The 69848-nt window shown below is 49.4% G+C and overlaps 1 protein-coding gene across 3 annotated transcripts; it reads left to right on the forward strand.

Annotated features, from left to right (window-relative positions):
* The first annotated feature begins 15988 nt into the window (after positions 1–15988).
* RPS6KA1 (ribosomal protein S6 kinase A1) lies at positions 15989–58896 on the forward strand. Of its 3 annotated transcripts, none has more exons than XM_074925926.1 (23): positions 15989–16136; positions 22569–22613; positions 39856–39909; positions 44587–44703; positions 45745–45826; positions 46113–46193; positions 46920–46999; positions 47604–47710; positions 48277–48314; positions 48448–48590; positions 49390–49460; positions 49710–49798; positions 49997–50061; positions 51054–51156; positions 51460–51587; positions 52079–52201; positions 52669–52758; positions 53007–53165; positions 53381–53542; positions 54160–54236; positions 54399–54516; positions 54934–55071; positions 55384–58896. In XM_074925926.1, the coding sequence occupies exons 1-23, from the start codon at positions 16074–16076 to the stop codon at positions 55504–55506; spliced, it is 2256 nt and encodes a 751-aa protein (XP_074782027.1). In that variant the 5' UTR covers positions 15989–16073; the 3' UTR covers positions 55507–58896. The 3 variants fall into 3 exon arrangements, with proteins under 3 accessions (XP_074782027.1, XP_074782026.1, XP_074782028.1); XM_074925925.1 differs by having other exon boundaries at positions 52076–52201; positions 55384–58895; XM_074925927.1 differs by lacking the exon at positions 39856–39909 and having other exon boundaries at positions 52076–52201; positions 55384–58894.
* The last annotated feature ends 10952 nt before the right edge of the window (positions 58897–69848 follow it).

The following is a 69848-nucleotide window of genomic DNA, read 5'->3' on the forward strand; positions in this document are numbered from 1 at the left end:
GAGGCCCAACACAGCATGTAAGAGACTCCACTGAGATAAACTATCTTCATTACTGTCTAAAACGTGGTGCTGCACAAAAGGAGGAAGAATACAGTAATCTTGCAGTCACTGCGGAGAAAAATAAATTCTGGTAAGCTTTTCTTGGTAGTGAAACCAGAACTAGCTCCATAAAACTGATTATGTGTTAGATTTCTGCACTTGAGCTTGAATATTGTTGCTTCTGCTAATCAAATACAGACTTCTCTGTGGTAGTAACTATGCAGGAAACAAGATTTCTTTGAGTAAAAATGCACCATTTTTATAGTCACTGCTTACACTGTAGAGCAGAATCAAACCCAAAACCCCGATGTGTAAATGTCTCCTTCAGTAACTTTCTCAGATGGAATATTTTTTACATCCTCTGGCCTTCCCTGGGATTTCAGTGTCTCGATTAAGCTCAGTGACCTGTTTCGACCTGTGCTGTTTTTCAGAGGGAATCCAATGAAAACGAACAGGGCAGAGTTTGACATTAAGAAGTTTTCAGTGTCCGGAGTGCTAGAGGTATTCTAGAAGAGTGGCTGGACGAACTGAAAACAGCCAGTTTGAAGCGTACCGATACGAACTACTCTCTCCCCATTGTCATGAGCTGGTACGCCTTACATCTAGCAAATGTAAGAAAAATAACGTTTAATAATCTTGTATGTACCCCACCCAGAAGCAGCAGCTTAGAAACAGCCAACAAAAATACTGACAACTTGAGCAACCAAGCAGTCGGATGCAGCTGCCGAAGGGCTGCAGCTCCCCGGGAATGGGGGGAAGAGGTGGTGAACTGCTGCAGGGCGTTAGATGCAGCTTGTGAGAAACCCTGGGACATCCCTGGGGGGCAAAGCAGAAAGTGAGTCAGGGATTTGCAAGAAAAAGGGCTGTTAGGGTACCCTGCCGTGGCTCTGCCTTGTCCTGCCAAGAGGCGGTAGTTGTAGGGACCTGAGGGAGAGGGTGCTGGCAGGTTCGAATTTGGGATTTCCCAATCGGTGAAGGTTCAGGTGCCAGGGGGAGGTGAGCCCTGAGGCTGTGGAACATTCCGAGACACTGTCACAACCCAGGTGATGCTGTAAGTGCTTTCTGGGTGGCGAAATGGGGATTTCCTCCGCTAATAATGGAATTCTTGTTACATTAAAATGAGATTTTTAACTAAATGTTTTAAAATCAGAAACTGAAATAGCTTGCCTTGCTTTTGTAGAGCCTTGTGTTGCTGGGCTCCTGCAAGGAGAAGGAGCAGCTCCAAGTGAGCTGGGTTCTGAGCGGGGCTGCCAGCTGGGCTGCTGTGGTGTTCTCTGCGAACATCTTTGTGGTTGGAAGGTCTCTTCATCCCCTAGTCACGAAATAAAACACCGCTAATAAAGCGTAATTGCAGGGCTGCTTTTTGTTGAAGAACTTCCTGTGTAACTATTAGCTGATCTTTTCAATACCTAGAAGTCTAAACTGTTGCTGTCCTGTGTGCTACCGTACAGGACAATTTTCTCCAGCTGAGCAGGAAAATGATTATTTTATGTGGTAACTGCCACTTAAGTTTCTCTGCAGTTACTCAGCCGTGCTATCTTACGCTAACCAGTGAACTTCCAAACCTCACTACATCTCAGCTGTACTGAATCGACTGCCTTAATGTCTTTCCCACACACGTTACCTCATGCTGATACCATAATACACTTTGAAAGTATTGACGCTTTCATTTTTGCTATAAAACTCCTCTATTTTCCTTTATCCTGATCCGGAATCTACTTGCTGATCGGAACATCCCCTCTCCTCCGTGCCTGTAAAAGTGGTGAGAGCAGTTGAACCCCCCTGGGTGAGCTGCGCCGGGGCTGGGTGAGGGGTCTGCCCGTCTCCTCTCCACAGCTTCAGCCACACTTCTGCTGCTGCAGGATCTGAACCTCTTGCTACATCTCGGGTGTTTCCCACTGGACGTGCCCTCGTGCTGGAGTTACTGGGCTTGACTTGACATGCAGGGCTCATCTATTTCTCCTTAAGCAAATAGAGGGTAAGGGATGCTAAAGACAGTAAATCCAACTAATTAGCTCTGTAAATTAAAAGCTAAAAAGCAAGCAATGCTGTGCTGCAATCCGTGCGTGTTTAGTGGTTAGAACAGCCACAAATCTGCATCTCCAGCTGCCAGAACGCCTTAAGCTAAAAATAAGTTTTTCTGTTAAATCGTAATCATTTTACATGGAAAATTGTCTCTATGTATCGTCTGGGAATGTGATTTATGCTGCTGGGTGCATTTAAAAAGCTGGCCTGTCAGGTGGTCTTCGCATTAGCATGTGTTTTGTCCTATTTCGACTTCGAAAAACGGGAGCCCACCAGTGTGATGGGAACAAAGCTAACGTGAAAAGCTACCCAGTGATCTGTTGGAGGGTACCGGCGCTATGCGGTAACGTGCAATTATTTTCCAACTTCAAAGGCAGAGAGCATCCTATTTTAAATCCAGCTGAGGATTTGAGCATTAAAAAAAACCTCCTGGGAACACACAACAACAGTTCCCACTTCCAGCTGATGATTAGGAAAGACCACGGATTGCAGTAATTTTAGGTAAAAATAGAAGAACTAGGTGTAGAGACAAACAGTACTGGCAGAACTCGGTTGTGTTCCTGGGCTTTGCTCAAACATCCTACCTGGGAATTTGTCTGTTGTAGAAGATGTCATCTTCCATTTTTTGTCCACTATTCTTCAATATTTCTCATATCTTGGTAGTCTTGAGGACCTACAATGACATTTTGGAAGGGTAAGTAATCTGGGACCTGGGTAATGTTTGGCCAGCTGTGTCACTTCAGTTTCGGTGGTTACTGGGTGTCTGGAAAGCTGTGCTGGGCTGTTGGGCAGTGCTGGCTACACTGGATGCATCCTTAAATTAAAACACGAAAGCGCTTTGTCTTTCTGCTAATTACCCCAGTTCTGAACATTCACTGTCAATTTACATGATTATTTTTCTTGTTCTGCTGACTGAGGCCTTTCCCACCTTCATTTTTTCCGTTGTTTTACAGAAAAACTTGCACAAGAGATACCCAGTGAACCAGCAGCCCGATGTGATACGCTGGGGGAATCTTGCTCCGAGTTTCAGCGACTTGTGTGCGACGGGGAACAGCCACAGCCAGGATCCAGCAAGCCACCACTGACAATAGAAAGGCAAATGAGTAGCTTCAGTGTTCCTTATCAGGCCTTGAAGAAGTAGCTGTGTACCAAACATGGTTTAAATCCATGTAAAATGAGTGGCTGTGCCCCTAAATTGTTTTGCAGTTTATTAATTCCAGCACAAATTATCTGGGAAATAGACCCAAACTGCTATTATCGTTTATTTGCCTCTTAATAGGTAAGATTGCAAATCATGGTCAAGTTCTAAATGGCACCGAAACCTTTGGCAGGCTTCCAGCAGAGCCTGTGGATGATTCTTGTTTTCCTGATTCTTCAGGTTTATGCTGGGGTCTTAAGAACGTTTAGATTAGTGAGAAATGATAGAGCAGAGTGTCTGGGCTCCCCAAAAGCAGTGTACTAAGTGATGATTAAAGCTGAACAGGAGTTAACCTGAGCTAGTTGCAGGCCAGTGGCTCACTTACCGTGATCCTACAGAACCCCCTTCACGCCAACCATGTTTTTACTTTCAAGTGAAAGTGGATTGGGCTAAAAAAAAACCCAAGAGAACAAGCGAGCGAGACGGTGTTGGGAGGACTCCTCAAGAACAACAAACTCCTGTCGCTGCTCCTCCCAGTGCAATGCCCTTGGATTAATGGTTTTGAGTTTCAGGATCATTTCCTCCTGCAGCAGTTTTCATCTTGCGTTCACAGAGCTCAATTATATTTGGAAAAAGTGACAGTATACTTCTCCCGTCAGCCGAGCCCTGCCATGGGTGGCTCTGAAAAGGAACGAGGAAGGAAAAGGGACTAAATTTCAGTGAGCGCACCCAGTGAATATTGAGTTGCAGGATCATTTGTGTCAGAAGGATCACCTAGCTTGATGGCACAGGGATTTCATTGTCCCTAAATCATCCCAGATATGGTAATGCCATACCCAGGGACTAATATTGCTGACTATAATTTCTGAGAAATGGGTCCTTCTCCTGCAGTTCGTAGGGATGAAATGGAGCTCTAGTTAAACTCACAATTTACAATGCGAGCCCATGCTCGCTCGCAAGGGATGGGAAGGAGATGGCACAGGGGGAGCTGATTCTGAGTAAAGTTTGATTAAGGTTAATGAGGAGGAGATACCGACTAATAAAGAGCTTTAGTAAGTCGGTGTTGAGAAGACTTCTGATGTGAAAGGCTGGGCTTTTTAAAAAAATGGTTTTAACGATCTTTTTAGTTTTTAACCATCTCCTTCCAAAGGGAATTTTTAGGGTGCCAGAAAATCTGTGGTGTGACAGAAGAAGCAGCAACAGAAGACGTCAGGGAAGACTTCCCAAACGTGAGATCTATTAAAACATATTAAAGCCTCAGAACAAGAACACTTCATCGCCTTAAGCACATAAAACCAGCCTGGAGAGAGTACTAAGGGAACGTAGAAGGGATGGTCCTACCGTGGCTGCAGGGGGCCCCGGGGTGTAACATCTTCCCAAGCACCTTCAGGTACTGGACGACTTTACATTTTGCTACTGGATACTTAAACCCCAAACTTCCTAGGTTTCCCCTTCTAAACAGATTTAATAGTGGATTTAATTTTATCTTACTGAATTATCCCACTGAGTTTACTTTTAGATTTTTAACGAATTTCCCTCGAGGCAACAGTTGTCCCCTGCTCTCAAGCTTGTTGGTTGCTATTACTGTGCAGAGGTGAGCGTATACGGCAATCACGAAGGAAGAAAGGAGTTACTATTAAATTACTATTAATCTAGTTACACTAGATTACTATTTTAGCATTGCCCAGACAGGAGATTTTGTTTGCCTGTATTCTGATAAAGTGGTATGTCAGTGCTTGTTGTTGATGGAAATAAGTGTTATGTCAGCATCAGAACTGAATGTACATATATTAGGGGTTCTGAGTCTAGCCTGAGAACTGAATGTAAACTTTGGCAATTAAATTAGTTTTTCTCATAATTTCCTTCTTACTGGAGATAATACCAGGGATTGTCACTATGTTGTGGGTGTTTGGTGAATAGGTTTTGTTGGACTGCAGCCTGGTTCGAGATGCCCAGCTTTCCCTGCCATACCACGAGCAAATTAGCTTCTGCGTTGGCAAGCCCTGCAGAAATCAAGGCAGGCAAACTCCATTGATACTGAATTAATTTCTCTTGCAAAAAAAAAATACCCATGGTTTCAAAAGTAAGCTGGATCTGAGGCACGTTGGCAGGGGAAAACCGGATTTGGCAACCTCATGGTACCTCCTTGCCACAGCCCAGTGGACTGGGGGATTTGTGCAGTGCTGTTTATCTCATTAACACCGCTTTGATTAAGAGCCTGTTCCTTCCCTTCACCACACGGTGGTACCAGGAAACACAGGATCGGTGCTTGGAAGCCAACAAATGGCAGGGAGCGTCCAAATGCAGCACAGGCTGACGGTTAACAAACTTGGGAGACTGGAGCCTGGTTTATCACGATCTAATGTGTGGCGTTTGCTTTCAGAAAGCAGGAGAAGCGTTCCTCCAGCAACCTCCATCGCCCAGCCCTTCTGCCAGCCTCGGAGGATCAGCGTTAGACAAACGAGAATCTCCTGAGCAGCGTGAGTCCCCTCTGAGCCTCTTTTATGCAGTCACAGTATGCGGCTGCGTTCCAGTTTTTGTTATGTTTTTCCTTGAAATCCAGACAGAGTGCTCAATTCACGATCAGTTTACAGGCATGGCTGACATCTCACAGGAACCTCTCCATAGTAGGGCAAGCCTTTGAACTTAGGCTTCCCAAATTCTATTTTAAGAATCCCTGGACCATTTCTTTTCTTCCCCAGGCAGTTATTGCAGCTGCTGTGGCACATGTCCTGAAAGTTTAAGCCTAAACTAGAGCTGCTGCTGTCCATCTCATCTGTCTTCAACCGGGGAAGGGATACTTTATGCTAAACCCAGAATTAAATAGGTATTGTATAAGCCTAGTTACCTTTAAGCATGTTGGTACAAACTACTTACATCAAACTTTCGCTGAATCTTCAACCTGAGGCTGCAGAATCAATCACGTTGTTCCGAGAAATAATGCTTTATTGAAAAGCTTCCTGCACTTTCTGTCGTGTGTCCTTTTGCTGTTGTATGCCAGTATCTTGAGTGTGTGTGCTTTTTCTCTACAAGCTAAATCCGGGAAATCAGATTGTACTATTTGTGCTGATGCACAGTGCTCCTTAAATGTCTAACTAGCGTGATTTTTCTGATGCTGTAGAATTCTGTGCTCAATTTGCCAGCCAGCAACTTTTACCAACATTGCATTTGTTAAGTCTCACAGAATGCCATCCTATAACGTGGCTGAAGCAATGCCATCGGTTGCAGAGAGCTGTTTTTTCTTCCCCTTCTACATTATGAAATACCTTAGTCATTGGGTTATCTCCTTCTAACACATGTTTTCCATGTTTACCTTTACCAAGGAGCAGTGTGTGAAGATGGAAAGGAAGTGGCTGATTCCCAGAGCTGGCAGGATTGCATGTGAAGCACTTGACACTCTCATGATACTTCCTTGAAGTGGATGCAAAACGGAAATATGAGCTCCTGGTAAGCCAGACTCATTCCTTTTCTTCAGTTCTCAGTACCTGCTTGGGGCAGGAATTTATGCATTTATTGGGGCAGGGATTTACTGGATGAAGTGGACAAAACACCGCCCAGAATAACAGGGGAAAGGCAGAAGGCAGAGATTTCCTGTCACAAGTATAAATGCTGTGGCACGAAGATGTAGCAAACATTGAAACCAAATGTTTCAGGGACATCTGAGCATGCACTGTACTGAAAAATACAATGCAGATTTTATTCCCATCTCCATTAAACAGGCCCTGTCACCATGCCCCGCTAGTTCCTAGATAACAAACCTACAGTGATTATTCAGTCATTAGCAAAATGAGCAGACCAAGGCTCTCACCCGTTTGCATGGGGATGCTTTGGGAGTTTGGTTTATTGATTAACACAGTAGATGAACAATTTCTCTCAGCAAAGCAAAGATGAGCCAGCCTTAAGGTTTCTGTTTGGGGAGGAAAACAATGGGCCAGCTCAGCCCAGATCAGGGGGTGCTGACAGAGCCTTTCTCCTGCCTTTCACGGAGCTGTGGGGCTGGCACGCACTGCTTGGGCCGAGCCTCCTGGCCCCGGGTTATGTTCTATACAGTGCCTGGCTCCCACACCTCAGTGAACAGATTGTTTAAGGTAAAAAACGCCCCAATGTCATCCCAAGGTCCTTCTCACACGCAGTGTGCTCAGCACTGGGGTTGTGCACCAGAGCGGTGAGAAGTGCAACGATTTGTTTTCTGAAATCAAAGGCGTTGGGTTCCTGCCCGGTATGAAGAAATGGTGTCTGAGCAGGTACCTGGTTACACAACCAGACGTAGGTGAGCACAGAACCTGCTGCGGCTCCTCGTGCGCAGCAAACCCAGCAGCACTCCCCGGGCACGGTTGCCTTATGTAAGTCTCCGTGCAATACCAGGCTTTCCTCGCAAGAGGGATTGATTCTCCCAGCATCGCCGCCTCACTCACACTCGGGTTCTGCAGATTTTTTTTGCGTTTCACAGTCCCCATCTTACACCGGGAGGCAGTAACTCCGTTTTCCCTGTGACTGATGCTAAGAACTGCAGGAACACAAGGGGTAACTAACCGCTGCTCCGGGCAGGCTGGTTTATCTTTTCTTCATCCAGACTGGTTTGCTTTCTGACATAACCCTTTCACTTGACTAAACAATTTATTTCTAAGCCCATAGTGTTGATATTTCAACCTCTCTGTCTGTATAGCGATGATATTTAAACCCATCCATTTCTGCCTGTATCTTCCACTTTCAAAATCCTCCTGGCAGCAGGCGAGCTTGTGCCAGAAGCGAGCTGGTGATCCTGTAGAAGGGACATTTGTCCGTTGATAATTGACTCCCATATTAATTTCCAAGGAGCTGGCAAACAGCTGCCAGAAAACTGGTTTCCATCTCTGTTGATCAATATTACCTTTCAACAAGTATACGGTGTTACTGGGTGTTAACAGCTAATAGCATTGTGTTTCTTGTACTATTTTAAGGACTGTAGCTTACCCCATAGTCCTTATATTTGAAAGAAGACTTTTGAGTTAAATAACATTACATCAGATGTTATTTATTAACCATTTCCAACACACTGACCCAATTTCCACCGTATCTTATGCTGGCCTGCTGCCACAGGACATTTATCTCACAACATTATGTTAGTGACTTCTTAGATTGAGAGGGAAAATTATTCTGTGCAGACTGTAAATAGAAATATAAGACAGCAGGTCCGGCCAGGACTTTCTGAAACCAAGTTGTGAGCAAATATCTGATTTTCCTCAAGAAAAGGGTGAAAGGAGTCGTTATCTACTGGACAAGTCTCATTTTTGTTGTCACTGAAATTGGTGGCAAAACTCAAACCAGCTTCCAGAGTTGGAACCTTTTAAATAAAATGTCCCTGGTAAAACCTTTATGGATATAAATCAGCATGCACTGAAGCTTTTATCGATCCATTGGGGGATAAAATATCAAGTTTTTACTTTGTAAATTACTGTTACTCAGTGGCTGGAGATGTAATGTGTGAGTGAGACCAGTGGTCCCACCGACAGCTGGGGGGGTGTCCCTTGAGCATTCTGGGTGCTGGAGGTTTTTCTGTGCATTCAGCAGCGTTTGTTTATTATTGTGTGTGTGCTTATTTTATGAATTCTTGAACATGGGTCGCATTTCTCTATAAAAGATATTTAGTCCTCCGTGGTAAAACTTTCCTCTGGAGTGTTGCTCAGACAGTAAAGACACAGCATAACATAGAGATGGCTTCTGATTACATGGGTGCCCACAAAGTTTAGCGGAAGAAAGATAAAAGTAAGCTTCTTGCTTTTGATCTTAGAAATTACCTTTTCTGAGTAATTCTGGGGTATGACAATGAAATGAGAGCGGCACACAAGAATCAGGCAGGTGGATTTTTAGCCTGCTAACAGAAAGCCCTTTAGGCTGAACTTTAAATGTGTATGTGGGCACTAGAGAATAATTCTGAAAGAGGATTTTTCTGGTTAAGGATCAAGTGGTTCCTCCCTCAGCAGATGTGTAAGTACTCTAGGTAAACTCACCAAGAAACGCACCAAGCCTCTCAGAGAGGCAGGAGAGGCCCAGCCAGCCTGTCCTTACATTGCTACTATAAACCACAAGTGCCTCTTTTGGAAAGAAGAATGTCTAAAGAACAGTCTCCAAGCTCCCTCCCATTACTCATCATGAAGGTAAGAGGAGGAAAAGAGCAATTTAAATAGTCAAGCAGCAAAATATCAACCTTGTCTTTCTGCACCGTTTTATGGTCTGCTGCGAGACATGTAACACTGCAAAGTATCTGAGAGCCTCGCTAACTCCAGGATCTGTTTTGTTTTTTTGTTTTTAAATGCTGATGAGGGATGGATAGATTTTCTTTTGCCAAGTAATCGGGTTTCTGACATCCCTGAACCTGTTGTTGGGGCGTGAACAAAAGGCACAAGGAAACCATTGAGCACCGTGTAGATGTATCTGCTACCTGACCATGCAAGCCAGCTGAGTCATGTCTGTGCTCTCTCAATCAGTTTCTAAAATATGGAGAAAAAGTATTACAAGAAGAGAACTTGGAGACCTGCTTCTCTCTCCCTAAATGATGAAGGCACCTCTTTACCACACCTCTCTACAAAATCATGCTTGTGTTGTGTCTTCCTATGTAATACGATTGATCGTTAGGCCAAAATGTTCCCAATTAAGATCATTTCTCATATTCTGGAAGATTATTTCTTTCTTTCTTTGGTTATTTTTGGGATGTGTCTTTTCAAGGCCGGATGTGTGCAACAGTCTCTGTTTTGTAAGAGGTCTGAGAAATAAAATACTGCCAGTCATGAGTGTCATTTCAACAAATCAGAAATAAAGTTTGTTTGCCCTCTAAGGAAAGTAGGTTGCTGGGGTGTTTAGATTTCTGAAATTCACTTCCAATTTTGAATGGTTGGGTTTTTGTGGGTTTTTTTTCCTTTTTTGCTTTGAATGATGGCGTCCCAAACTGCGGAATGGAGTAATTAGGAACGGGTATCTGTGTGTGCCTTCTATTAAGCAGGATGAGACTTGTTCAGTTGCATGATCTAGGCTTGAGACCGCAAACACTGGAATGACATTTTCCTCTCTCTGGAGCTGGGTTTCTGTTGAAGTGTGCTTTTGTTTTCCCCTACCCCGTCTGGAGAAACGGAGACCTGTAAGTAGCACAAAATTGAGAGCATCTATTTGTATCCACTTAAAAGCCCCATCACTTGTTTACAAGTTCTTAAACCTAAAAGAACCATAAAAACCAACTGTACTTAGCACTGTTGTTTACTCAGCTTTCTCCCTGGCTAGGGGACAGTGAAAACAGGCCTGGCAGTTTCACTTCTGTTTACAAGTTCTAATACTTTTCTCTTTCATGTTATCACTCCCTCACATAACGCTACACTGAAATAAACTACAAACATATCTGTATGCTAATTAAAACCAAAATTTGCTGGGTGACTCGCTCTAAATAACTTACCACCTGGGCAGAAAACCTGCTTTAAAACATTAAAATTAAAAATAAAGCAATTGCTTATGTTTTATATGAGGGTTTGTAAAAGCCTTTTTCGGGTGTAGCTTGGGCCACACTTGACCTCTCATTTTTCCTTTGAAACAGGGAGCTGAAGTCCCTGGAGCCTGCGGAGTCGGGCCGGGGTGTGTGTGCTGAGGCAACAGCAAGCGCGTGCAGCCGGCAGAGTCCAGGTCCGGAGCAGCTTGTCATGAATCCAAAAGGCTGAGCCAGAGCAAAGGCTGAATGGGCTGTGAAAACACCTCCGCTGAGGTGCTAGGAAATAGCCAAAGGTTAGGACAGCACCAAATGCAATTGGGCAGAGCATTATCAGACTCACATAGCTGGAATGCCGAAAAAGCAAGTCACCTCCCACTCTCCCCTCAGATGACGTGCAGAAGAGATGTCTAGGTTTGAAACAGATGATTTTCTCCTTTTGTTTGGATGACAAGGGTTGCGTCCTGCATAGGAACAGGAGCAGACCATCACTCATTTATTTGAATCCAGGAAAAGGAAGGTAACTGATACAGGAGACCGGCAGCGATTGTATCCATGACAACCAGCAGATATGGCCTTGCTGCCTCGCTGCTCATTCCCCATCGCCTCCCCTGCCTTCCCCGGGCACATCCCGGCTCCAACGGGTCCCTCTCCTTGGCTGCAGTTCAGTCTCAGTGTTCCTGAGAGATAGGTGCAAAATTCACAAATTAAGTGCCTTTCCTGGAGACAAAAACTTAATCGGTTCTGCTAGCAAAACTCTTCCCTGGCTTGAGCTGTGTGTGCTTCGGCCAGGGGCTCCCTGGGAGATGCTTCAGGAGATCTGGTCCATGGAGGGACGCCTGGTTTACAGTAATACCACGTAGAAACAGGGTGGGCTTTGCAGACTGACAGTCAGTGTGCAGGACCCGCAGGCAAAATGCAATATATTCTGCAAAAGGAAGGGTTTCAGGTATGCTAGATGCCTTGAGAAATACAAATGAGCTGAGCAAGGTAGCACGATGCTCACCTTTGCAGGGAAGTATCGGGAGGCTAAAGGTGTTTGCTCCATGAATGAGCCTTCGGCCTGTGCAAGCCCCGTTCGGGGGAGTGAGAGCTGGGCTCTGCTCCCCCAGGAGCTCTTCATCCCACTGCCTGCTGGGGTGCAGTCCCTGCATTCCGACCGCTGCCTGGACCTGCCTTGGAAATCGCTGGCATTTGAGGCAGCTGCAGTCGCACACGGTGGTAAGGAATGGAAAGAAATCTGTCCGAAAAGCAAAAAAGCAATTAAATGAAGCCAGAGTTTCTCGTTGCTGGGGCCACTGCTTTGTATCCACACTGTGACGTTTGTACCACGGTAAGGAAAAATGTGTCCCTGGGATCAAAACAAGGTGATCTGTCATCTCTTCCTTCATAGTGGCAAAACAAAGCAGAAGAGGCGAGGAAATTGAGAGCTGGGGATTAGAAGACAGGACACAGAGTTCAAGTTCTGCCCTGACAACCTATTGAAAACGTGACTCAGTTTCCCTGTTAGTACAGCGGGGATAACCGTGAACTACAGAACTGATTCGTCAATCCTAAAAATACAAAGAGGGTTGCTGCTGCGAGCTCTAATTAAACGACTGTCTTAGCGTGAACACAAAGCAGATTACACGAGTCTGTAAATTGTAGCAGGCATTTGGGACTCAGCCTTGCGAGTTCTTGTGCCTCCAAGCTTTTTGCGTTTCCTTATATGTGTAAAAGCAGCGTAGCATGAAGCAGAGAGCTAACGAGAGCTGTTCCCTGGCTTCGGTAAAAAAAAAAAAAAAAAGGACATGGTGAGCCGTGGGAGCACTGGGTTGCTGTGTGGTTAGGTGGAGAATCACTTGGGCAGCTTTTGGAATAACAAGGAAAAAATTGGATCTGGTAATGTGGATACAGCCCAATCTCGATGTGTCCTCCTTGGAAATGCTTCTTTGTGGACAGCTGGCTTAATGAATGTTGTCAACCTCTCTGAAAAGCAAAACGTTACACACCAAAAGCCAGCCAGCTGCAGAGGCAAAAATATCTGTAATTGTATTTGAGGAGGATTTGATGTTTTTAAAACTAAAACCACAGCGTTTTGAATTTTCAGCAAGTGCAATACTGACAGAAGGGCCATCCAGCTGAGCTGGAGTCTCTGTTTACCGTAGCAGCAGCTCTCCCCAGCCTGCAACTGTCTCAGAAAAATGCCAGTATATGTGTTTTAATCACTGTATTTAGCTGTGACAGTCACCCAAACAGGGTGTTCGGCTCCAAAGAACATTTTTTGTACCCTGCTTTCGGAATAGGGGCTGCTTTTTATAGCTGCTCTTTGACTAGGAAATAAACCCCGGGGACACCACCACCTCATTTCTCTTACCCAAACGTCCCGCCCTGGACTTCCCGTCGATCTCGTGTGGCACCTTCTCGTTCTGTTAATCAACTACGATTCAGCAGTGTTGGGTGCAGGAATTGAGGGGAGGTCAGTCTGATGACAGCTTCTGTCAGAAAATAGATGGCTTCGAGTCCTGGAGCTGGGGATTGAAGAGCCCTCTCAGCCTGTGTACCCAGCATTGCTGCTGAATTGCTGTGGTATTACTCAGGCTTTTTGGGGGTGTTAGTACAATTTTGAGGATACTGTAGAGCTACCTTTTCTAGCCTTTAATAAAAGTAGCTGCAGAGATGCAGAGAATAAGTCGGGTTTGGTCTCCCCAATACCTTTAATTTGCTGGTTTAGAAGTGCACAGGACGATTCGGTAGCTTTATTTAGGTGCAATGGTACCCATGGGTTTAGAGCCGTCTTTTTCTTCCAGCTTGAAGAAGTCATTGCTCCATAAAGCTTCATAATTTCTGTCTTTTGTCAAGTTCATGGTCAGCCTGCCTGTCTTTCTGCTGTGAAATATGACGGACTTTCTGCCTCTCAATAGACCTGCCGGGGCCAGGAGCAGCAGCAGTTCCTCTCTCCCTCCCCTCTCTGAACTGCAGTAGGCCTTGCTCTGCCTTTCAAAGGTTCCTCTGGATATTGCCCATTAACCTTTCGCTGTGACCTTGAAAATGAAAACTTGCTTTTCTACTGGTTACTGTACCACCCTATAACCTTTCAACACTTCAAAAGTGATTTATTTTATTTTTAACTCTGTTTTTTTTTTCTTTACTGTTTATGATAACAGTCATGACCTTGGAGTCAGAAATTTCCCAGGAGTTAATGACCAGCCTGGCTGAGATTATCCCCTCAGCTGCTGCAGGTAACTGCTCAGCATCTGATCCTGCCAGACTTCCACGGGTAACCCTCCTGGGAAGTGGGGAGGCGTTTGGGGAGTCCCCTGATGGGAAAAGGGCCTTTGTGCCCAGCATTATGGCTTCGATACTCCCTGGGGGCTCAGCACCCGGCTGGGAGGCTCCAAGCACGCCAGGATGTGACATCCAGAGGCTGGATTTCTGGGGGCTGGTGTTAAAGCATCCAGTAGGCACCGAGTAGTGTCTCATTTTGTTCTCCTTCCAGAGAGGATGCAGAGAGCACTGTCCTACCCTCACCCCCTCTGCGGTCCTACCCCAGGCCCGACACGCTCGCGGAGCAGAAGGAAGGGGAGATGCCTTTTGCAAACAAATGAAGGTAAACGCGGTGCCGGTATTGACATCATCACGTTATTGATGCCATTTAAAGCAGGTTGCAGCAGCTGGAGGATGGATGTAAGCAGACGGCACGCCGTGTACCAGGCAATAAGGGGAAATTATGGGTAGCTTTGGAGCTGAATGAATAACTCCGCACAAGATCTGTTTCAGCTTGCTCCAGCAGTGACACGAGTTTAATTGGCTATAACAGGACCTCACTTAGTACCAGTCGGGTGGATTTGTGTTATTTAATGCCTTCATCTGGGGCTCCAACACTTATGGCACAAAGCAGGGCTTGAAGGACTTGAAGACAGCAGTTCCCAGGCTTGGCTCACTGTCACCGTGGGAATTTGCTACACTTGATTCCCCCACATGGAAAAAAGATGATAGCTCTAGCCTAAATTACAAACAAGTCCTGATAATGACTTACAGATCAGCTTCAGGTGCTGTAAAGATTAACTGGGATTTTTCTGAAGTGCTGGGCTCTGTCCTAATTCAGCTTTTTTTGGAGTTTGCTGCCCTCTCTGAACAGTTTAAGGACTAAGGGCTGTACAGCCCCGGCTTCCTGGGACAGCTGCCCTCAGAATGCAAAACCCCAGCTGGATATGCTTTCACTTAGGCTCATGAAATATTTCCAGCCACACCTTGATGAAGTCAACCCTTAGCGATGCATTCTTTTCAGAATAATTTTTTTTTAACTAATAATTTTATAATGAAATATGAAAACAAGGTGCTTTGGGGTTTGGTAAAATGCGAGTAGAAGAAAACTTTTTTCCAATTTGCGAAGCCCAGCAGGTGGGAATAGCTGTGAATTATGAACACTTGCGCTTAAGGCACTGTTCTTCTGAGGTGCTCCAAACACCGTGGGAAGTTTTTTTTATATTTTTTTAATGTTGTGGGTTTTTTTTTTTTTTCCCATGTTTTGTAGGGAAGGCGGGGTGAGGGGGGCACTGCAGGCGGCGATGAGCAGTGACTCACTGCGCATCTCACACTTGGAGTCCGGATTTCCCAGCGCAGTTTCCTGCTTTAAGCAGCACTATCTGAATTGTGTCACCGAGTTTCTCCTCACCACCTCTTCTCTGGGTGATGCTGCGCAGCACTGCCTGTACCCCGGCTGGACGTTCCTCGAGGGAAAAAAAAAAAATAAATCTTTCCAAGGCACAGAAGAGCGGGGCCGCTCGGTGCTGTGTATTTTTGGAAGATGTTTGGTGTCGAGGTGTTCTCGGTGCCTTGAGGATTGACTTGCTAGACACGAGCAGGCACTGACTGTCCCTCTCACCTCGCGAGGAGCGAGCAGAACCCTCCCAGTCGTTTTAAACTCCGTTTGCAGCCAAAAATTTATCAGGACGAGATGCCCAGGGCAGGGCGCAGCTGACGGGGCTCACGGAGGGTTTGTCACTGAGGCTCTGGGCAACCTGGGCTCGTGGAAAGTGGCCCTGCCCAGGGCAGGGGGGTGGGACTGGATGATCTTTAGGGTCCCGTTCACGCCCGCCGAAGGCTGCCTGTGCCCTCCGTGCCGCCCTCGCCGCCTTTGTCCCTTCGTCAACCCGCCGCACGTTGCGATGATCGGGGTCGCTCGGTGCCTCCGGCTGGAACCATCCCGCAGCGCCCCGCTTCTCCCGGCTTCCCCGGGGAGACCCTCGGGGCCGAGCCCGCTCCCGCCCCGCGGCTCGGCGGGAGGAGCCGCTCCGCCCCGCTCCGCCCCGCTCCGCCCCGCTCCGCCCCGCTCCGCCCCGCCGCGCCCGGCCCGGCCCGGCCCGGGGAGCCGGTGCCCAGCGCCGCCGCCGCCGCTCCCAGCCCCGCCGAGCCCCCGCGGGGCCGCTCGCCGGCAGGATGCCGCTCGCCCAGTTGGCCGAGCCCTGGCCCAACATGGAGCTGGTGCATCTGGACACGGAGGTGAGCGCGGCACCGGCCCTTCCCGGTGGCGGGGGGGGGATGTGTGGGGGGGGGGCTCCGTTCCGGTCCCGCGGGGGTGCGGGGGGAATTTCTGCCGAACAAAGGAGCGCCCGGCCCGGCCTCCCCCCCCTCGCTCCCCCCAGCCCCTACTTCAACCTCCTCAGCCCGGCGGGATCCTCCCGGCTGGGGGGTGCTGCCGTCACCCCCGCCCCGACCGGCGGGGGGGTGGTTTGGTGGCCCGGGGGGGTCGCAGCCGGGCGCTGCCCGGGGCTCCGGGGGTTTCCTGGCCCCGCTGCTGCCCTTCCCAGCTTTGGTTTTATTCGGGGAGCGTGAGCAGCACGCTCCCCAGCCTCCTTCCAGGCAGGAGGAAGAACAGTCCCCACTGAAGGCCCCGGGAATAAATATCTGGGATTTGGGGTCGTTCTCCTGCAGGCTTCCTTGCCACCCGCCTCCCCAGCCCCAGCTGCTCTCACGGGCCCGTGTTTCAAACTCCAATGGCAGTCCTGTGGCACTTTGCTGGATGTCTGCTCTTCCCTCCCGCTTTGCTCTTTTCCTTCTCCTTAAAACCTCCCAGCCAGATGTGCAGGACGGTGCGCGGCATCTGGCCGCAGCTGCAGCCATTTCAGAATAAAGGGGACAGCTTGTGGCAGTTTTCACCCAGCTGAGGCACCGTGCCCTTGCACTCTTTAGTTAAGCATCTTCTCATCCAAACTGGAACTAGTGGCTCTCCTGGAGAATCTGGAGGGGTGAGGGGGGGGTTATCCCAGGTATCTACTCAGACCTTGGTGCTTTCCCATCGTTTTGGGTGGATTTGATGCCGTCACGCTCCTCTATCACACTTAGGGCCCTCGCGATGCTTAACGGGTCAGATTTGCTCATTCCTGTTTAAAATTGCCTCTTAAGAAATCTCAGCTTTGAGTGGAGACAGCGTTTCCCCACGGCTGCAGCGGTGGCAGGGGTCTGCTGGCCATCCGAGGGGAGGTCGCCTCATCTTCACCGGCCACCTGCGGGCACGGCTTCTCCTAGAGACCCCCCTGCCGTGCCCGTGGGGTGCGGTGCCGAGGGCCCGTGGGTGCTGAGCACCTGGCACGAAGGTGGGCTGGGCTGGGCTGGGAGCATCTGAAGCATCGCTTGAGCCACGAGGGTGGGTTTGGGCTCAGAGGTGGGAGAGGAGGGAAGAAGCCCTGCAGCGACTCAGCGGCGATTCCTGACACCACGTCGCACGCCCAGAGCTGGGGTGTGGGTTACTGCGGGGAGACGGGGCTTTGTATTTGTGGTTTCTCTCTGCCTCGGTAGGAAGATAGCCTGAAAAGCCAGAAAACGCAGCTAGACTCATAATGGGAGGAAACTAATGCCAGTGCCCAGGGCGGTGAATGCCGTGGGCGACATTCCTTTACTACTTAATCCCAGGTCTCCCAGGTGCCAGGCAGGCGCTGTGTCAGCATCACGGGATCTCTTCTGAGCGGAAACGGCCGGGGGGGTCCAGTGTTTGTCAGCCCGAGTCAGCTGTGAGGATCACGGCAGCACCAAGGACTGTTTTCTCTATCGCGTTAATAACGGGGGTGTTAAATGCAAACTGAAACTGGAGGGCCTGCCTCTGGTTTCTGAGCCGCCCCCTTCCCCCATCTCACCTTGGCCAGAGCTCTAGGTCAGGGTCAGGAGCAGCTCGCAGGTGATATTTCTGCAGATCAGTCTTTTTGCATCTCAGGATCACAAGTAGGACATCAGCAATTTACCTCCTTTAGTTTTAAGGTGAGCAAGTACGTGCACTTGATTCCAGTGAGGAAAATGATACAGATGTTCTTCACCTCCCGACCTGGCTGCCATCGCCTGGGCCGGGTGTCAGAGGGTTCCCTGAGCTCCATCAGTGTATCTGCAAGCGGTGGAAAAAGGACTTGGGCTTGGGGGCAGTTTTGCACCTTGAGGCTAAAATCACCAAGCGTAGGGGCCCGAGGAGAAAGTTTTCACCTCTCCTGGGCAAGGTGGCACCACTGAGGAACCGGGGAGACTTTTCTGGAACACCAGTTACGTAAATTGCCCTGGGATCGCTGCCATCCAGGTTAGAAACCGGCTTCCTCCAACCTTTGCTTTCTGAGTCACGGAGCAGCGGTGCTGTCACCACACCGGCGGAGGCATCAGTCCCGTTGTTAAGGGGTTTGGGGTTTTTGCACTGCGTTCTGGGGGGGTTGGCCATGTGCTGCTGGGGACAGGGCACGGCTGCTGCCCCTCGTCCCAGCCCGCTGGAGCACATCCTGGAGCCGTGCCGGGGAGACACGGAGGAGCGGGTGGCAGCGGGAGCTTGAACTTGCAGGAGGCCACTCCCTCCATCCTGGGGACTGAGCTAGCTTCATAACACTTTTTCCTTTTTATTTTTTTCCTCCCTGTTCTCTCTGCTGCTTATACTATTCAGAATATTGCTTATGTAGTAGAAAAACCTGGCTGGGGCAGAGTACAAGCGATAGAGTGGAGCTGAATGACTTCATCACCATAGCGATGGATACTGTCATCGGGGCTATGCTTTTCTTTTAAACTCTTGTCTCATTACACAAACGTACAGCAACACAACTGACGTGGGATTACGCCAAACCCAACCACTTCAAGCTAATTATTTTTCCTTGTATATGTGTATCATCCTTTATTGAGCAGGAGCTATTCATGAATAACTATCTTTTTCAAGCATCTTAGCTGAACAATGCATAAAGCAATGATCAAAAGATAGGGGAGGAAGCCTGTCGTCTCTGATACGCCTTGTGCATAGAGTCCTCGGTCTGTTTGAGCTACCTGAGTTCTTTTGGAGATCTTTTATTTTTGCAGAATCATTTCCTTTCTCTGAACAGCAAAAGGCAAGATCTAGAAATTCCACTTAATAGCAACAATAAAATGCCTCGTTCTTGTGTCAAACTAGCAGAAGCTCTGGGGTGAAGGGTTTCTTCCCCCATGCCTTCATCAAAGTTGGGTGAAGGAGCATCTCTGGGTACCTGCTACCCTTGTTGTGTGGTCTGTGGGCATCTCAGAAGCGACTAGTCCAAGCCTAGAGGTCCAGAAATAGCAGCAGGCTGCTTTTCCAGGCAGAGCTGTCGATAATCCGGGATGACTTGTGCTGATGGTGCTGACGATCGAGCGCAGCCCTTCGTGGCAGCAGGAGCGGGCACAGTCCTGCCAGGGGTGCGACTCGTCCTGGTTTCAGAGCAGCCCCGGCCTGTTCTGTAAATTGCTCCCTGTGCTGCGGATTATGTGGAATTAAAGGGATTTAAAATGCAAGATGTCCCAAGATAAATATCTCCCCAAGTTCAGCCAGGCTGGCAGTTGCGTGACTGAATGCACTTGTTTTGGGTACGCTTTCCTGCGTGCTATGAAGAAAAGTGATTAGAGCAGCGTGTGTGCAGAAGGGCTTTTTGCGTTCCCTCCTGGGCAGCTTTAGCTGCTGCTTGCCCAGAGATGCCCTCGCTGCCAGGCTGCTGCTCCGCGTGCCCATCAGATCAGCTTTGTAATCCCCGTTTCTGCTCGCCCCAGAGCAATGCTGGCTGGAAGGCTGCAGGGACAGGCTGCTGGCCACCAGTGAGGCTCATGCCGCTGCCATCTTGGTGCCACCAGCGTTCATCAGCTCCTTGCTGCCCTGGGCACCCAAGGGAAGGAGCTGTGCCTCCCTCTTGCAGCAGGTGTTGCCTGGCTACTGCCTGTGGGGAGATCTTCAGGGTTGCTCTCAGAGCAAGATGTTCAGGAGGCTTTTTCCAACCCCCAGAACGTGCTGTAAGAGGGTATCTGGCACGGAGGCAAACGCGCGTGCACTTGCTGACACGCTGTGCGTGGTATGCAGGGGGAGTGCAGAAATAAAGAGACGGATGTCAAACCCAGGAACTCACAAATTATTTCAGCTCTGCTTACGACGCGGTGGAACGGCCGTATTTTATCTCGGGGAGGGATGAGTTTGTAGCTGGGAGTGCGTTTCCATCTTGGACACTTAGAAACGGCTCTTGAATTCTGTATGAGGGAATAAGGCCTGGGTTTGCTCTGGTGTGGAAGGAAAGCACTTGGCCCTAAATACTGCAATTCTCTCCTTACACATCTGCCTTATGTCAGCTTGAGAAAGGGACTATTTCATCAGGAGCTTCATTCCTCTAAGACCTACATGCCCAGGAAACCTCCCTGGCATGGACACTGTGCTCGCTCTTTCCACATCCCTTCCGTTGCCACATAGGATGGATTTCTGTCAACAGCAGTGTGTAGGACAAGTGTTCTTCAGGACAGGGAGCTGACGAAAAAGTCTGGCAAGTCCAGAGGTGGCACCTGGTGTCTCCTACCTTATCCTTGAAGCCAAAGGGTTGGACAGACCCTGTGCTCACTTGCTACATCCTGGTCTTCCCAGGAGAGTAAAAGACCTTGTCCCATGTATCAACTCACCCCTCTCCTGACACATGCCTTGTAGATCTGTTCTCCACACCATGAGCCAGGCACTATCTGCCTCTGTCTGACACGGAAATTCTACTTCTTAAGCTGGTTTAGCCATCAACAGCCCTCCCCAAGCTATGGTTCTGATTAGCAGCGAGTTACGAATTGTTGATCGGTGACAGCTGAGCTGCTAAACATACGGATGTTTCCAAGCCTGGCTATCTTGAGCGCGGTGTCTCCCCCCTCTTTGTGGAGGCTCTGCATAAACACAGAATCTTACTTCACTTCTTAGCTATTCTTGGTGCTAATGGCACCAAGAGCCCCGTGTAAACATCGGGGCAACGTTCCTCTGGAAGAGCTCAGCTTGCGTGGTAGTGCTATTGGTTTTTTCAGTCATTGGCTGAAAATACTTTGGAACTTAAGCCCAGTTTAAGTTGATGCTAAGGTGAGTTACGGAGCTCAGAGCGGATCTCTGTAAATGTAAAGATTGTAGGGCCAGTGTCAAGCCAAGACACAGGTGGTCTCCCCAGCTGGTGTGGGGGTACTGCACGTCGTGGTGGGACTGAGGTGTTCCATGAGGTGCTGCAGGCAGCACAGGCTGGGGTGGGAGTGGAGAGACCTAAATAGAAAGATATATGGAGACTCTGGATTAATGTCTGTGGATTTGAAGTATCCAAAAGCTAAACCTGTGCTTAAATTTAGCTCTTTAGCATTACACCTTTGATGGTGAGCTGGCCACAAGCAGGGAGCCAAGAGGTTTCAACCCAGCACTGGTGACCTCCTATGGGAAGCAGAAGAGTGGGAACCTGGAAGCACCAGTGAGTGTTGTACAAGAGAGCACAGCATTAGAGGGAGGTTTTCTCAGCGGCCCCAAAGCTCTCTCTCAAGATCAACAATTGCAAGTTTTGCTTTGTATTAAAAGGAAGTAAGTTAAATTTGGCCCAAGGGAGAGAAGCGGATGGTGTAGTCCTAAGACAGATGTCAGGTTGATGTCCCCTTGCTTCTCCAGGGAAGGAGCTAGCTTTGTTTCTGTTAGATTCCTGAAAGGCTCTAAAACGCAGGTGTTAGACTAAAAATCTGCAGCTGAAATACAGTTTCATTGCACCCCTTCTCTTGGACTATAAAGCTGAAAAGGAGTGAATAAATTCACCTTGTTCTTTCCAAGAAAGAATTCTATGGTTTTTGGAGCCTGAGACTGTAGCGCAAATAGATGTCAAAGCAAAATCTCCTTGCCCTTGTTTTTCTCCACAGTCTGCAGAAAACCTTTTGTACATGCTTATCCTGCTCTGGATATCTATGTCTAATTAAATCCCACCCACTTCTGCTCCTGCTGGCTTCTCCAGGCACGGTGCTGTGCTGAACCTGATCCACCTTTGGTTCAGCGCCGAGTGTGACCGGCTGACGCGACTCCAGGCAGTTCAGGTCACCCGCTGTGACTTTGTACAGGGCTCCAGCAGCAGAACCTGGATTGCAGGCCAGAGGTGGCCTGGGGCCAAGCAGGTGCTGCAGATTTCCTATCAGCTGTGATAGGGTAATAAATAACTGATAAATGTTCATATGAAAGCCAACGTCATGGCAAATGGCTGTTAACTGCGCGCCAGCGCCGCTTTCCCGGCTTCACCCCATCTCCCCTGCTCGCTCCTTCCCGTAGTCCCAGTGGGGATGGTGCAAACACAGGGCTGTGTCTGCAGCACGTTCTGCTGAGGGTGGGACTCCTGTACCCAGCGCCCTGGGGGATCCACGCCTGAGGGGTGCTGGGGTCACCCCACAAGCCATGGTCGGTGTGTAAGGAGCCCTAATTTCAGCTGCAGGGAGTGCGGAGAGTCTTTGAACACAAGACTTTTTGAAGCAAGGTTTTTTTTTTTCCTTGGCAGAAAGTGTCTCCTTGGTGTATGGGGAGTGTTCAACCGACTGGTACCGTGTCTGAAAGCAGCCTCCTCCCCTATTTGTCCTGCATGAAGGGCTCCCAAAGCCTTTGTAAGGGCGTGTGAGGAGCGGTCCCGTGCCTGGCGTGTGCTAATGGCAGGTTCTCTTCCTTTGCAGAATGGGCAGGCTGCTCCAGAAGAAGGTGGGAATCCTCCATCCAAGGTAAAAATGCTCCGGGGTTACATCTTAAAGTCATCCCTCCGAGCTGCGTGGGGGGCGTGAGCTGACTCGGTGAATGGGTTGGGGACGGCTATTTTTAAATCCCGTAAGCTGCTGCTTTGTAATCGGGTTGAGCACATGTGCGAGTGTAAAGGACTGGAATAGGGGAAGAGAAGAGATAAAGCCTTTTTCTTTCTGTTCCTTTGGTCATCCAAACATATCTGGAAAGTTTCCCGAAGGGCTGCCTCAGTCCAGTGCACTGAATCCCTGGGGTTTCAGTGCTGTGTTTACACCTTTCTGTATCTTGTGATCTTGTCAGACGGGATGAGAAATACTAGAGTATTTGATGGTTTTGGCACAGCTGCCCTTGCTGAGCGCCTGGTATCTGTTTATTCTCTTGTTTTGGTGGGGCTGGGAGAAACTCCGCTTCTGTCAAGTCACCCTCTGCGTCCCCATTAACATCAGCTGGGAATGGCTGAGGGAACTGAGCTGCTGTCTTCCATGTTTTGGGCAAGATTTTTAATCTGCTAGACCTTCTTCAGACCCCTAAAGCTCTTCCTGCTCCACACATGAACATGGTGATGTTGAAGGACTTGATTTCTCAGATGTGAGCCCTCTCCAGGTACAAGGACTGATGTTGTTAGTGTGGGTATTTCCTAATCGTGCCCATACTTCTCCGTGCAGGGCCGTTTCAGTATCTTGAAATCATTAGCCTTTCAGGATTTCCTTTTCTGATACATACTTGCGGTAACCATGAAAAATGACACAACATGTTTGATTTGGCTTGGGAGACCTTGTCGAACGGGTTGTCAAGAGTTTGTCCTGTGCCTTACCCTCACGAGTGCCCTGTAGGAGTTTCTCTCTCTGAATCATCGTCCGTGCTAGATCTCTCTCTTATCATCGTCCCATGGGGGCTGATTGTATTGTTTTTCCAGTTGGTTACCGTCGTGTTTTTAGTAAAAGAAATTTAAACCTAAAACCCAATTGTCTACTTTTCAAGCAGTTCTTTGCCAGGAGCCTATCTGGACTTCTAGCATTGCTGTTACATCTCACCTACCTTTTCTGCATTTCTGTCCCAGTTGCTGGACTGGCACTTTTCCAATGGCCTGCAAGAAATCTGGCGTGAGTCTGTGCACTTCCCTCCCCTCCCCTGAGAATAGTGGTTTTACAGTTCTTCACTGTGCCTGCATCTCTGGCATGGGGAAAAAAAAAACAACAAACTGTCTCTTCTGGTTGAATTCCAGCTGGGTTTCTAAGACTTGAGACTTTGCCTCTTTCATCTTCAAACACTTGGCAAAACTGCCCACCCCCACCCCCCAAAAAAAAAAAAAAAAAAGCCGCTGAAGGACGTTGCTTTAAAAATAATTGAAGATTTTTTTTTCTTTGAAGGACATTACTGGGACAAACCCTGGCTGGATTCCATCTGTAGATGCAGCCCCAGAGAAAGATCATGCGATAGAGGCCAAAAAGGCACTTGGAGTTCTCTTTGCTGCTCTGTGTCTGTCCCTCAGTGGGACGGGGAGGTGAAGTCCCTGTCACAGCGGGGGCTGGAGCGGGGCAGCGGGCAAGTTGTCCAACCCCCCACAGCAGGGAAGACACAAGGGCCCTGTGCTACCTTCAAGTGTCCTGCTTTCCACATTTCTGAGGCACTGTGGCCAAAATGCCTGTGAGTGGTGTCTGACAATCCCATTTTCGGTAACTTTTGAACACGTGAAGCCCTGCTACGTGCTCCTGAAATAACCTCATTGTGTTTTCCAAGTTTGTCCAAGGTACATTTCCTACCAGCACAGACAAATGCAATCCCTCCTATAAACACATACCTTGAACTTCAGGGTAAACTCTGGCACTCGGAACCAGCTGGGATGCTGCGGAGGGGGGAAGCAGGCAGCGCACTGAATATTTGTGTGTTTTTCTGTCATTTTGGGGGGAGATGTCAGCAGCGGGTTCTGGCACTGGCTCTACCTACAACAAGGACTAAGGAAGGAGAAGTAAGCGGCCCTAAACATCTGAGGTTGGCTCTTCTCAAGCTGAAGGTTGCTCAGTTGTCCTTCTAGCTGTGTGTGGAGAGCTGTAAGGGGAAGAGGCACCTTTATTCTAGGTTTGTACTTGCTATCCTTTTGCAGCTCATTCTGTGATCTCTTCTAAAAATAGCTTCTAGCAGCGACAGCGGCGATTACTCAACACCCACGCAGAAGTGCCCTCCCTTCCCCTGTCCCCGTAAGTAGGATGCTGCCAGAAGTACAATCGTTATTTGCCTGGGCAATAACCAAAGACACTTTGCAAAGGAGGAAATCCAGGAGTTCCTCAAAAGAGTTGGGAACTTCGCAGTCAGTAGCGAGACGGATGCAGTCGAATGCCTCCGACATCATCTCACCTGCTTTTGGGGCACATCAGGGTCTGTGGGCATGAAATGGGATGAAATGGTCTCTGCAGAGGTACCGAGGGGTGTTTTAGGCCAGGCTGGCAGGGATCTGGTACTTTCTAGCTGCCTCTGTAGCTCCAACTCAACTTCCTACTGAGGACAGCTGGTGCATTGCACAACTTCTTGTGGATTCCCACCTTTCAAGAACAATTGTGGTACACAAGTCCCTGCAAGCATCGTACCTTGGTGTGTTTATCTGGGTACCTTGGAAATGCCTGCAAGGTCCTGCAGGCTGGGGAGAGAGCTGCCTGGAGCACCTGCCTCCCATTGCGTGGTCGCAGGGAAAGGAGCCTGGGTCTGCAGTCAGGGCCACCCCAACAGCATTAGGCCATAAGAATTCCAAGCCTAGGTCTCTCTTGACAACGAACACAATCCTAGATTGCTCATACCCAGATCCTTGCTTGTCTGGGTGCTTCCAGCCTGTCCCTGCTGTAAGAGTTTGCAATCTGCCAGGCAGCCCTGGCCACATCCTTAAAACCAAACACTGCACCGAACAGGAGCCTTTGGCAGAGACAGGTACAAGGATGGCTTTTTTTTTTTTTTTCCCCTCTCCTCTTTGGCCGTGGCGTCTGACCCTGTTTAAATTTGATGTTGGCTTTAGGACAGCAGCAGTGCAGTTGGTGCAGGGTTTCAGTGTGATGTCTGCGGGTTGTTGAACCGAAGAGCTCCTCTTTCACATTCGTGTTGCTGGGAGAGGAGCAGGGCTGATGCCCTGACACCCTCTGCAGAGAGCTCAGGGGCTGCTTTCCTCCTGTTCTGTTTTCTTTGACACAGCCTGGGCTGAGACCGAGAGAAGCATCTGCTGCCACAACCATGGGTTAACCTCAGCTGCGTCTCTGTGCAAGAGCAAAACAGGGAGGTCTCTTGCTTTGCTCTCAAAAACTGCTCTGCCCCAGGGGCTAATCAGCAGCACTGTGCGTTGGTCCCTTGGTACTAAACCTCATTCTCTCCTATTTTCTTTAGATTTTAATTGTCAGGTAGGCTGAAGATTGGTCCTTGTTCAGCTGGGGAACGGCAGCAGAGGGCTTGAATTCAGTGGAAAAATGGAACCTCTCATAATTGGGGTTTTACAACCTGCTCTGCAGCCAGCTTGGCTGAGGGGTGAGCTTGTGCTCCCTGAAGGTGCCAAGTGTGAGGAATTATGCATGAAAGTACAACACCCAATTAGTGAAATCACTTCATAATGAAGAGCAGAGGAGTAGATTTGCAGCGCTGAGTGTGCCCACTCTTTCTCTGGAGGTAACGCTGGCGCAGGCTGGGAGTGCTGATCAGCTTGTTCTTGGGTGATAATCACAGTGCGCAAGGAGACGTGGGGAAGTGAATAAGTAACCTCTTCCAGCTCGGCTCTGCTCTCTGCATAAAAGAGACCTTTGAGACCAGAGCGAGGGCTTTGCTCTGCCTCATGCACCCCACCTGCTCAGGCTGAGCCTTGCTGTTAGGCAGCAAACTGTAGTGGGAATGATGTGAAGGAGAAGACGTGGCTCTCCCCCGGATCTGTTTAGCTCCTGCTGATTTAACCTCGTGTCCTGAGTAGGTAAAGCTCACAGAAAGGTCCTTCCCTGCAGCGCCTTCAGCGAGGGAAGCTATAGGCAGGAACCCTGGGCATGGACACTTCTGGGCAGAGAAACACCTGCATCACCAGCGTTAACCTCAGTTTGCGTTGTTCTGGGTGAAACACCCTGCTATAACGCTCCAGCGATGACCAAGTACAGTTGTGGTCACTGCTCTGAGTTGTAATTCTTTGGGATGAGTTGGAGGAAGCAGGGTTGTGGCCATCTACCTCTGGGTGGTTCAGTAGCAGCCAGCTGCTGCTAGAAATAAGACTGGTTCTTGGTTTTGCTACACTCCTCCTGCCCCTCCTCCTGGTTCTTGAGCCCAGCGCTTCACTCCTGCCTGCAAACTGGATGTATGTGGAGCAGCTTTCCTGCAGGCTGGACTTCAGGGATCCTGCTCTGACCTCCAGTCATGAACTGGGAATTAATTCTTCATGCTCCTCCAGTAGGATGTAAGAGAGGAAGGCTTTGTGCTGCTCCATCATGGCAGATTGCATTAGCGCTTGCTCACAGCTCTGAATTCCAGCAGGACATCTCCCTCGTGCACCCAGATTTTGCACTGGCAGAACATCCACTGACAAGTTGTCCCGTCTCTGAAGCTGCATCACTAAGGAGATGGTCAGGGGGGAAACTTGAAGCACCTTCTCTTCACAGTGGAAGAAAAAGAGTCATCGGAGACCTGCTGGCCACCAAAGGGCAAGTCCTGTGTGCCCACCCGGTGTCCAGGCTCTGGTCACGTCGGCTGCGTGGTGCCAGCATCCCACATGAGCTCCAGCTCCAGGCTGAGTGCGGGGCAGAAGACACGTCCAAGTGACGTGATCCTCATCAGTATTGGGCACCACACTAATCGTGGCCTCTTAACATGACAGGTTTTAAAATAAACAGGTAAAATGCTCTGCTTTGAAATGGGCCTGGCGTCTTTGCACAGCTGCTGCTGTTTTCTCCAAGAACTGGAAAGCCATCAAACGTGGGAAGAGACAGGTACCGCAGCAAAGCCCTTCTCTGCCCACTGCCCCTCTGCTGCTGCTTCCAGCCACGCAGTCAAGAGTGCTCCGGCCAGTTTGGTCCCCCAGGGCTGGGCAGGACCTGGGAGAACCTGGCAGGAGCAGAACATCTCGAGCACTGCACAGTGCTGCCTGGAAATCTGCCTTCCCCTCTGCGCCGCGGGGACTGGGCTGCAGCTATTGCCTCTTAACTTAACGTTCCGCTTTTTCAGCCTGTCAGTGGTAAAGCTCTTAGTTTAAACTGGCTGCTCCGTCTTGTCAGTTGAAGTAATCAAGTGGGTTTGTTTTTAATGTGATGCCTGACAGCTGCCTGGCTTGTTCCTGCCAGAGCGTTCGCTCTTCGTCCTTGGCAAGGCTGGGTTATGGTTAACAGCAAGCTTCTGAGCTCTTAAAAAAAAAAAAAAACACCACAAATAAATGCCTGTTTGAGGAGTAGAGTCTCTGATGAGCTGCAGACTCTAATGAATAATTGAAGAGGGGTCAGTTTACAGGACTCGAGGAATGCAGCAGAGTCTGCAGAGCTGGCGAGCAGCACTCAAACAGCCCTCACGCACCGCGCCCACCCTTCAGAACTGCTCCGGTTTCTGCTCTTCCATTTCCATCCCCCTCGTGGGTTAATAGGAACTGCCTCAAGCTCTGCCTCCAGAAAGCCTCGTTTAATGGGGGGCAAAAAAAAAAAAAAAAAAAAAAGGAAAAAGTTCTTTTACTGTATGCTCTACCTGGAGGAAACCTGTGTCATCCAGCTCCCCATCGGTTAAAGGAGTTGCTATGCCTGCAGCAAAGCGCGGAGGGGTCCTCCTGCCAGCCCCTCCTCGGCCAGGCTTCTCCCGGCTGCCTGAGCTGGGGGCAGAGGGCACGGGATCGCTGAAGTCAGGATCTTTGTGGACCCAGGAGGAAGCGTGAGCAAGGCCAGAGCTCCACGGGTGCTTCCCCGGCGGGATGGAGGAGTCACAGGCTCCTCTCTCTGGTTGAGGGGAATGTGGATGGAGACCGGCCGCAGGGGATGGGTGGTGGCAGCTCCCTCTGTGCCAGGGACAGCAGCAGAGGGTGGCACCAAAGAGGACCCCAAAGAGCTCAAACTAAAGAACTTACACATTTGATTTTTGAAGGGGTCAAAGTGGGCTTGGGTCTCTGGAGCATGCCGCCCTGGGAGCTGTGAGTCCCCTTGGCTGGGTTGGCTGGGGGGTCGTTGGCTCAGGTGCCAACCCGGGACGTTCCCTGCACGCACAAGCAGCCTCTCTCAATCTGCAGCTTTACAAGTCTCAGCTTTATTTGAAAGCTGAGGCCTAGTTTGGACAAAAGCAGTCAATTCCTTCTATAGTTCCAGGTGAAGCTATAATACAATAACTTATTTCCCCCTGGCTGCTGTGGCAGGGCTGGGGATGGTCCGGGCAGGATGGTCCCAGCTGTTCGAGAGAAGAGCCCTTCTCCTTCCCCCTTAGGAAAAGCTGCTCAGCATGTGCCTCGGAGGAGGGAGGCAGGGGTATTGCCTCCAGGAACTCCAGCTGATGGCACTGCAAGGATGCCTCACTCTGCAGCTCCTGACAGGACACTGCAGAGAGGCTGGGGCTGGGCTCTGCTCCCAGGGGATCAGGGACAGGACAAGAGGGAACGGCTGGAAACTGCCACAGGGGAGGGTCAGGCTGGGCAGGAGGAGAAAATGTTTCCCAGCAAGAGTGGTCCGAGAGTGGAACAGGCTGCCCAGGGAGGGGGGAGTCCCCATCCCTGGGGGTGTTTAAGGGCCGTTTGGGTGAGCTGTGGGGGGATGTGGGGTAGGGGAGAACTTTCTAGAGTCGGGCTGATGGTTGGACTCGCTGATCCCGAGGGGCTTTTCCAACCTGAGTGATTCTGTGATTCTCATTCTGTGTGATGCTCTGAGGCAGAAAGGGTTTCCCAACTGCAGCGTGAAATCCAGCTCCTTCCCTTGCCAGCCCTGGAGGGTGCTGCCGGGAAATGTCACCCCTTTGGGTATGGCAAATGGGGGTGGTTACCCCTCATTTGTACTTGAAACCTCGATCTTGGCAGAGCTGCTGGCGCGGCTCTGGAAATACCAAACCAGACTGTGAACACAATCTTTTTGTGCTCCTGTAAGCACTGTGAGATGGGCTGGTATTGATTTCCTCGCCATCAGGGCGGTGTGTTTAAGGGGACGGCTCGGGCCGGTCTGGTTACAGATCGGGAATCCGCAGTGTCTGCTTACAGCGAGGGGGAGGCAATGGCTCTGCACCCTCACCGGGCCCGGGGGGGAGTTGGGGGGTCACTCCTTTGGTGCAGCAGCACCAGAAGAGGAGCCCTGGCGTCTGCGCATGGACAGAGCTGGGGAAAAATGCTCCTTGAAATATTTTTCATGTCTTAGGGGAACAGGACAAAACATTCCCAGCGTTCGGGTGCCTGTGCTCCCGTACCGTGGGGTTTGGGAAGGGCATGGACAGTGACTCTCACGTTCTAGTCCCGTTCCCCCACTCAGGTGAGCTGTGGAGGGAGCAGCCGCTGGCTGCATCAGCATCTTTCACAAGTGTTAAATGAAAAAATTGTGCTTTGCAGTGCTCATCCCATAGGCTCTCACTAGGGTGTTGGTAACACACACCTCAAGGCTGTGTATTGGACGTTTTGTGGGTTGTTTGGTTTTTTTTTTTTTTCTTTTAACACTGCTACAGTTCAGAACCACCATCAAAATGTGATGGTCGCTTTTCTTGTGATGTATCTTGCACGTGTGGCCTTCCCAGAGGGTGGGAGAGAGCTGGGTTCTCCCAGCAGGCACATACCAAAACCCGGGAGGTACCAAGCAAAGGCTTTACCAAGTCCTGAGACCACTTTTCCTGTGTCTTGCAACAAGAAAACTGCCAGCAGCATGTGTGCTGTGGGAGGAGTATGGAATTCCTGCATTCCTGCGATAGAGAATAGTTTCCACATCCCACGATAACTCCAGGGGCAGCAAACAAGTCTTGGTTCTCGTTGTGAAACCAGGATTGTATTTTACAATTCAGTTCAGAGTTTTCAGTCTTCTGTACTGCATGTAGCAGAACTGCATCGTGCCTAGGTGGAGGATAGTGCTTTAATGCTGGTTCTTAAGGGTAATATTCTTCATTTAGAAAAGCCTGGGACGGGATCTCCTGGTTTTACCACCATGAAAGCACAGGCTGATCTGAATTTGCTGAGGACCTTTCCTCCTTGCCGGGAAATGTGTGTAGGGTTGCAGGAAAGGGAGGCAATACCCTTTGCACTTTCTAAACGGAGACTAATTTGCCCTGTTGAAACTGCATAATTAAGTAGTTCCTTATCTCTTGGCAGTTAAAGGTGCTTTCCTCTCCCAGCATCTCACTTCACTGGGTGCAAAGTCCTGCCAGCTGCGAGTGCTTCTCCTGCAGCTCCGTGCCAGGCTGCGCTGGCATGGGAGAGTCTCAGAAAGTCTCAGTGAGGTTTGGGAACATCTTTTGCCCGAGCTTGTATCTTTAGCCCAAACTACTCATTGTCAGCTGAGCCTGGCCAGCTGTGGCTTGTAGTGCCTGGAAAGGGTGGACAGATTTTATTTATTTTTTTTTTAAAGAAACCTTCAGGATCTGGTGCCAAAATGCCCCTGGAGAGAGCCAGGAGCAGGGAGGAGACCAGGGAGTGCAAAGGAGATGCCTGTGCCTGGGCCTCTCTGCTCCCCCCATCCCAAAAGGGACCTGAACCCTCTGGTGTAAAGATCTGGTGATCCTGGTCAAATGAGTCGGGTAACAACTGAGCAGATCAGATGCTGGGAAGCAGAAGGACTTGCCTTGCTGTGTGAGGTCACCTTCTGCCTTCTCCCTTCTTCAGCCTCAGGCTTTGCTTGAGGAAACATCTCATCCATTAATCAGTTCCTAGCTCCCCCCTGGTTTAGGGCTGTTTATGAAATGGGTGTGTATGAAATGGGTGTTTATGAAATGGCTCTCACCCTCCTGTTTCAGAACAGAAACACATTTTTGGACATTAAAGATGCTCTGAGTGCCACCTGCTGGAGTGTGCTCGGGGAGGGGGAGAGCAGTGGCCAGGCAGCCAGCTGGGCAGGGTGCCCTGGGCTCTCAGCCCCTTTGGGGTGACACAGCCTGTCCCACGGCTGCAGACACCCGTACGTGTCACTGTCAGCCCCCTGGGGTGACACAGCCTGTCCCACGGCTGCAGACACCCGGACCTGTCACTGTCAGCCCCTTGGGGTGACACAGCCTGTCCCACGGCTGCAGACACCCAGACCTGTCACTGTCAGCCCCTTGGGGTGACACAGCCTGTCCCACGGCTGCAGACACCCGGACCTGTCACTGTCAGCCCCTTGGGGTGACACAGCCTGTCCCACGGCTGCAGACACCCGGACCTGTCACTGTCAGCCCCTTGGGGTGACACAGCCTGTCCCACGGCTGCAGACACCCAGACCTGTCACTGTCAGCCCCTTGGGGTGACACAGCCTGTCCCACGGCTGCAAACACCCAGACCTGTGACCACCATCCCACCAGGCTCTGCCGGGAAGTCCCGTGCTCTGTTACTGCTGCTCTGCTCCTCGTTGCCAACGTGCTGGTGGCTGTTTGTGGCCTCCAGGATTTTGCAGTGTTTCCTCCCTGTGACAGCTCTGTCCACCTCCCTGGAAGATGATGTGGGTCACTTTCTGACATATAAGAGAAACGAACTTGCTGGTGAGAGAAGGGGCCCATGAAAAGTAAAAAGGGTAGAACTGCTCCATCTTAACACCAAACAGGGTAAAACCACGCTGTCTTGGTCTGAGTTTTCCCTTTTTAGGGATTTACTTGTAACCCCCATTGTGGGGAGCCGAGATCACAGCTCGGAATGGCAGCAAAGTCCTTCCCAAGGGTCACCAAATTCATTTTACACAGAGTATTTGGCTGCTTCTCTGAGTGGAGAGGAATTGCCCTGAGGAAGATGGCAGAGTGCTTCTAGGATGCTTGGAGCCCAAGGCTTTTGTTTTAAGCCGTATGGGGGGAGGTTCCTGGCGTTTTCTGTGCCACGATGGAGTTGGTCATTCACTTCTCCCAGCTGCTTTGACCCCGTAAGAGGTTGTGCATGAAGAATTTCTAGACACCAGCATTACTGACACCCTCACTGTGCAGAGGTCTGACTGTGTGACCTGGGTTTCTTCTCCTTCCCTCGTTTTTGGTTTGTTTTGTTTTTCAGGAGACCAGTAAAACAGTCCTTGGAGATGGTGTAGGGTGAAACGTGCCTCTCTGCTCCCGCAGCACTGTTCCCTCTCAGTAATCCCTCCCTGCAAACCTCCCAGCAGCAAAGCTCCTGCCAGGAACCCGCCCCCATCCTTATCCACTTATCGGGAAGTTCCAGTTGCAGAAGTCTCTGCTGCTCCTTAGCTGTGTTTGTAGAAGTGACTTTGTCCAAGGCTTCCATCTTCAAAGCCACCCCGCGGTGGGCCCTTCCTCCCCCGGGCCCTGGCTGCCTCCCGAGGCTTTTGTCTGTCGAAACAGCAAATGCCCTTGTTCAGCGTGAGTTTAGTTTAAAGCACTAATGAAGCCAACTGTTTCCCTGCAGATCCTCCTGGATTGCTCTAAGAATCTCCCTCTCCTTTTAAGCTTTGTCTGTGACCCCAGGCATTTATACTGTCCTGTTTCTCTTTCCTCCTGTTGCTGATTCTCTGATGTCTCAGGAGGGGCATGGGCACACCTTTTCCCTCCATCTGCCACCTGCTTTTCTAAAACCCCCAGGACTGAGTTTTTCTGCAGTTTTCCCGCTCCAAGTGCGGTTGGAAGTGGCTGAGGAGCTTAAGTGAGAAGTCTCAGGTCTTTTCTCCCTGACCTTTCGCAGATGCGGGCACGCACACACTCAGCAAAAGTCACCCTGTCTTATAAAATGCAATAAAACAGTGGCCAGACCTTCGCTTCGAGCCCGCAGCCCTGCAGTGATGCTGGATCAGGGATGTTTGGGATGATGCTGGTGTGGGAAAACCCGAGCCCACGAGGTTTCATACCTGGAAGGGAGAGTAACTGTGGGGCTGCAGGAGCTGTATGGCCCAGGGAGAGTGGGCTGGGATTAAACCTATTGGAAGACGTGTGGAAGAGCAGGGCAGAGTCTCCTCTTGGTCAGAGAGGTTTTTAAATGTGCCTGAGGTTTCAAATTATTATTTTTTTCCTTTAATTGCATGTGTGGTATGTGTAAGCACCAGAGAGATGGCTTTGGTGTTTAATCTTTGAATGCAACCTTGACACTGCAATGCCTGCTGAATTAGATAAAAATGAAAGTCTTGAATTCGCCTAGGTGGGTTTGGGGGTTTTTTTAACTTTAGCAATTGAATGAAATCCGTACGGCCTCACAAAATGTTCCGCTTGGATGGACTTCTGTTTTCAACTTCTCTTCTAAGCTGTGGCAACTCCTTTCCTGAATAAACACGGGAGTAGCAGCACCTGCTCACTCTGACCACGCTCTTGCTCTTCCCTCCCAGCAAAGCCCCCCGGAGTGGCCGGGGGTGACAGGGGCAGGATGTACACGGAGCACAGGTACGTGGTGACATTTCTCAGCTCCTGAGAGGTCCCAGAGCAGTTGCCGACTTCTCGATAGGCGTCGCCCGGAGGGCAGGTTTCCTGTGGGGGTAGGTAGCATCGCCTGCCTCGCTTTCCTGGAAGTCGGTGGATGGCAACAAAGCGAGTTAAAATCTGCAGCTGCTGATACGACCGTGTCGTTGCTGTGGGCAGCGCTTCCTCTGGTGTCAAAACGGTTCTGCCTCGAGGTACCGCTCCCTTCTCTCCATCCCACCTCTAAGCAGGTCCAGCCCCTCCTCGGCGCTGGCTGGTGGGTCCGTTCAGACGCGGGTACCACGAGCTGAAGCCCTTCACAAGGCTGTGCCGTGTCTCTGCCCGGGGAAGAACGGTGCTGTGCAGGGACAAGTGTCCCACAGGATTTCTAAGGCTGGAGCCAAGTCTGGGGGCTCCCAGGAGCAGTGGGGGTGATCCACCGAAGCGCAGACAAAAGGACGAGGTTCTGGCCAATTCTTTGGTTGCAAATGAGACCAACCGTCAGCCTTGCCCAAATAAGGCCTTTGCAGGAGGGCAGGCGGTGGCTGGGGAGGTTTCTTTGCTTTGTTTGTTCCCCTTTTTGAGAACCACCACTTTAAAAAAAAGTTCCAGACAGAGCAGCCTTCGCCTCTCTGCTCTTTTCAACAGCAAAAAGCAGACTCGCTTCCTCTGCAAAACTGCAGCATCTTTTGCTTCCCATTTCTTTCAAGCTCCCTCCAGAGCAGGAGCTGCTGCCCTGCAGGGAGGTTATCGCTCTGCAGTAGGCTGCATAAAACAACTTCATGCAAAAGTTCAGGAGCGTGACACTCCCGGGCTCCTGAGGTTGACACCCAGGAGTCGCCTGTGCTGGAGGGGCCTGCGTGAGCCCCAGGGGGGCTGCAGCTGGTCCGAGGGCTCCTTCATCCAGGGCTTCCTGGCCAGCAGTTGAAATCTCTGCTGAGACATCCCTTTGCTCTGGCACGGCGGCACCAGCCCCGCTTCTGAAGAGTATTGGCGTGACAGCAGCTGTCTCTCCTCGGGCAGCAGTTCCTCACACCATCGCCTTCCTGTTTATGAAACCTTGGTCCTTCCCGCCCCGATGCTGTTCCCAGTGCTCACTGGGATGTAACTGGATCCTGGCAGGAGATAAAGGCAGTCCCTGGTTATTCTGATTTAAATCTATGGGGCTAGCAAGTGTCCTGTTTTATGGAGCTGATGTTGGGACTTGCTGGAGCTGACTGCTGATACAGAATTGGATTCCAGCAGGTTTAAACCGTGCACTGGGACCCATTTCTGTCTGGCAACACTGAATTTGGGGATCGTCTTTCCTAGGGCTGATGTGCCAGTGACAGCAGGTTCACACAGAGTTTACACTGCCAGCATCTGACCCACTGCTGCTCAGACAGCAGCATCTCACTTCTCCCAGGACCCACGGGGATAGGAACAGAACGAACGGAACTGGCAAACCCACTTCTGTCCCTAACTTTTTGCTTTTCAAAAATATGGAATAAGGCAGAGAGGTGGCTTCGTTCTGCCCTAAGAGTGTCAAACTCACCGGGGATGTGTGAGGTCATTTGGAAGTGGGATGGAGGAAGGCTCTTGCCTCAGCTCAGCCACGTGTCTCTTACCCTTGGACCCACAACCTGCCTATTGGTGTACAGCTGCCCACACCACAGTTGCCTTTGGTTTATGCTTCTTACTTTAGATTTATCACCGTATATTGGGATTGTCACCTATTCGTGTGGTTCTGCCCCCTTCTCTCGGGAGCACAGGCAGTGGAGCAGTGCAGGTTTGCCCTCTTGCAGCAGCCTTTCCCTCCGTGACTGTTAACTGCATCCGAAGCAAAGAGCTGATGGCTTCTGCTTCTGACCAAGCCTGGTTTATGGTCTCTAAGTTTAGCGGATGGGCTTATTCCTTGTGAAGAGCCTCAGGAATTCAAAGCACTGTTTCTAGGGGAGAGAAGGGGCGAGTAGGCTGAACCAGGCCTGTGGCAAAGCAGAACGGGGTGAGGATGCAATTCTTTGTGTTAACACAGCGGTCAGAAAACTGATCAGAAGAGAGGCCAGACCACAAACCCGGGTACTGCTCATCCCGTCTCGCACTGAAGCATGCCTGCCTTCTGCAGCTGCTTTAATTCCTTGCATGAGCTGTAGCTGCCCACATACAAGCTCCAGCTTCTGTGTTTCTCTGCTGCAGAATTGCTTTGCGATCCTTTGTGCCTCCTGGCACTGAGGAGGGAGCAATCCCCCCAGGGAGCCAGGCTATGGGAGTGGGAAGGAGCTACTCGGACGCTCCATGTAGACACAGTCTGAATGCTGCGGTTCAGGGCAGCACGAAGCAGCTTAACAGCTGCAAAAGTTGCATGGATCTGGAAAGAAGTTTGGCAGGGACTGGGACTTTTTTTAAGGTACAAAGTGGGGACAGCTAAAGGGATTCTGTAAAACAGCCAAGGACCTTGCAGTGACACTGGTGAAACAGCTGGGTAACTTTTGAAGCCATGTAGGGCATTTGTTTTGCATAGATGAAATGCAGATGGCCTCCTGCGGGAGCTGGGAGCATGCAGGCACGTGGCTCAGTCTTTTCCTTTCAGACACAGAATTTGGGAGAGAACTGATCCAGAGCCATAGGGCTGAAGCCCTTCTTCCCTCCCTGCTCCACTCCCCGGCTCAGCACTGCCTGACTTGGCCAGTGCCCATCTCCTTCCCTCTCCGGCCCTATTAGGGCATCCCTGGATGTCCGAGGGGGGTGCAGAGCAGCGTCACGGCGCAGGAGCCCCCGAGCAAGCGGGCAGGATTGTGCATCTCCTGGAGGATGTCGGTGTGCGAACCTGGCGTGGGGCCTCGCGGCAGCGTCCCAAAATCCCGATACAGCCAGTGACACAGAGCAGGGACAAACCAGGGAAGGATGCAGGAGCTGTCTCCCCCTGGCCCCTTCCCTGGAGACCTGATCCTACAGGGACAAGCGTTTGTGCTGGACTCAGCGTTTGTGCTGCTCAGAGCAGGGGCAGCATCACTTTGGGGGAAGAAAGCTACGCAGGCTCTCAGTTGCTGCCTCGTGTAGGGACTGAAATTGCTCTTCCTATGCCTGTTTTCCTGTCTGTGACATGGAGGACTGCACTGATCCTCTTGAAAAGCCTGCTGAGATTTGCTGATGGAAAGAGCCAGGCCTAAGCACCCGTAAAGCCATCCACTGTTTTCATTTGGCTGCTGGTATTGTGCAGCCATCGCCACACAATGCAATTTCCCCATACGAAACCACAGTTTCCTTTCAGCGAAAACTCCCAAAATACATCCCGGTGACGTAACTACTACACTCGGGGTTCTCGTGCTGGTCTGGGTGCTGCAGAGTGCTCTAAGTTCAGAAGCCGGCTTGCAAAGTATGGGAGAATAGCAGCCTAAAGCTTTGGAGATGCTGAGGCTCCTCTTTCGCAGCAAGCCAAGGATCCAGGAGGCAAGTGTCTAGCTGATAAAATATCTGCTCTGCATACAGTACTGTGCTCTGTCTCTTCTGCAGGACACAAGAAGTTTGGTGAACAGCCTGACCTTAGAAAGCCAGACCTCATCCAGTTTTAATTAACGACTTCTTTTTTGGAAAAGGCATTTCTGAGGGTAAAACTGCTTTCTAAGAAGTGTCTTTCCTAGGTGCTGCCAGAATTTGGGAGTGTTTTGGGACCAGAGCATGTGTTGAAGCAACAGAAATTAAAACAGCTTCTGGTTAGTTGTTGATGAATAGGAAGCGAAATGCCAAAAACGTAATCTGTTTCTAGCTCTTGCAGGTTTTTTTTTTTTTTTCTTGCATTTAGATGTGACTGTCTCAACCAGCAAAGTGACAAAACGCGAGCAAAAACAAACCTGTCTCTTGGCTTCTGGCTTGTAAAATCCTTCCTCAAAAGAAGGGGAAAGTAGGAAAGAGGACTTGTATTTTGAACTTGGTGTTGTAAAAAAAAAACCCTGTATGTATGTCCCCAGTCCCTGATCTGGGCTGACTGAGCCATCTGTGCAGTTTGAAGGCGGCATTGGGAAGTTCAGAAGTTGTCTCCTCTTCTGACTTGAGCAACCTCCTGAGCTCAGACCTGGCTGGTGGCCGGGGGTGTCCTTTTATTTTCCAGGAGCAGCAAATCTAATTTCCCAGTGATGCAGGAATCTGTGTAAAATGGCCTCCCCGAGGTTGTGGGTGTCAGAAGATGGCTGGTAGCTCACAGGAGCAGTGTCTTGTGCTGATAGGGTGGACCTGCAGAGAGATCCGTGCTCGTGGGAGAGAAATCAATCCATCCCCATCCAGGATTTGGTGCCTGCTCACTTGGTCGGGGCAGTGAAGGAGCCGTGAAGGAGCTGGTTTCCCTGTGGGTGGGTGTGATCCCCGGGAGGGGGGGGGTACGTCTGCTGAGGTTTTTCTGATCGCTTTTGGGTGCTCAGGAAGGGGTTTAATTGTGGCTTTGGTAGATGTGTCAGCTGGCTGCCCTGAGCATCCACTTCCCACAGCAGCAGCGGGACAGGCACCTTCTCCCAGACCCAAAGAGATCGTGGCGGGTCCTGCAGCGAGAGCAGAGCGATGGAGGGGAGGAAGGGGAAGAGGAGACTGCAAGGGCCCCCCCTCCAATCTGATTCAGTCCTTCCGGCGCTGAAAATCAGTTAATTCGTAACTCTAATCTCACTGTTTTCATGCAGCTCCTCCCTTTCCTCCAGAATTACTTTTTTCGTCTCTGGCCTCTCCGTAGCTCCTGTCCTACTTTCGGGTCTCTCTGCCTTGTGCTGCGCCCACCCGGGTGACGTTGCTGGCGCCGAAGAGCCCTGCCAGCACCGTGGGCTCCGTCGTGCCGTCAAACTGCTTGAAAAGACACAAGAGAAGTCACAGCTCGAGTCTCTCTCAGATCCCTTCTGTCTGCAGTCACATGAGTTTTATCTCATCTGCAGCCAAAGACTTGAACCTCTCGGAGGAAATGTTTCAAATCTGATTGGATTTTTAGGGGGGGGGATTTTTCTATTCAGACTTAGCTCGTTATCTAAAAAACAGGTGAAAGGGTACTTAGATGCAATAGCAAATCTATTTATGTTCATTAAAATACCGCAGGCTTGGGGACTGACCTTGCAAAAACTTACTTCTTCCCTTAGGTAAGGGAGTTTTTGGGGGAGAAGGAGCCGTATCCTAGCTGAGAAGCAGTTCTGTCCCGAGCTGCTTTAAAATGCTTCTGCCCCTCTCCCTGTAAGGGTTCACAGAATTCTATCTGGCCCCAGAGGCAGCATAAACTGACATTTCTAATGCTGCTCAGGGACCTGTCAGAGCAGCTGGGCTGGCCCTGCCCTGCCCTCGAGGGATGTGGTGAGTTCTGGTATTTGTCTGTGTTCCTCCTGGTTGCTTTAGAAATGTTGAGCAGTCCCTGGAGAGGAGCCCTCTCTTTGCCATGGGGGTGCCAAACTTCCCTGCAGATGCAGGGCACCACTACCAGAACAGATGCTTTTGGAGTTTGTCTGATTTAGACATTAATCAACCTGACAGAAATTAATTCTCTCTCCTTGGTGGTGGTACTCTGATTCCTGGAGAACGTGTGTAACCAAGTGCCGGCACTGTGTTCTTCTCCACCACCCATCCGAGTTTATCAAAGCCTTTATTCAACAGCAGCTGGTTCCAACTGCTCTCCGGGAGGCACCAGCAGAGCTCAGAATCGCATCCCGAGGAGCGATGTCTGGTGGGACACCACCAGTGACTGTAAACAGCTCACCCAGCCTCGCTAAACAAGTTCATTGGGAAAACTTGAGTATCACAGCCCCTCTGTGCTGACCCTCATTTATCGTCCCGCAGGCAAAGTCAGAGATCACTTGGATAGAGAAAGACCTTGTGGACTCAGCAGACAAGGTAAGAGCCTGCTGCAAGATGTGCAGACTCACGCGTTTCATTTGCACTTTGTCCCATGACGGGTCGTCCCACAGACGCGAGGGCGTAAGCGGAGCTCGCAGGAACCTCTCTGAAAACCAAAGCCTTTCTCGCAGCACGCCCCTGCCAGCCCGGCTCAGCTAGGTGGGACTGCTAATACAGAAAACAGCTATTACTCACTTGCTCACGTGACATCCTGGACTTTGACTTCATCCTCCTCCTCCTTCCTCCCCACACCAAACTCCTTTCCGTGCTGTCATTTATGTCTCCTGTGGCTTTCTGATGGTGTCAGCCTGCTGGGGCAGCCGCTCCAGCGTTTTGGTTGCGTGGACCTCATCCAGTGGGGTTTTTTTCATTGCTTTTCTGAGGCTCCTCTCCCCGCACCGAGTGCCTGATGACACAACATGCAAAATTGTTTTGGTCGGGGCAAGATTGATCAGGTCCTGCTGGGCCCACACGCAGGGAGCTGGCTGGCAGCACCTCCTGCACAGCTTCACCCCTGGAAGGGGTGATGCTCACCTTGGGACAGCGCACTGGGGACACAGTTTCTGCTTCACTGGGACTGTGGCAGAATGAAGGAGGTGTCAGTATGGTCCGAGTCACCTGCAGACTCGTGCTCAGCAGCTGCCTGGTGCCGTTCCACGCTGCTCTCTGGCACCTACTCCCAGCTCCCGTGCTTTGGATCTCATCAGCTCCCTCTGTGGAGCTGGGATCAGCTGTCTTTATGGTATTAAGTCATTTGTTTCTTTCATTATTGGTTCTCAGAGGGCACATTATGGGGGTGGAGGAGGCAAGACAGTCATACAAGTAGTCTCTCTTGGTCCAAACCAAGATCTTCTTTTCATACTTTGCACTCTGGAGAAATTCAGAAATCAACGCTGACGCAGGGTTATTTCTAATTGCAAAGGTGCGTGGGTGTTTTTTTACTCATTTCAAGGAGTTTCTTTCTTACCTGCACTCTCTGGGGTCTTGCTGCAGAAAACACCTGTCTGTCCTGACCCAATGGAAAGGTCAAAGGGGGACAGGCTTGGAGAGGGAAGGAGGCAAAACAAGCGATGTAAATACCTCTCTTCTGTCCTGCCAATAAATCCCAGCAGCAAAAGCTGTCTGCATCAGAAATGCCCTTAAAAACACCTCACGTGGAACTTCCCAGGGTGGCTCTTAGATAATTCCAGCGTCCAAGGGGAGGACTCTTGTGCAGCATAAGTCAAACAAAGAACTAGATGCAAATCCTAGTGATGCCAGAGGATCTGCCCATGGGATTGATGCACCCGGAATCTCATCATTGGGGACCCACCATCCCTGTGCCAGTGTGGGAGCAAAGAGATGTGCAACCGTTCAAGGTGGTGTCAGACATCTGTGTGGGGTTTCCTGAGTTTTTGTCTTCCTTTTCAAAGAGTAAGCGGTTTCTCAGAATATTCCCCCCTTGTGGAAATACCCCCAAATCTCACAGCCTGACGTGGGTTTCATGCAGTACTAGATGGAAGTCACTTTAGCTAGACCATGTATGTTTTCTGTCAGCGCCTTGTCTGAACCAGGGAACCTAAATGTGAACAAGGAGCTGTGTGACTTTTTTTGTTTTTTTCAAAAGCAAAACCAAAAAAAAAAAAAAAAAGCCCCAACCACAAACACTGTTGCTGGGGAGTGGGAGCACGAACCTGCCTCCGTGCGACCGAGTGGCTTGTCTGCACTGCGCATCTGCCAGCTGGGCTTTAACCACCTGTGTCTCCTCCATCCGGCACCCTCGAGCGTGGGGCGTCCGCGGGAGCCTCCCCGAGCCCCGCGATGCTTCCCGGGGAGCTCGCCGGCGTGGTGCTTACTGGGGCTGTGCCACGTTGATCGGGATGGGAGAATGGAGAGGGACCCTAAACTTCCTCGCATCTGCGCGTTCCTGACGCTCTGGCTGCAGAGGAAGCATCGAGCCAAGCCCTGCAGCCTGCAGCTGCCCGCCCCCAGCCAGCTCTCCAGCCCGGTCAGTACCGCCGCTACCTCGCTTTGCTTCGCTTGGTGCTGCTGGTTACTTGTCCAGGTGGGCTGATGCTTCACGTGGATGTTTGGAGCAGTTTGGTTTGCTTTTCATTTGCTGTTTCTGGGGTAGTTTGTTTAATGGTGCCGTTGGAAGAAGCTTCTCTCAGTGCAAGCAAAGGCTGTTCGTGCTGCGGCTCGGCGGCACGCGGGTGCTTTTGTGCTGGGGACCTGTTTGGGTGTGTTGCTGGTCCCCAGAGTCCCACCTGTTGAGTTTCAAATTACTGGGTGAGTCCACGGGAGGAAAACGCCCTTGTGTCAGCAAGATGGCAAAGTGGCATCTCAAAGCTCTCCTCAGAAAGCTATCGACGGCGTCTCCGCTGATGCCGCTTTTGGTCTAGTTGGTGTGTGTGTGTGTGTTTGCTGCTGCGGTGGGGCTGGCGGGCTGCGTATGCAAATCCTTGCCTGCCTCCAGATCCAGCCTGGGCTGCCAAAACCACCTGCAGTTCAACACACTGGCTCTTGCTATTGGCCGAGGGGGAGAATTCCCACAGCTGTGAAAATCCATCGCTCCGCAGCTCCCGAAGAGCTGTGGCAGGAGGGCGGGTCCAGATGCCTTGGAGGTGGATCCAAGAGTTTATTCTAAATGTTCCTCTCTGCATAGATGCGTGTGTGATGCCGCAGGGTGAAACGCGCCTGGTTGTACCCGTGCTGATGCTGTGGAGACTTGGTTTCTCTCTCGTGTTTTCATGATAGTGGGAGCAAGGGAAAGAGCCTGCAGCTTCCACTGGTCCCATCCCCAGGTCCCTCCCTGCTGTGGGGTCACTGGAGAGTTGAGCAATGTGGGAGGATGAGCAGGAGGAGACCTCTTGGCTGAGCCCTGCTCAGGCTCTGGGCTAGAAGTGGGAAGCTGTTCCCACCCAACGGCTGTCTGCTGTGGGCTAAGCCTCCAGATGAAACCAGAAGTGTAAGGTGGCTGAGTTAAGCTGGGAGATCAGATGGAACATGAAAACTTTTTGTGACTGGGCTTATAAGATCTTTCTTATCTGTGATCACCGAGACCCGCGAGAGGCAGGATAACATGGGGGGAGCTCCCGTCCCCCTGCTCTCTCCCTGTGCACTGCTGAGATCATGGGCTTCTCTGCTAGGTCTTAGTGTCTGAATAATGCAGGATCTTGAGAGAACAAAGCTACCAACATGGAAACAAAGCCACTTCCTAATCTAGAGAAAAGCCAAGCGTGAGAGCGGGAAGGGGAAGGGTGCTCAGTGCAGGTAGGCAACCACATCCGCGGGTGCTTGCCAGGGCCACCCTCCCCGAGAAGGTGCTGGGAGGGTGGGGAGTGGGCTGGGGTGCAGAGGAGAGGCAGGGCCTGAAACTTAGTTCCTGTTGTTTTTAAAACCTGCTTTGATTAAGTGGGTTCCATACTGAGTATCTGAATAGTTTTAGAAAACGAAGCGTAACTTTTTTCCCCCCCAACTCTGCAAGGAGAAAAACTGAATAGTAGTTCCAGCTTTCTGGCAGCCTCTGATGGCCACATCTGCCCTAGGGTCGGAGAGCAACCGAGTTTAATGCCCTTTGGAACATAATTGCTGGCCTTCAGGCCCAAATAGCAACCAGACCACGTCTAACACTGGGTGACATGGTTCTGCAGTGCTAGGAAGCCTGGACTTGCCCTTAGAGGACGTACAGCTTCAAGGGATTTCTCGCCTGAGTAAGATTTGTGTCTGTAGAAGGGGGAAGTTGAGTCCAACCTGCCCTGTGGGCTCTGCCCGTGGTCAGCTGGGAGAGGGGCTGGAACAGGGCAAGCCCAGAGGAAACCTAAGTCCAGATATACTGGTCAGGTGTGATCTAGAGGGAAAGGCACAGCTGGGTGACTGGTAGTATAAAGCCTTTTTATATTTAGGATGCAAACAGAAAGCAGCTCAAGGTGTTTCTGTTGAGCTGAACTCTGGGCTTTATGCACCAGGGGTAGGGACAAGGTTTGCTGGGGGAAGGAGGTGTTTCTGCATCACCTCAGGGTCTGTGGCTGCTCTTGTGTGCTAGCCTGGCTTCATTGGTGAGTTTATTGTAGATACTGCTGATTAAATCTCTTTTTCGTCTTTTTTTTTTTTAATAAAAGAATGTGTTTTAAACAAAACATGTGCCAGAGACCTTGGCTTCCCCTCAATCTTCTTGAAGGCTTGAGTCTGTTAAAGCATCATCTGTATGTGCTGAAGATGCACTAAGACTTATGTTGCAGAGTTGCTCAGATTGCCGAGCAGATGGGCTCCAACATGTCTGATTTTTGCCAGCCCTGGCCGTGTTTTGACAACAGTGCCGTATTTTTGTGTTGTGGGATTTTTAGCGGCATAAACACTCCTGTTTTTGCTACCAGTGCCTTAAAAAGGAAGGTGCTTTTCAAGCACTCTTCTGAAATGCAGTTCAAAGAAACGCAACACCTGCGGCGTGAGGAGCGGAGCCCTTGGGGAGAGCCCAGGCTATTTAACAAGGCTGCCTGGTGTGAGCCTACCGATGGCTTATTTATTCCAGATGTTGAAGGCAGGAGATACCTGTGACAAGCACCAACTTTTATGGTTCTCTTAGATGTGGTCCCTGTGAGTCTGTAGCTGCAACCCTTGTTCCTTAATCCGATGAGGCTTGCGTTCCCTTGCTCAGGAGTATACTCCCAGTCAGCCGTGTCCCCTCTTTTTCAGGGCGAGGGTGTTGTGAAGGAAATCAACATCACGCACCATGTGAAGGAAGGCTCGGAGAAGGCTGATCCTTCGCAGTTTGAACTCCTGAAGGTGCTGGGACAGGGCTCTTTTGGCAAGGTGAGTTCACTTCTTCCTACATGTCGTGCCAGATAAATGATTTTGATGACAAAAGGCACTGTCCCCAACAAAACCACTTTCCTGATTCCCACCACATCATGAGAATCTGATGAGTCCACTCAGCAAATGGTTGTTTCTCACCCAGAAGGCAGCTGTAGCGATGGCTTCCCATGGGGGCCAGCCTGTATGTCCAAAGCTCCCCATCATTTTTCAGATGATCAGGAGGAAAAGAGTAGTATCCTGCTCATGAGTGCTGGTGTCACACAGGGCTGAAGGACCTCCTGCAGGTCTAGCTGGCTACCAAGCTGTCAGCTGAATTGAGTTCTCGGAGGACTCGGGCATGTTCCTCTCTTCTTAGAAATGGTGCTGTGTGCCAGGGACTGGTTTGGCCCCTGTTTACGGTCCAGTTTCCCTTCTGTGAAGGGGGAAGGAAGTAGCCTGTAACTCTTATCTAGTTCAATGTGTAAATAATCCAGGTCTCTTACAGACCATCTGCTCACACATTAAATCAACTTCATGTCAATCAGTTACCAGCACTAACAGTGGGGGCTTGCACAGGACTGTGTGCTGTTGCCTGGGCAAATGCAGCAGTGGCTTATGCGAAAGAAAAGTGGTGTCTTTTTGAAGCTGCCTAAAACCAGGTAAAGTGGGACATCAGGGAAGGGAAGGAGGTAAAAACCCAAAGAGGATGCAGAACCTGAATAATAATGAGGAGTTGATCTGGCTGTCAAACCAGCAAGTCACCAGGAGGCTTCATGGTACATTGAAGCATCAGTGCAGGAGCAAGAGGTGTAGAAGACTGGAGAGGGGGAAAGTGCAGTATAAAAGCACAAGTGCTGTAATGGCTGGAGATCAGGGGTGAGAGGGGTCTACACACAGCCCTTCCCTGAAAACCTCACGTGGAGAGTTTGAGGGACATCTTAGCGGTCCTGTGGCCAGCTCCTTCTTAGGGTTACTGTGAGGTCTGTCCCCCCCCGGGAGGCATTCAGCTCCTACTGCTGATGTCTAGCGCTTGGCAAATGTGGTGTTCTTCTGCCACAGGTTTTCTTGGTGAGGAAAATAACACCGCCAGACAGCAACCACCTCTATGCCATGAAAGTGCTCAAGAAGGCGACACTGAAAGGTAGGAGGCTTTTACTGCGATGCTTTTATCCTCCATGTCTTAAAGAGCACCGGGGAAATGTCACAGCAGCCACTGCTGGCCCCAGGGTGAAAGAGAAGAATCTTTATCTCAGCCCAACGGCCTCCATTTCTCTCCATCTCTATAAGACCCTTGTTGCAGTGATGGAGGTGGGAAAAGATCTGCCTCAAGCTGCCTGGTTTTAAAGGGCTTAAGGCTGGGGACAAGGCTGACCGCGGGGTGCTGTGTGCTCTTTGTCTGACTGAGCTGTTCCTCTCTCTTCCCACAGTGCGTGATCGAGTAAGGACAAAGATAGAAAGGGACATCCTGGCTGATGTAAACCATCCCTTTGTGGTGAAACTCCACTATGGTGAGTGTGGAGCTAGTTGGGACACTGGGAGCGGGGTGCAGGCTTGAACAGACACTGACTGCTTTTAAGTGCAATAAAGAGGCTACTACAGGCACGTGGATGAGCACGGGGCATCCAGAAAGAGGCTGCTTGGAGGGTGCTGACAGACCCTCATGGTCCCTAACAGGATTCTGGAGATACCTGAAATGGAGAAAAGGTCTGGATCAGTCTGTGTGCCAGGGTGTGCTGCTCTGGAGCCCTTAATACAGCTCCTCTCCTGGAAGGTCTTTGGTGCCATGCCCTCTCTAGCTATTGAATGGGGAGCAGAACATAGACAGGGAGAAGAGGTTTAAACAGCAAATCCTTGAGATTAAAATGTTAAATCAGGAGAAACTGAGAAAGCAGTTCTCAGGGCTGAGTTTGGCAGGATTAATGCTCTGACTCTGAGGAAGGTGAGTGACCAGCACCTCTCAGGAAAACAGTTGGGCGTCACCGGCTGAAAGGGAACCAACCCCCCCTAAAACGAGGGGTTTCTGCAGTGCCAGAGTGCTGCTGGTGAGCCCCCATTTCAACATCACGGACAGACTAGCTCATTTACCCCAAATAATTAGCCCTACCTGTGTTTAGCCTAGTAACCATGCGGGGCTTCTGCACAACTGAAGCTGTTGGGATTTAAGTGATTGATGTAACACCATGGAGCCTTCCTTCAGTGGAGGGGTCTGATTCCTGCTCTGGCTTGTGTTTCAGCATTCCAGACAGAGGGAAAGCTGTATCTGATCTTGGATTTCCTCAGAGGAGGTGACCTTTTCACTCGGCTTTCCAAAGAGGTGGGTATGCTCTGGCATCTTGGTGGGTTGCTGAGGCTCTCGGTTCATCTGTGCTTAATTGCCTGGAGAAGCGACTGACCTTTGCAAAGTCTCTGAGAGGGAAACAACCTCCAACCTGCTGCTAGCCCAGAGCTGGCAACAGGAGAGGATGCCTCAGGAATCCTGTCCTCTGGCAGAAAAGCAGCAGCACAGGAGGCAGGTCTCACCTCTGCAGCAGCATCTGCTGAGCATCACGTTAAGAACAAAAGCAGGCGAGAGCCGTGTTCTGCTGCAGGGTTGGCTGGTTGTGTCACCTCACTGGGACAGGGCGAGGGCAGAGAATGGGAGAAGCTATGCCAGGTGAAAACAACTGGGAACAGAACCTGGTTAATGTTAGCAAAGAGTTTTTTAAAAACCTGTCTGCTGCTTAGCAACCTGGTTGGGTTTTTTGGTGTTGCTGCTTAACTGGTACATTAGGATGGCGGGCAAAGCCCGGGGAACTCAGGTATGGAAGGGTAGGAGGGAGCCACACGGGTGTGAAAGGTCTTGTGTGGGTGCAGCGGCGCTGGTCCCACCGCCGGCGCTGTAACCCCAGCGCCCGTCCGCTTCCTCTCCCTTCCTGCAGGTCATGTTCACCGAGGAGGACGTGAAGTTCTACCTAGCAGAGCTGGCCCTGGGGCTCGACCATTTGCACAGCCTGGGAATCATATACAGGGATCTCAAACCAGAGAAGTACGTGTGGCACGGGCTGGGGCAGGGAACCGAGCCCTGCACTGGCAGCCTCCTGCCAAGGCAGAGCTGAGCGGTGCCCCCGGGCCAGCCAGATGGAAGGTGGCAGTGCCAGTCGACAAGGCTCCTGCTCCTCTGATGAGCACTTAGGGCCAGGCGCGCTGTGGAGGCAGCATGTGTGCACCACATGTCTGAGCAGTAATCCTGGGCAGGCTCCAGGCTCCAGCTTTAAGCCGTTGAGAGCCTTCGGAGGGAAAAGGCAGCAGGCTGGGCCTCTGCAGAGAGACACAAACCAGCTGCGTGACTTGGTTATTCTTACCTGGGGGATATGGGGATCCAAAGTGGTGTAACCTCTGTGGGTCATTCCTTCAGTGTGAAGTTGAGGGTGTAGAGAGAAGGGAGCTGTGCTTTAGCCCACTCACTTCTTGGTGGTGGAACTTAAAACACTGGGGGAAGGGACAGGTGACTTTCTCTGCTGGACTGTGGGAGCATCTCAGACCAGTCTGCTTGTTCTCACCAGCCCTTACTGCAGACAGTAACAACTTTTCTTTTTTTTATTCACGCTGTAGCATCCTCTTGGATGAAGAAGGACACATCAAACTCACAGGTAAGGGACTGCACAAGAGCCTTATGCTCCAGCAAGGTTGGTTCTGGAAAGACAGAGCTTTTCTTAGGCCTCTCTGCTCCATGTGATTGCTCAGAGCACGTGGGTGCACACTGACAGTTTTTCTCTTATGTAGATTTTGGCTTGAGTAAGGAGGCTATAGACCACGAGAAGAAAGCCTACTCCTTCTGTGGGACAGTGGAATATATGGCACCAGAAGTTGTGAATCGCCAGGGCCACTCCCACAGTGCTGACTGGTGGTCGTACGGGGTGTTAATGGTACGTACCCAGTTAGCATGGCTGGGGACCTGGCTCAGCAGCTGCCCCAGCAGTAGCTCTGAAACAGAATCACAGAACTGTCTAGGTTGGAAAAGACCTTGCAGCTCCTCCAGTCCAACCATTGACCTAACACTGACATTTCCCAACTCCCCCAGATCCCTCAGCGCTGGCTCAGCCCGACTCTTCAACCCCTCCAGGGATCCCGGGGACTCCCCCCCTGCCCTGGGCAGCCCATTCCAACGCCCAACAGCCCCTTCTGGAAAGAAATTATTCCTAATATCTAGTCTAAGGAAACACCCTTCCCCGATCCTGTGTGTCGAGCAGATGTGCTGACCCGGGGACGTTCTCCGTGCCCCCCCAAAGGGCCCTGCACCGGCTGTCCAGCATCCCGCCGGGAGCGCGTGTTTCCCGGGGAGGCAGAGCTCCCGAGGCTCTTGTCCCGGGGAGTGCTGGGGGGTGCAGCCCGGGGGGCGCAGCCTGGGGGTGTCCGTGTCAGCCCCAGCGCTGGGATGTCGGTGTCTGCGCAGATCTGGTGCCACCGTCTGGTGGTTGTTGAATTCGAGGGCTCCTGCTGAACCCGCTGGCTTGAACACGTTCTTGCTGCAAACCTGGCGAGCCAAGCTTCTTCTGAGAAAATACAATGCCCGTGATCTTTTTTTAGAGCTTTTTTTGGCTTTTGATCGCTCGCAAGCTTTTCGCTAGCTTTGGCGAGCTCCCAGACGAGGGTGCAGTGGGCTGGGCGCAGCCCTCAGGACTTGCTGAGACGTGACCTTCCCTTCTTCTTCTCTTTCCCTTCCAGTTTGAAATGCTCACCGGCTCGCTGCCCTTCCAGGGGAAGGATCGTAAGGAGACCATGACCCTCATCCTCAAGTAAGAGGAGTTTGTCTTTCAGATATGTGCAGGAGGCCAGCTTCTGCTCTTTCTCTGAGCGTGTTGCAATTTGGGGGTTCTCGCAACTTAATGGCGTTATTTGGCAAGCGGGTTTGTATCAACAGTTCGTTTGAAGGGTGCAGTGTAAATGCCAAACAGATGATTGTACTTTCGGGGGTGGAGGTGCTGGAGTTGGCTTGTGAGTTGGCTTCTTTAAACCTGCAACTGATGGCGTAACTTCCTCTGCAGAGCAAAGCTGGGCATGCCACAGTTCCTGAGCTCCGAGGCGCAGAGCCTCCTGCGAGCCCTTTTCAAAAGGAATCCAGCCAACCGATTAGGTAAGACATTTTTTTCGTTTCTGAGTACACCTGATGCTGTATCGGGGCCTCTCACATCCTCGTGGATCAGCAGCGTGTCCACACTTGCGCTCAGTTAATGGGCTCGTTTAATTACAGCCAGGCTGTGCTGTGTACGTGGTAGTAGCCTTCGCTTTGTCGGTGGTTTAACACAACACCCTCCACGGCTGCATCTTTCAGGTTCTGGACCGGACGGGGCAGAAGAGATCAAGCGCCATCCTTTCTACTCCACCATTGACTGGAATGTGAGTATCAGAAACACAAGAACAAACTTCTTCACCCCTCAGCACCAGCAGCACAGTTCTGCTGGCTGCAGTAATAACACGGTCGTGATGCTCGACCAGCTCTGGGCGAGATCCCAATCCCTGCTTCCATCTGTTCCAATAATCCTTCCTGAAACTAAAATTCTGTTTGTTCATGTGAGTAACTGTTTCCTACCTGAGTTGCCTGTGATCTCACCTCGATTTGAATTTACTCATCTCTCAGCAGTAAGGTGCAGGTTTTAACTGGGCTTTGGCACAACAAAGATCGTCTTGCACAAAGTGGGAAGGAATCAGGGAAACACTTCTGGGAAGGAAATACTTTGTTTTGTACAGAGAAGCAGCGTGATAACTCAACTGGCATTTCCCAGTTTTTTCTGGCCAACTCCCTACTTTACCACATAATTTTGTTTCTTCCCTGTTTTCCCTTACTTGGTAAGGGATTTTGAAGACCAGTCATCTAATACTTTCGAGGCACCCAGCAAGCTGCTAGACTGAACCTCCAGCAGTGCTAGTAAAGCTTATTTCAATTTTTTGCTTCACGAAGCAATTAAAAAAGGCTACTTGTGCAAGTGCTGGATACAAATATCCTCTGAGGGCATCTCCTCTGGCTGTCCCTGGGGAGACGCGTGTCAGCAAGTGGGAGACAGGAGGAGGTGGAAGACCCTGGCGAGGTCAATACCCCACGCTTTTGGAGTGGGGCCAAGTTGCATATAGAGCTTTCTTTTTTTTTTTTTAATTTAATATATGGTAGAACTTGTAGTATTTCTTCACAAACTGACTCAAAAGCACCCCACTGGCCAAGAAGTCCTCCCTCAGGCTGCTGAGCTGTCGTTAAGTACTAAGCCACAGAGCTGTTTCTAGTTTCACAAAATCTCTTCCTGGCCTCTCGTTCCTGGCAAGCCTTTGCACCCTTCCGAGCACGTGCGAGAGCGTTGACCTGTCGGAGCCCTTTCGAGTTGTACTTTGTTTTGCAGAAGCTGTACCGAAGGGAAATCAAACCACCTTTCAAGCCTGCAGTAGGCCAGCCAGATGACACCTTTTATTTTGACACGGAATTTACATCACGTACACCAAAAGGTTTGTACGAATTCACGCAAAGCCAGTGTTTCCTGTGTAAAACGATGCTGTACAATTTAAGACTGGTTTGCCAGTGCCAGCAGGACAAAGTTTTGCCTCCTGCTAGTGCTGCCAGCTCCAGGTGGTCGCAGCACTGAGGAGGTGGCCCAGCCCTAGGTACGTGGGGTGTTAGGGGTAAGCTTCGTGCTGTGCCTCTGGTCTCAAATCACCTGAAGAGGAGCTGTGACTTCTGGGGAGCAAGGGTAAGGCTTCTGCTTCTGCAGGGCTACACCTCTTCAAGTTGTCTCTCAACCCCTGTTGCAGATTCCCCAGGCATCCCCCCGAGTGCGGGGGCCCATCAGCTTTTTCGAGGCTTCAGTTTCGTGGCGACCGGATTGATGGAGGACGGCAAGGTGAAACCTGCCCAGTCGCCTCTACACTCAGTGGTCCAGGTAAAAAGTGGGAGACAGAGGAACAACTGTTCTGAAACTGCACTAACACTCCAGAGTGGGTCTGCGGGACCTCTGCTCCATCAGGAGCGGAGCTAAGGGGAAGCCTGAGGCAGCGACGTTCTGTTTTGAATTCTTGCATCCTGTTGTTCTTTCATTTCCATTGTCTGTCATGTGCAAAGGTCGTCAGGGCAAGGCAAGTCTGTTTGCTTTCCTCTCCCCAGGTGGACCCACACTAGCTGGAGGTCTGTGTAAATGCCCCTGGGTTGATAGGTGCCACCAAAATGCACCATGCTCGATACAGAGTTTTAGCCCACTGACCTATATCTGCCTTGTTCTCTTCTCCTCCCTCTCCCCAGCCGGAGGAGAAGCTGTGGGATGTAGCAGACAGCAGTCTGTCAGCTCGCTCTGTGTTGCAGTTAACTCATCATGTTGCACAAACCCTTTCCTGAACTCTCCCAGCTCATGAACTCTCCGCTCTCCTCTTGCAGCAGCTGCATGGCAAGAATGTCCAGTTCAGCGACGGCTACGTGGTGAAGGAGGCAATTGGTGTCGGCTCCTACTCAGTGTGTAAACGCTGCATTCATAAAACAACCAACATGGAATACGCAGTCAAGGTCTGAGATTTACCATCTGGACTGAACTCCCCTGTTAGATTTCTCTTCATCCCCATGATGACCAAAATCACATCCAGGAATGAAATCGCTTTCGCTGCTTGTGTAGAGCCTAAATGGACAATTTCTGTTCCGCTGTGCATGTCACTGCACAGACTTTCTTATCTAGGAATGGCAGGGAAGCAGCATTCTCCTCTCTCAGAGGGAGGACAATATCTCACCTTTCTTCCCAAAGCTTCCTGCGGCTGTGTCAGGTCTTAACAAATAAACCAGATGTGAAACTGTGGGGTTTGGGGACACAGAAATGAGGAAGCAAGTAGGGGATTTCTAGAGCTTATTGCTGAAGAGAGCAGGGGACGGGGAGCGGCTGTGGTACAGGGTCTCTGCAGGGCTCCAGACACTCAGCCTGTTTGCTTTGTCCCGGCCCCTTTCCCACCCCGTGTGGTTCATCCTCATCTGTACTCCTGCAGGTTATTGACAAGAGCAAGCGAGACCCTTCGGAGGAAATAGAAATCCTCCTGCGATACGGGCAGCATCCAAACATCATCACCTTGAAAGATGTGAGTGTGACTTGAACAACTTCTCCTGTAGTTTGGTTTAGGAAATGCGGGCTGGTTTAGGGGGGCAGAACACAGCTCTGGCACAGGCAGCCCAGCAGCCCTGCTCCGTGTATTGCTCTGGGGTGGGGAAGCATCCCCAGACCCTCCTCTGCATTGCTGATTTCTGTCTGCTTCTTGGTGGTACAGGTACAAAAGGGAAGCTCTGGAAGCACCTTTTGGTTAACGCCCCTCCATATTTGCTTTGGTAGGTGTACGACGACGGGAAGTACGTGTATCTGGTGACTGAGCTGATGAGGGGAGGGGAGCTGCTGGATAAAATCCTCAGACAGAAATTTTTCTCGGAGAGGGAAGCCAGTTCAGTCCTGCACACGATCTGTAAAACGGTGGAGTATCTGCATTCCCAAGGGGTGAGTGTGGTTGCATCTCTTTTCCTGGGAAGCTGTCTGGCATTGCACAATGCTCCCTCTCCTCCAGGGAGTAACTCTGCCTGTCAGGACTGTTATTTCTTGCTCGTGTTGCCCCGCAGCCAGACGTGGGGCCAGAGCAGGGGTTGAGTGTCCTGGTGCGGCTGCAGACCTTTGTCTTCCAGGGGTGTGAGAATGGCACTTTCTTTGCTCCACAGGTGGTTCACAGGGACTTGAAACCCAGCAATATTCTCTACGTGGATGAGTCAGGAAACCCTGAAAGCATTCGCATTTGTGACTTCGGCTTTGCCAAGCAGCTGAGGGCTGAGAACGGCCTTCTCATGACTCCTTGTTATACAGCAAACTTCGTGGCACCCGAGGTGAGCACCTTACTGACCCGAGACCCTTGGGTAGCTCTCATGTCCCTCCCCTGTGCTCTCACTCAGCACAGGTAGCTCTGCCCTGCTCCTAACCCCAGCCTGCTCTGGCATACTCTGTCCTGGAAGAGGTAATTACAGAAATGCCACTTGTAGTAAGGGACAAACAGGGGATCTCAAGTGCAGGCCTCCAGCTTGTACTGCCCTTATGAGGGGGACTGCTTAAGGTATTGAGACCTTAAAGTCACAGGGGTTTTCTAGGCTGCTTCCCTTCCTGATTAACTGGTAGAAGAGGTGGGATGATTTTCCACTCAGCTATTGGTGCAGAAGAAAGAAAAAGAGCCCGCAGGCCATGGAGCATGTGTGCAGTGTCACCGCACTGGGACGTGGCTTCCTTCTCACCTGTTGTTTTGATGTGCCTGAGGAGTTCCTCTGTTCCATGCCACCAAAATCTGATTTAAATCCTGATCTTTAGACCAAGACTTTTTCATCCAGTAGGGCCTTGGAAGCTTTGCTTACAGACTGCACGCAGGGGTCAAGCTGCTCTTCACAAGCTGAAGTGAGCTCAACGACAAGAACGGAACACGCTATTTTTTTTTTCTTTTGCTTGTTCCACTCAGGTACTAAAACGCCAAGGCTACGACGAGGGCTGCGACATCTGGAGCCTGGGAGTTCTCCTGTACACGATGCTCGCAGGGTAAGCGCCTCTGTCTCACTGGAAGGCAGGAGCTGGGGCTGTGACCACCAGACATGCTCCGTGGTGGCAGCTGGATTTCTCCTCATCGGTCGCTGCTACCTGGAGGCGCTTCCAGGTTGGGTTCCAGGTCAGTAAATCAAACGCTCTCTCTTCTCTCCCCAGCTGCACTCCATTTGCAAATGGTCCCAGTGACACTCCAGAAGAGATCCTGACCCGGATAGGCAGGGGGAAGTTCTCTGTCAGTGGAGGCAATTGGGACACTATTTCTGACATGGCCAAGGTATGGTTTGAGACTGGTCTGAGTTACGTTAAAGGGTTGGGGTCAAGCCCAGCCAGTTGAGGCTAATTTAAAGTAGGTTGGGGTGGGAGGACAGAAGAGAGAGGAGAAAACCAGCAGTGTAGCTTCCACTCCATGTAAATCCACCCCGTCGCAGCTCAGTGTGTCTCTCTGCGCTTTGTTTTACCTCTGGCTGTGAATATTTGCATGGAACACCAACCTCATGCTCGACCCATGCTGGGTTTGCTGCTGTGTTCCACCTCCCAGGCATACCAGAAACACATTTATACAAAAGGAGATTGATGTCTGGGGACTTTAAACTTGGCCTCTAAATTTAAATCCTAATTTGGGGGTGGACAGATGGTATTTTTGCATTTGAAGTGTGAAACCTTCTAAAGTCTAACTTTACAATGCCCTTAGGATCTGGTATCAAAGATGCTTCATGTAGATCCCCACCAGCGCCTAACAGCCAAGCAGGTTCTGCAGCATCCCTGGATAACCCAGAAGGACAGCTTACCCCAGAGCCAGCTGAATCACCAGGACCTTCAGCTTGTAAAGGTACAAAGTCTGGGCTGGGCCTTCAGCTGGTTCCTCATGTACCTCAGGCTCCTTGTAAAGCATTAGTTCAGGAGGCTTGGTGGTGGTGTGGGCGAAGCAGGAGGGAAGGTTGGAGAGGAGTGGGCCAGGGGAGGCAATACAAGACAACCTAAGGAGGTTCTTTAACAGCACGTCAGTACGGGAGGGAGATTTAAAGAAAAAAGATGCTCCCGGCTTTGTGTGTGGGTCTGGCTACTCTGGTCCCTCATCTTGTAAAGCCATGAGTCTGAAATACTTCTACATCTAAACGCCTTGTCGTGCCTTCTCTCCAAGGGGGCGATGGCTGCCACGTACTCTGCACTGAACAGCTCCAAGCCAAGCCCCCAGCTGAAGCCCATCGAATCCTCCATTCTGGCACAGAGGCGGGTGAAGAAACTTCCTTCCACCACACTGTGAAGCTGGGGTGGTCTGCACCCGCACGGCGCGGTGCGGGCACACCAGGCTCTGCACACCTACTGAAGACAGGGGACAGGAGATCAGGAGGGTGATGCCGGCACAGGAGCTCCCTTGAGGATTTGTTCTCAAAAGGCCAAGTGCCCTCCTGTTCCTGAAAGACTGGCTCCTCCTTGTGTGGACTGATCTTTGCCGAGAGAACTTCACTTGTCAAACTTTTTTTGAAGTGTAAATTGTCAATTTTTAAAGACATCCATCTGTGTATATGAGAACTAGAATGTATAACTGATGTCAAGTGGCACTAAAAAGCAGCTCTGATTCACCCTTCCCTGTGTAGGGCCAGGTATTTGTTGTAGCTACATCATTTCCTGGAACCGATCCTCTCCAACGCCGTTGCAGCTGGAAGACTGCGTAGCCTTTGGGGTTTAGGCTTTGGGGTTTTTCCTCCCTCGAACCTTTGGATGCCCTTCCCAAAGCCAACCCTGCAGACTCCCAGCCAGCAGCACTCGTGTTTGTAGAGGACTTCACTTCACTTCTTGTGCGTGTGTGTTCAGAGTGTAAGGTCGTTTTTTTCAGACTCCTTCTCTTCCTCTCTCCTGCTCTCCCCCAGCCCAACCAGCAGTTCTCTGAACAGAATAAACCACGGGTTTCCCAAACGCTCCCTTAGATGCTCAGCTGTCCAGAATACCTGCTAGGTTTGGCTCATTCCTTCCCTCTGCCCTCCTATCTTCATCTTCTCCCCATTGCTCCCTGGAGAGTTTGTCACCCATGCTGGTGGGATGACAAAGGAACCTTCTCCCCAGCAAAGCTGAGGCTTTGGGCTGGCTCCGGCTGCTGCTTTTACCACTTTTGGTTTTCCTTTCCATCAGCAAGAATCTAAGAAACAAACAATCCTTTTTTTTTCTTTTTTTTTTTTTTTAATTTAACTTTGTTCTACAGCTGGTAACTCAGGGTTTCTTTCTGAATTGTACAATAAACGTGTCATTCAGCTGACGTTATTTTACTGACTGACTTTTAGCTGCAGAATAAGCAACCCTGGTTATTTCCCCATGTCATACGGGGATAACGTTTCTTGCCTGCCTTTTGGGAGATCTGCAGAGCTTTTTCATCTGGCCCTTTGATGGGAAAACCAGCAGTACTGTCATAGGGCTGCATATTATGCCACCTTCTCTCGGGTGCAATACCTCACTTTGCAGTGGGCAGTAATTAGAAGCAGTTATGGAATAAGGCAGTAATCATCAGGAAAGGTGGCAGGATGCGGGCTGCGGAAGGGAACGTCTTACTCTCAGGACATTTTAGTGCTAATAGAAACCAACACTTGGAGGCAAACTGTGCTAGAAATAAATTCCCGACCCATTCTGACTTGCAGGGAATTGCTGAAGCTCCCTGGTTTGGTGGTGGATGTTTCTCGGGAGGAGCAGGAGAGCTACGGGAACTGGAAACATTCATGTGCTCAAGGATGCAACTGAAGCCACCAAAGGTTCTCATGTGAATTTCTGCTATTTTTGGCTGATCGTATAACGAGAGGGAAAACTTTCTTTTTCAGTTTTCCCTTTTGCTTAGTCCCAGTTGACTCTAAAGTGGAGAATTCCATAAAAAAAAATTTCTCTGAGATGTACAGCTCTCTCCTCCTCTACCCTCATCCAGGCAGGTCCTGTTTTAATCCCTGGAGCAGCCAGTGAGAAGCTGAAATAGTCATGATTTTCTTCTATATTTATTCCAAGTACTACCCTAGTGTCAAGTGCTGCTGAGAGGAGGAGGCCAGTGCTGGCACACACTGGATCTTCTCACTGGGTTTCCCACCGACCCCCAGCAGAGCTGGATTGACTGTTTTGCTGATAGCTGGGAAGGGGGACACTCCACCACGAAAAGAGCCTTCCTTAAAAATACTGGCTGTCTCCTCCAGCACAATGTCTGCGTTGGCGCCAGTGAACCTACCTGATGTTTCCTACAACTGTGCAGTAACTCTCGTGCCAGTGAAAAAGCGTGCAAAGTACCTGAAACAAATCCAATAATGATAAAGAGCTTCTTTCTGGAGCTGGGGTCGGTCCCTCTGGGTGCTGTTGGGATTGTAGCAGACACCTCGACACTTTCTCAGAACGTTTCCTATGTTGTGGTTCAAGGGTGGGGTGTGGAACAGTGGACGGGGTTGGATGTGTTGGTGGTGTCACCACTCACTGTGAACCTCTCAACAGTATGGACCGTCAGGATGGGTCTTAGACCAAACATTCGCCCTGCTTGGATGGTTGCTGGCTTGTTTGTATGAAACTGTAAATATTTTCAAGTCAGGAAAAACATTACAACCTGTGCTTAATCCTCCCTGTAACGGTGCTGGTGTGAGGCCAACTGGTGACAACTCGAAGATGTGTAGGACAAGCTGGTGCAGAGCTCTGTGGGCAGCGGGAGAGCAGCCCACAGCTGCTGCAGACTCTGCCTGGCTGTGAGACCATCCCCAGAGCATCAACCCCCGACACCCGGAGCGACAAACCCCTCCTCCTCACTGGGGTCTGCAGTCAGAGAACTTTGGTGCAGCTGTAGCTTCTGGGACCTCCATCACTTTGGAGAACAGAGTGAACAAGAAGGGCTACACCTTGCTTTCTGGGGTGCTTTTAACCAAGTTGTTTTGAGTGATCTTTCCATAAATAAAAATAATTATTAATTTTTAGTTCCAAATCAACCAAGTGCTGTTACTTTTTTTAATTCTAGGGCTCAATAAAAATGGACTTGTCGATCTTTCTGTGTATGAGAACTGTAGGTGTTTGTTTGGGTGGGCCCCCTCGTTCCCCTTCTGGTTTTGTCCTGACAGTGTTAAACCTTTGCCAAAAATCCACTTGGGACCAACTGCTGTCCTCTTAACTGAAATTGCATTATTTCAGGTGAAAGTTGGGCCTGTGGCAGGCTGGTTCTCTAATGCCTGTTGGGGGGAGCCACTCTGTGTCTTAGAGAAGACCAAATGATCTGCTCTCACAAGAGTTTGAGGTCATTCAGCTTTAACTTAGGATGTACAGCTTACTTGTGTCTTGATTTGAAAAAGGGACAAAAACTTATTTAACTTTCATACATAAGGAAATCTTTACAAGAACTGCTTGTGTTATTTCAGGTGTTTAATGGTCGACTTGACCTGTGAGATTTTGTCCTGTATGTCTACACAAAACCTCAAGGGAGTAGAAATCCCGGAATCCAGCCTTGAATAGCTGAGTCTACCTGGAATTAACCTGTGTGGAAATAGTGTGTTAATCCATAGACAAGGAGCCTGAAAATTATATAATACAGCTTCTGAATAAGAAAGGCTAAACTTTCCTATTTTGGGGTGTAAATCAGCAGCTTTTCTGTTGTAAAGAGGTTGACCCAGCTGAGAGGCTGTTTTCCTTCTTCCCACTGTGTCAAGCAGCCTTGCCTTCCTCTTAATGATGTGGTACTGACCTCTGTCAAATTAACCGGAGCATAAATAAATGTATTTTGACCTGATAAATATTCCCATCGGGATTATTTAGGCTGTCTTTAAAACTGAAGGCTGGTAACTTTCTCCGCAATTTTTTTTTTTTTTTTTCTTGGTGAAACTTTGCCGAGCAACCAATCTGCTTTCTAACTTTCCATCCAGCAAATGCAAATACGCTCCTCAAGTCCCCACTTTCAAGTTAGTTCACGTCATTCTTTTTCCTGCATTTTTTGCCATTTGTGGACAGTGAATTGTGCAGCTGGTGGCCTCCTGAGTGCCACCACCCCCTCGTGGCAGCCACTGCTGCCTTCCCAAGAACATGGGAAGCTTCGGAAACACTCAGTGACTACAAGTGTGTTCGACAGTATGTGGGGCGGACGCTGTGCTTTCATGTAATATTCAACAATTTAATCCCTCTTTTAATGCAAAGAAAACATTTAAAATATTTCAAGGTCTTCTTTTGCAAATACATAGGGGGCTCTGAATAAAACCTTCATTCATGCTATGAAAGCTGGAGGTCCGCTGCCACTCCATTTTCTTGCCTCTGGTTATTAAAACATCAAGCTGTCTTACTACTTAAGCTCAGCTAACTTGCTGCCTTCCTCCTTTTGTGTTACACTGGAACACCTGCCATTAATACTAATTCTACTCTGGAGAGAAACTCCCTTTCAGATATGCTTGTCTGAAAATAAATTGACATGTAAAAGGTCTCTTTTGTCAAGAAGTGCATGTAAAGTGCTGGGGTAAGAAGCTGATCGCTTACAAAAGGAGCGACTGACTTTTTAAATGATGTGTGTGGAGGGGTTTATAAATGTTAAATATGGAGGGTGATGCTGTAAATGGGCTGACGTGATACGACTAGAGAAGGATTGCATAGCTGCATCCTCTGTTTGGTATTAGACTTAAGGCTTTAGGTGATTTTTTGTCTAAACCTGCAGTGATAAAACTACTGCGTTGTCTCAGGGTGAATGGCTGCGCTCCATAGGGACCCATTTGGAGAAAACTCATTTTTTTAAAGAAAAAAGTGCTGTTATTAAGAATACCTCCTCGTTTTTTAACACAAAACCTAAGGCCATCAGTGGCGAGTCCTTCAATTGAGATGTGTAATGAATTTCCCCGGCTCTGCTGTTTTTCCCAGGAAAAAAGTTTGTATCACTTTCAATTAAGGAGCAGTAAAAGAATCCTTGGTTAGAGTATTTCTTCTGTCATACAGGCAGCAGTGTGAGACAGCAAAAGGGAAATATTTTTATTTTTAATAGAAAGAATTCTTTTCTTTGAGTTTCTCATACCCTGTGGAGCCTGTGGCTCTCTCCTAAGAAAAAGTTCTTAAGCAGGATCCTTGGGCCAGGCTTTGGAGTGGAATTACACTGCTTCAAAATCTGCTTCTCTACTGAAAAGATGGGGTCCAGTGACTGGGGATGAAGATTTTGTGGCGTGGATCTGGCTTTCAGATGCAGCTTGTCGGGTTTCTGGGTCTTCTAGCAAAGAAATAATTCACTTCATAATTAAGATCAAGTCAAAATATGTTCAGGGCTCATAATGAAATGTGCCAATTACACAAACCTTCCAGATTAGCTGGTGTCACTTCTGGTTTATCAAACAAGTACAAACCCTCGTGTGCTGCTTAGCTCAAATGCTGTCTTATTTTTAAACAGCAGATGGTGTTAGAAACCTGTAACAGGTGGAACCTCTTCAGTTTTATGTGAGAGATCAGAAGTAGCAACGATTTCTTGTTTCCCTAGGGGTAGTTTCTTCATGAGAGAAACAGCAAGCTGGCCCTCTGCTTGGATATTTATTACAGAGGGAGAAATTTTTGAATCACACATGTTCATATGAAAGAAAGCAATTCTAGTTTGACTTATTCTGGTTATAATAAAAAGAACCTGGTAATGTTCTCCATAATCCTCTGTTAGCAACTCTAAAAGAGATACGTAGTGGGAGAAATGAGCTGTGTTTGCTGCTTGTGCCTCAAAATCCAGCTCCAATCTGCCGTAGCCTATTGGTTTCTTGTCTATGAGAATAGCACTTCACATGCTTGAAGTGTTTTATAAACATTTAATTACTGCAGCATTTGACTCAAAGCCAGGAATCTCTCATTCATCTGCATCTTGCAAGGTTTGTGAAAATGATATTCAAATTACAGAATCACAAGGAAGGGCCGAGTTCAAACTTTAGTTAAAGAAACTGGTTGGGATCTGGGAGCGTCTCTTGGCTCCGCTGCCACGTTTGCAAAGTGAATTACTTCTTCAGCAGTGGAAACGGTTAACATGGTTTTCAATGCCTATAGATTTGAGGATTTGTCAGTACCCCAGGACAGGGAGCTGCATTTTAATCATATTAGGGAAACGATATGCTAAATTCTCCTCAGCCTGTGCTGCATGAACTCCTACGGCAGGCAGGGACGGCAGCGATGTCTAGACTAGAGCTGTGTTTGATCCCCCGTTCCCGCCACGTCCTCTGCTGCCTTAAGCAGTAGGAAAATCATTATTTGTTAAAAGTCGCTTTTTTTTTCCCCACCCACCAAACTACTTGTCATTTTAACACGTCTTCTCCACCCCAACTCCCAGCTCTCTTTTTAAAAAAGGTGGAGAAATGCAGGTTTACAGCATGAGTTTTCAGCTGTGCCATCTGCACACCCAGTGCCTCAGCCTGCGGGGAAGCTCCCAGTAGTTTGTGACACCAAGTGGAAACAGCAAGTAAAGGTAAAAAAGCTTGTATTGGATTAATAATTTCTATCCAACCATCTGCCTCTTTCACCGGCTTTCTGTACGGCAGGTTGGTAAACGCAGACTGGGTGTGCAGTAATAGAAAAAAATTTCCTTTCCATGAAGAAAAAGAGCTGTTGGCTGGCTGTGCACGTGTTTTCGTGGGTGCACATAAACGATCGCTTCTGGTCAGGGCAGGAAACCCAGATGAGAAATTGTTCCTCTGCGAGACACGTATGAGCTGACCCTGATCTCGCTGGCTTGAGGAGTTGTCCTAAACTACCAAGGAGAAAAACTGAGGTCTGCAACTGCTAACATTTCCAGTCTTTAACTCTGAAGGCATATTATGAGCCCACTTTAATAAATGCCAATGCTGGCAATTAGACCCTTTTTAATGAGGCAGATCCCCAATTTCAAGGCCCCAGGTCACTTGCTGCTTTGCTCACTCTCTGCTCAGTGAGTTGTGAGTGCATGATGAGCAGCGACTCACCGAGTAAAACAGGAGTCCCTTTTCCTGCTCTGTTTAAAGAAGGGGTAGGGAGCTCTTCTGATGTTTCATTAAAGCTGGCTTTTCTCCTTGTGGCAGAGCAGATTTAATCAGACCCGCCTCCTAGTTCCAGCTGCTGGGTTTGAACGCTCTGATCTGTGCACTGGGTGCACGTCTAATTATGGAGGCAATTCCCATGGATACCAAGAAGAATTGTCTGTACTGGCAAAAATGATCCCAGCTGGGAAAATGGTGAAGGAAAACATGTTGAAATATTTGGGAAGAGACTTCAAAAGTTCCTGGAAATGTAAATGAAAAACACTTCTGGCGTTCTTGCACCCCTGTGTGCAAATCTTCGTTGTTTTAGAACTAAGATACAGGTTGGGTTTTCGTTCTGCTTTGCAAGAGTTGCTGCTTTTTGTGCTACTGGAGGATTTACCAGCACAGCAAAACTGAACTTGGCCTCTCCCTTGCTACTTGCATCCACTCGAGATTGCTTTTTCACCCTTGTTTTTGTACTCCACAAGGTTCCCCCTGCTCGCTTTTACAGTGAGAAGCGTGTTTCCAGAAAATGGCCCAAGAGTTTATGTTTCCAGAAGGGCAACACCCTGGGTGAGGCAGCAGCTCTGCCCCGGGAGCCGCCGCTGAAGGGCTGGTAATTCTGGTTCCAGCCCCAGTGCTGGTGTAGGGGACTTTGGTAAGTTACTCCCCTTTATGCCTCATTCCTCTGAAATGTATGAATTTAAATAAGTTATTTCTGTATAAATTAATATTGGAAGAAAAAAGAGCACTCCCTGGTTAAAAAGAGAGGGGGGAAATACCTAGTCAAGCAATGCTCAGATGTGGAAAATTAAACAAATATGATTTAAAATTAGTTTGTAATTGTTCAGCTGCGAGGCTTTCTGTTCAGACTGCATGGGGAAAAAAAAATATGGTAATTTTTTTTTTTTTTTTTATTTAACTACACAAATAAAAAAGTCATTTTGAGTTGGTTTGTAAGTTTGTGGGGTTTTTTGCTTTGGGTTTGTTTGGAGGGTTTTGGGAACATCCTAATCAACTACATAACGGTTGTAACTTGTATTTCTTTCACTAATTTATCTCCAGCAGGAGCTCAGACACTTTTCAAGATGTTGCTAGCTAATATACAGAATAAGAAAAGCTGCAGTACTATTAGGTTGGATTTCCATCTCTTTCTCATCCAGGGCACCTGCTCCCCTTTCCCTCCCCCCCCCCAAGTCTTCCCAGCTGTCTGTCTGTCTCATTTATGTCAATTAGAGATTCAATGCTGCCTGATTTAATTGGCCTGACTTTCCCCTCTAATAGAAACCCAAGTGAAGGCAGGGCAGGCAGGCAGCTCTCCGCGGGCTGCCTGTCCAGGGAAGGAGTCTCCCTCGTGGTTGGGAGGGCTGAGCCTTGTTCGCAGAGCAGAGCACAATAACCTGTTTGTTACCGTCTGCGATGGAGAGGTTGGTGACCTCCTAACGGGGCTGGGACCCGGGTAATGATGTCATTTGAAGGCTTGGGGATATTTCTGAGCGCTTAAGGAATTTGTGCAACCAGCCGCTCACTTTGGGTTGGCTTTTAAGTGGGTCGTAGAGGTTGAGATTTGCTGCCCGAGCCGGCCTTTCCCCCAGCCAGGAGGCTGAGTGCACCGAGAGAGCAACACAACTTCTACCGACCACAGCCACGGAGGGCTCGTCCTTCCTCTTGAGCCCCAGCCACCCCCAGCAGCGTTTAACCATGCCCAAGACTTGGGGTTTACAGGAGGGCCTGACCCTGCTCCCCCTTTGGGCAGCAGACCTGGAAGCAAACCTGCTCAGATGAAATCTTTGCCATCCCTTCGCTCCCCCTCCAACAATCGAATCCCAGGAACCAGATCTGACCTACTTCTCCCTGGCTCCTCGCTCGCATCTCCCTGACAAATTACGCGGCCTTTCTTCAGCTCTCGGCAGAAAGGTGAGTCTCCCAAACAGCCGGCCCACGGAGGCGTCAATATTAAACAGCAACAGTACCATCTAGTGACTTTGACTTCCAGAGAGCATCATTTAGAAGGGGAACAGGAAATCTGGGAATTAGGGAGGCCAAGCCCTAGATTTGCAACTAAGATCCTATCCCTCGGTTCATTTGGATTTTGGGAAACAAATCATGCTGCTGCTGCGACAGTCCTTCTTTTAGAGAGCTGTGCTGTGACGTTTCCTTGGGAGACAGTCCCATTTTTAGCCTACTGACTCCCCGCTGAACCCAGCCCTGACCCACGCTCCCTCTGCTGGTAACGAACTAATTGATTTAATGTGTTCACAACTTCTCGCACGCCCACTCGCACGCAAAACAGCAAATCCTTGCCAATGTAGGAGATGAAATTTAGGGCTGTGGTGGCTTCTCAGCCCCAGTAAATGTGCCCCTTTTTCGCTCTGATGAGCCACTAGCGAAATCCTGAATTGGACGCGTGAAATAAATAGATACAATCCAATTTACTAAATAAAAAATAGGCCCAAAACTGAGCGGAAAGGCCCCACTCCACGCAGATCTGAAATTACATACTCCACAGCTGAAGGGAGGAAATCAAATCAGAGCATTCTGTCTCCATCAAAGGATATTAGTCCTGATACAGGCTTGCAACGTCTCACCATCACCCATCGTGCACAGGAGTTGGGCCTGTAAGAATCCCAGTTGACCGAGGCATCGTACGGGGGTCCCAGGTTAATGACGGGCCACGGCGTGTTCTGCACTTAAGGTGGCAACTTCTCACAACTGTTTTGCAACACGTTACCTCTCCCCTGTGAAAGAGGCTGTTACCACCTGCACAAAATGCCCCGGATTGAGGAGAGGTGACACAAACCCCAGTGCTGCAGAACTTCAATGCTAAAACACTCTCTCAAGCCTATTAACCGCCATCGATACCGGCAGAAGGAATTGCTTTGCTGGTTAATCAAATGTGTCCCCTCTTTGCTGTCAAGAGTGCAGCACTGCCCGAAGTCCACTCAGCCTTGCTCGTGGGCTTGATGAGTGCCTGACAATTTTCTGGTTTCAAATTAAACAGAAAACTAAATTAGCAAATTAATTGTTTGCCATGTTTTTCCTTGGTGCCCATCAGCTGCCTCAGGACCTGCAGCCAATCCAGAGCCCCTCTCCGCAGTCCCGAGTAGAAGGTGGAGCCCCGCGCTGGGTCCTGCTATCTACCAAAGTGTCAGTCATGTTAATTTTAAATTACTTTTGTACAGCTTGGTGTCAAAACGATTAAAGCATGAAAAGAAAAACTGAACTAGAGGGAGGGAAGGGAGAGGGAGGGAGAGGGGATGAATAATTTACCTTGCATTTACAGCAAGGACACTTAGATTTCTTTAACTCCTCAACTCTGAGAAGCCTGAAACTTTTATTTCCTCGACTGTAACCTGCTTGGGACTGTGCCTGAGCAGGTGCTCTGGATCCTCGGAGTCTACAGGGAGGCAATAACTGCTCGCAGCACAAAGCTGTGATTTTTATCTCAGTTTCTTCCCAGGTAAGACTTTTCTTCGCACTACACTCACCGACTGTTGCAATCATCAACACAGATGAACCCACCCACCCACATGCAGCCCTTTTCTCCCCTTCTCAGTGCACCACTCCCAACTGGTTTTACTCCATAACCTGCACGTACTGTGCTAGATTAATTACATACTCGGAAAATATAGAAATGTATAATCAGATAGAGCCTTAAATGTGCAAGAATTAGAGTTGTAGGATTGCAGCGTAACATCCCTGTAGCTCTCTGCCTCTAGTTCACGCAACCAACCCATGTGTACTGTGAAAATTTGGGGCACAAACTGCTTTTCTCTCTCTTCTTAACTCCATCCGTGGCTTCTTTCTCTTTCCAGCTACTGAATGGTACAATCAGTGGTTCTCTGAAATATCATTCTAAATGTGTTGAGACCAGAAGAACAGCAAAAAGACTCCTAAGAGGGCAACTCAACATCGCCAGAAAATGTAAAACAAGTTCAGCCGCTTCTGTTGGTGTTTACTGCGTCTTCAGCTTATACATAGAGCATCTTCCACTCGTTAAAAAAAGGAGAGAAATATTTTTAATTATTTTGTCTTGAGGGACTACAACTTGCATTGAGGTGCCTTCGATAGATGATCGCTCGTAGGGTGACAGAGCTGTTTGGGAAATAAGAAAGGTTGGATATTCGAGTGTGACGTATTCCGCAGGATGTGTGTGCGCTGGAAGGGATTTATCAAATCTGAGCAAAGAAAACAATTCTGCTAGGGGGTGTTTTCTCAAAAATGAGCACCCTGCCTTGGCAATTTTTGTTCTGTCTTGTGCTCTTTTCGCACTGCCTCTCCTTGGCAGCTGCAGAGAGGAGACACCTGTATCTTCTACCTGCATTTTTACTTCTTTGGCCTTAGGACCAACACAGTCTTGTCAGATCCCAAACGGGTCGCGCAACGGGTTGAAATTTCCTCTTCCAGAAGTACTTGCCTGACTTCTCTCAAGTGTTTGCTTTGGCTCAGTAGTCTCCACCTCTCTTCTTCCTGGTGGCTCTAGTTCCTGTGGCCTGCAGCGTGGTCTCACAAGGGGGGAAGCCAAGCACAGGCACCCTCGGCAGTGGCTCATTCCCACAAACGATGCCATCGTCCCTCTGCTCCTACACTCGGAGCACGGAAATGGTGGGGATTTGCACGGTTTAGGAGCTCTGACTGGACTGCAGGGTTGCACAGGCTTTCACTTAAGCATCCAGGCACGGAAACGTTTCTTTCATTATTAGCGGGATTCCCTTCACATGACAATGTTTCTTCAGCTGCTGATTCACAAATACATCATTTAACTGACCTTATTTTTTTTTTCTTTTTTTGCCTTTCCCATTCGGGAAGCTCCTGTAAACTTCCCTCATCCTCCACCAGAGGCCTAGCAGGAGGCTTGAAAGATGAAGAGCGGAGTCTCTTGCAGTGTATTTCAGTAATATCACTTCAGACGTACCATGTGGGAGTACCGAGTATCAAGTACTCCAGTCTGATAACCACAGCTTTCCCTGTTTAATATGCGCTAAGTGCTAGAACAGCAGCTATATAAAACTAGCACCTTTTTTTATTAGATTCTGCTAGTCCGGATTCAGAGTGATCTCTGCTTGCTTGAGTAAATTTAAAAATAAAAACCGTTGTCAGCTGGAACATTAAAAATACAGGTGTAAATACTACACTGGATGTGGTAATTATTTAAAATAAAGCACAATTCTCAACCAGATTATCTTTTTTTTCCCCCCCTAACCAAGCAGGACTGCACTTCTGCTCGGTGCTGGGGAGCTAACAAAACAGCAGGAGAGGGATTTGTATCGGATCTATTATCAACGACACTGTTAAATCACTTCCAACTGCAAAATCTTTACGTATCAGTTATGAAACGGTTTCAAATTCTAAACTGTCTGCTGGCCAGGCAATTAACATCATTAATTGAGTAAAATTCAGCCAGAATAATTGATTTATACTTAATCACAGAACGTGAAACTTCTCAAGGTGTATCTTTACATCTTACAGCGTCGTGCTGAGGATCCCTGTGCTGGGCTGCGGGTGCGTGAGGGATATTTATCACTCAAACACTTCTCAGGAATCACTAAAAACACTCGTTAATATTAAAATGGTCAATACTGAAGTGGCGGCCATAAAAACAAGAGGACAAACAATAACTTAGACTAGAGCACACTAAAAGGACATTCAGGAATAAACCACTTTCCCTCAATTAAGAGTTCATGAAATCAGGGAGCTGTGGGCTTTTTTCTTTTTGTCTCCAACACTCAAATTTCCTGCAGTTGGACAAGAAGAATTTGAGTTCTTCATTTTAAGGGGGGGGGGGGGGATTTAGGCTTTGATAATCCTCCCATGATAATTTAAACTATCTACCAGGCAACGTAAAGCTTTTCAGTCCAGACTATTGAATCAGCTCTTTGTTGGTAGACACTTTATCCCCTTGAAGTATCCAGGATGATTTATTCTTATGGGACATGTAGACAAAGTGACATTTTCCTATCTCCTTCCATCTAAACACAAGATTGCAATTACTCCAAAACAACGAGCATCAGAATGTGGTGCGCTATCGGCTTTTCAATAGCGGCTGTTTATTAGCTTTCCCCAGGACTCGCTTTTTTTATTGAGGAAAAAAAAAAAAAAAAAAAGAAAAAAAAAAAAGGATCTGGAAACAATCCATTCTCAGCCAAAGTTTTTTGAAGGAGTTGTTTTTAATTTGCTGACTTGCTCCAGAGAAAGCTGTCTGTGTGTAAATTTGCAGATCTGCTGATGAGTAATCAGTGAGCTTTTGTGTTTTAATATTTTGATGGTAGAAGGGAAGCAGCACAAGACTGACAGAATAAATACATGTATTTACAAGACGTTCTGTACCAGTTGGAGTACAAAGACCAAAATAATAAAAGTGCAACAAAGAGAGCAACTAACTAAAAGATATTAAAAGGGAGCTGAGGCCTAAAAGAGAGCACAGACCATCTTTAACTGACTGGAGCTGGAGGCGTGTAAAGCCAATAGATGTTTCTCTCTTAGACCTCAAGAGCTGGAGGCTGCTCTTTCCAGTAGACCCTGAACTACATAATTCAGAGCTAAAACCGATGAACAAGACAGCAGCTTCAAAGGGATCAGGAGGCCGAAGACAACCTTCACCCTCAATTTACATTTGGATTTTAGGTTTGTAAATGAAGCCACGTACAGATTTAGGAATGGCGATAAGGAAATGGAAGAGTCTGAAAGGTGTCGGGCATCCAGAATCAGGAAATTTCTATGGAAATGCTTGGTTGCTGACAGGATTTACGGGTATCTACTTGCTATAATGGCTGGTTCTCTTCCACATAATTTCATTACATGTTACCCGCTTTCCCCGAGTAGTCCCGGCATCCCCGAAACTCACAGATTCAGCGGAGGAAAAGGAGGATTTTTTGTGTCAAAGAGTTGCATTGCAACACCAGAGAGGATCAACAACTCCGTGTTTAAGGGGTGGTAAACTCTGGGAACTGGCAGAGCTGGAGAGATGAGCTTGTAAAAGCCACAAGCTAGAGGAGGCAGAGGAAGTAAGGTCTTTAACTGTGAGGCAGAATCATTAAAGCCCGTATCTAATGAACCATACGGTATTTACTGGTGCTGTGTGTCCTTGTTTGTGTATCATTTATCAGTGGACTTGCTTTCCCCTCCTGTTTTTTGGTTTGTTTTTTTTTTTTTTGTGGCTTGCATACACTGTGCATTTTTCCTCGTCTTGTTAAATAAGGCGAGCACTAAAGCCTAGACCCTAAAGCCCTCTCAACTTGCAGGTAAATCCTGCAGCGGAGTCTAACAGGAATGAGTTCTAACTCCTTAAGCCTAAATTTGGAAGCGAGGGGAGGAGGAGCGCATCCACCCCCAGGAAAGAGGACACCCCATTGTATTCAGAGCAAGAAAAGCGACACAGGTGTGAAAGCTGAGCCAATCTCCTCAATTTCTTCACCAAAAAAAAAAAAAAGAAAAGACATGCGAGTTTTCCTTCTGGCACGTAAAGCCGGGAGCAGGGCTGGCCGGGCAGTGGCCGGACACTGTCCCCGCGGTGTCCCCGCCGCCAGCCGGGGGCTCGGCAGGTCCCACCGCCAGGCAGAGCTCAGCGCCCGCCGAGCGCAGCGGCAGGCAGAGGGCAGCAAAGGGAGGCTTTTTACTTTTTTTCTTTCCTTTTTTTTTTTTTTTTTTTTTTTTTGTTCTCAGCCCTTTGCAGTTG

This window comes from Athene noctua, chromosome 24 (genome assembly GCF_965140245.1).
Source record: "Athene noctua chromosome 24, bAthNoc1.hap1.1, whole genome shotgun sequence".
Classification (NCBI taxonomy): Eukaryota; Metazoa; Chordata; class Aves; order Strigiformes; family Strigidae; genus Athene; species Athene noctua.

Coding starts and splice junctions, on each gene's coding strand:
- RPS6KA1 (XM_074925925.1), top strand. CDS start 16,074: ATGCCGCTCGCCCAGTTGGCCGAGCCCTGGCCCAACATGGAGCTGGTG. Junction 44,704..45,744: donor GACAGGGCTCTTTTGGCAAG/GTGAGTTCACTT, acceptor CTTCTGCCACAG/GTTTTCTTGGTGAGGAAAAT. Junction 51,588..52,075: donor CTCTACACTCAGTGGTCCAG/GTAAAAAGTGGG, acceptor CTCCTCTTGCAG/CAGCTGCATGGCAAGAATGT.